The sequence below is a fragment of the Bidens hawaiensis genome, unplaced genomic scaffold, assembly GCF_021521415.1.
Source record: "Bidens hawaiensis isolate Kalapana, Puna unplaced genomic scaffold, B.hawaiensis_p1.1 tig00016197_1, whole genome shotgun sequence".
In the NCBI taxonomy this organism is placed as follows: Eukaryota; Viridiplantae; Streptophyta; class Magnoliopsida; order Asterales; family Asteraceae; genus Bidens; species Bidens hawaiensis.
The window spans coordinates 452062-524150 of NW_027492475.1; the positions used below are offsets into that span (position 1 = coordinate 452062).

The 72089-nt window shown below is 36.2% G+C and overlaps 1 protein-coding gene and 1 pseudogene across 1 annotated transcript; one reads left to right on the top strand and one right to left on the bottom strand.

Moving 5' to 3' along the window:
- Positions 1 to 5992: 5992 nt before the first annotated feature.
- LOC143550894 (uncharacterized) lies at positions 5993 to 10722 on the top strand. Its single transcript, XM_077041454.1, has 8 exons — positions 5993 to 6184; positions 6801 to 6998; positions 7092 to 7214; positions 7330 to 7367; positions 7472 to 7574; positions 7661 to 9418; positions 10219 to 10356; positions 10463 to 10722. Exons 1-8 carry the CDS (start codon positions 6107 to 6109, stop codon positions 10637 to 10639), a joined length of 2613 nt encoding a protein of 870 aa, XP_076897569.1. The 5' UTR covers positions 5993 to 6106; the 3' UTR covers positions 10640 to 10722.
- Positions 10723 to 22832: 12110 nt separating this feature from the next.
- On the bottom strand, positions 22833 to 45543 carry LOC143550898 (zinc finger BED domain-containing protein RICESLEEPER 1-like; annotated as a pseudogene).
- Between the last annotated feature and the right edge of the window lie 26546 nt (positions 45544 to 72089).

The window sequence follows — 72089 nt, forward strand, 5'->3', positions numbered from 1 at the left end:
ACGGCTAAGAGAGAAACAAAATGTAAGTCGATTGAATATTTAATTTAGTAGTTAAAGTATTTAATATGACGGCTAAATGAATATGGCTAAGAGAGAAAAACAAGATATGGCGACTAAAGTATTTTAAATTTTGGCAGCCAAAATTAGACGCCTAAAAGAAAAAAAAAAGAAGATGGCTATGTGAAGCTTTAGCCTACAAGACGAGTAAACGACGACGTTAACAAACATATTTTTTTAAAATTAAGGATCTTGTGTGATAAGAAAGTAAAAAAGTTTGATATGGTGAAGACGGTTTTATAAGATGGAGTGAAGATGGTTGTGTAGCTTTATAAGAATGGCTGGTGAAAAATTAAATTTTGTTAGCTAAATGTATTTATTTCTGATGGCTAAAACATGCTGGTTAGGAGAAAAAAATTGACGGCTAAGAGAATAAATAATAAAAACCAGCTAAATATTTAACTGAGTAGGTAAAAATATTGAATTTGGGGGCTAAATTTACACCGGCTAACAAGACGGCTAAGAGATAAAAAGATAGAAGCCGGCTAACTATTTAATATGGTTGGTAAGGTTGGTAAAATGTTAAATTTTGGCGACTAAAATTAAACGGCTGAATGAAAAAAAGAAGACGGCTAAGTGAAGCTTTAGCCTACAAGCCGAGATGGAGCCGACTAAGTGAATAAACACATATCCTGAAGCCGGCTAAGAGTCAAGGATGACGGCTAAATAACTGTAGATGTAGGCCAAGTTTAGCAGCCTTTGACACGTATCGAATTTTTATTGGCTAAAGGTGGGTTCCATTTACTTTTCATAAAATTTTGTGTTCATAAAGTGACAGCTAAGGCTTAGCCGGCTTCGCTGACGTATCCCTTATTTATTGGTCAAAAACTCAATAATTAAAGAGATAAGTGCCAAAATATAATATCTATTTTAGTAAAAATAGGGTCAAAGTTGTTTATTTTGATAATTTACCTTTAAAAAAATTGATTGATCTGTACTTATGAGTTCTTAGTAGTTTTCTCTATTTTATTGTGATTTTTTCATGAACCAACCCTCCCCCCGCCACCACAAATTATATGTTCATATGTTTAATTCGCATCTAAAGTGTAATATATATCATGTTATAATAATTAATAATTGTGTTGTTAAATAATGAATAATAATTGTATATTTATGTAAATAATAGGCTCGTTTAGCTCTAGTGCCTCTAGTCAAGATCAAGTTCAAGCTTGTTTATTAAATAAGCTTTAGTTTCAGCTCGGGATTTGTTCAAGTTCATTAAGTTCGCTCAATTTAAGCTTTTGATAAGTTGATCATGAGTAACTCACAAGTAACTTGACTAGTTTAAACTATGGATAAAAACATAATACATTAACTAGAATCAAAATATGCGCATGTTTGGGTCTGCTTAATCGTGAAAATAATATAGTGTCTCCGAAAATTATATATATAAAAAAAAATGAATCCTTTACATAAACCACTACCTTTTGAAAAAACTAGAATTGATGGTTAACCAAAATCAGTTTGGAATTAAAGAGAAGAATTAATTAGGATTAAAAGGACAATAATAGATGTTGGATTAAGAGTAGCTCTCATGGGAAGGGGGAGGGGAGCATTTATAAGATAGGGGCTTTGCTCCAAATCCCCCAACTTAAGCTAATTAACTCTTCACCACACTCTTTATTAGTGATTTGACTCCATTGACTCATATTAGTACCTTCCAAGCTATCTTTAATGCAGAAAGACAGAGTCGTTGGATTCTTAAAATAATATTTTTAAAGAACTTAAGTATGAACTTTTTCATTTTTTTGCTTTAATTAGATAATTCTATGATAGAGATTGATTGAGTAACACAATTGTTGATCATAGAAAATAAAAAATGTGAGAAATTGCAAAAGAGGAAAGAAATAGGAGAATGTAAACAGTTTTGTAGTAATGTATCTATTAACACCGTGTGTCCAACTTCTAAGGTTGGCAAACTATTGTAGTAAGTTTTAATGCACACGTGTAAACTAACTCATTACAATAATGCCTTTAATCAATTGTGACAGTGCTTCTAACTTTTGAAGTTTAATTGTTAAGTTTTGACATACTATATAACCCACTACAATGTTGGATCTAGCATGTTTGCAACTGTTAGTGTATATAGCAGTGTGTATGTAGCAGTGTGTTTAGTTGGTGTGTATGTTTATTTTACGGGTCAGGCCAAACGTACCCCCTGTTGCTTGTCATACCCTCCTCCCTCTGGAAAAACCAACTTTCATATTACCCACTGAAATCATATAATTACCAGTGTGTAATATTAAGGATTTCATAATTTTTTTTACAAGTTGCGTTTTTTTTTGTTTCGGGTTTAGGGCTTATTTTATAAAAGATAAAGAGGTAAAATAAGGATATTAAATATATATATATATACTATTAAAATTTAAAAATAATATTATAAATATTTACAATATTAATACTAAAATAAATTAATAGTAATACTTGATAATTTTTAATTTGATATATGTAGTGAAGATTATTAAGTTAAAAAAATGTTGTAGGAACCAATATGTATATAAATAATATTAAGAGGTAATAATAATTGATCTAATAAGTTTATGGAGGGTGCATATTTAATAAAATGATGTAAAGGAGATACGTTTAGCAACACACTTATTTCATCTGTCATTCTGTTAAGTTAATAATGTCTCCATGAATTTTTGCAGGGAACATTAAGAATGAAAAGGAAACCAAAGTAAAAGTAACATTTAAAGAAAAACTAGAAGAAGGTGGGATTTTTTTGGTAGGAATTTATTAAAAAAAAGACTATTTATGAATAAAAGATTCTGCATTTTAAAGAAAATACAATGTATATAGAATTTAAGTGTTATTTATTAAACAAAAAAACTTCCGGTGCCAACCATGCTACCAAAAAAAGGGAAGTATTTATGTTTGGTATGGTCAATTGGTCACTAATCAACCCGGTGGTCCATAGGAACCACGTGAGCGCAGAGTTCCACTAGCCCAGTACCTGATTATGGCTCCACTTGGTAGTGGATAACTGGATATAGTTTATAAGGTTGTGTGTAGTGGAGAGGCTACAAAGTAAAGCGTTTTACGTCATGTGCTCAGTCAGTAAATTATGGGTTTTTGTTTTATTGGTGTTGTAGCCCAATATATATATATATATATATATATATATATATATATATATATACATATACATATAAACGAAGATCCAAAAATCCTAGGTGTTGCGATATGGTCGCTCTCCCTTTTTTTGGAGTCACCAGATTTGTTTGATTTTTTAATAGAGGCTTCTCATGCATTTGACCCGAATTCATGAGTATGGATCTTACCAAACCCATATATTCTTTAAACGGGTTATAAGATCTCATTAAATAAAAAATTATTCTCACCAAATTATTGATATAAAAATCCTATAAAATAGGATACACTAAAAATTAATATCTTATTTATTTTAAAAAAGATATATATTATTTAAATTAAAAAAACCAATTTTATAGTAAAAAAAATAAACGGGTCTTGGGTCTCATCAACCATACGTATATTATTAATTTTCATAAATATTTTTTATAACTAAAAAAACCAATTTTATAGTAGAAAAAAATAAACGGGTTTTGGGTCTCATCAAAACCATATAGCTTTTAAACCGGGTTATAACATCTCATTTATTTGTGAAACAATTTATCATCAAACCATAAGTATATTATTAACTTTGATACAATAAAAAAATATAAATTCAAAAAATAAATAAATATTAGAACAAACAATATAAACCAACCCCGTAATACGGGGGATAAAAACTAGTATATATATATAAACGAAAACATAAAAATTCTACGTGTCGCGATGTGGTCGCTCCCCATTTTTTTGGAGTCGTCATATTTGCTTGATTTTTAAATGGAGGTTTCTCATGCATTTGACCTGAATTCATGGATATGGGTCTTACTAAACCCAAATACATCTCATTAAATAAAAAATTATTTTCACCAAATTATTGATGTAAAAATCCTATAATATGTTAAAAATTAATATTTTTTTATTTTAAATATATATATATATATAGGTATAGGATCATTTCAGAAGTTTTTTTACAGCGAGAAGTGCGAGAAGCGAAGGTGTAACTCCATTAATCCCAAATTTCACTCCCTTTCTTACCTACACAACATTCAAATCTACCTACACACATACAAACGTACCGCGTCACATTCAAACCTACATATACAAACATACATACATATATACAAAAATACGTACCTACACACGTACATACGCACCTACACAATAAGAAAATGGAGTGAAATTAGGGATTAATGGAGTTACACATTCACTTCTCGCAGTAATATCACTTCTCGCAAGATCCATCCCCTATATATATATATATATATATATATTATTTAAATTAAAAACCAATTTTATAGTAAAAAAATAAACGAGTCTTGGGTCTCATCAAACCATAAGTATATTATTAACTTTCATAAATATTATTTATAATTAAAAAAACCAATTTTATAGTAATAAAAATATACGGGTCTTGGGTCTCATCAAAATCATATAGCTTTTAAACTGGGTTATAACATCTCATTTATTTGTGAAACAATTTATCATCAAACCATAAGTACATCAATAACTTTCATACAATAAAAAAATTATAAATTCAATAAATAAATAAATATTAAAACAAACAATATAAAACAACCCCCGTAATACGGGGGATAAAAACTAATATATATATATATATATATATCTCACATATGAATATAATAATAATACAAAGTCGATGGAATACGGCGACAAAAACCTCGCCCCCCCCCCCCCTTTCTCGCCCCAAAAATCGCCTGAGAGGGGGGAGGGGCGGCGACATTGTAGCCCCTCTTCGCCTCTTTCTCGCCGTTTCTCCCGTCCATTACACACAGCCTAACAGGACAACTGATTTCTAATGGTATGTCTTGGTAGGAGGTAACTGGAATGGACGATAAAATAAAATAGATAAAGAAATAAAATTGATCATTACTATTAATTTGCCTTGTTTGGTTAATCTATGAGCATGAAATGAATTACTTTATGTTGTTTGGGTTAGAAAATAAATCATGCATAAATAAATAATTACTTTATGTTGTTTGATTAGAAGAAACATGACACCAAAGTGTGCAATATAGCTCTAGGATATACTAAATTACTAATACGGAGAATTTTATGAGTGACTTATGGTTAGTTTCAAGTATTTAAAAGTTTTTTGTAATAACTATTTTATAATTTAAAACAATTCTTGCAATTTCAAAACATTAGATCAGAACAAAAGTTTCTATCAAAAAACTTGTAAAATGTGTAAATATAATTAGGGGTAAGCATAAGCCGTGAGACCCTAACCGATCAAACCCTATTGTATTACAATAAGGTAGTGTCTCAGGTCCTAATGATACCATTAACCGGGTCCGGGTCTGAGTCGGGTTTCGTGGGTCTGACCCGTTTGCTCCTATATGGGTGAGTATAAACCGGGTAAAAGTTACGAAATCCAAACCGATGCAACCCAATTATTTACAATAGAGTCGTATCCCGAGTGTTCTAAGAATATCATTAACTAGGTCCATATACATAACAATTAAACCTTTGTGCATAATTTGTCTCTCTTAGTTTTATATATTATATATAAAAAATCTTAGAGAAGCTTCCCTTTCACTTTTCTAGTTTGTCACTACTAATTCCCCTTTTCTTTATTTATTATTTTGTGATTAATAAACCAAAAACATATTATGTAAATAATAACTTCTCTCACAAACAAACTCTTTAAATGATTGCACAGACAGACACAGAAACACACACACAAAACAGAGTATAGAGACTACTTTATAGATAGACAGATCTACTACATAAATTCATTCACGAGTTCTTCAATGTACAAGTACCAGTCTCACCAAACACCTCTCACATTTCCTTTAATTCTCAGTCTCTTTGTGTATGCTGCTCTCATACGTATTCATTGAGCTTTAAATACAGAAATTGACCTCAGTTTCTTGATATTTCATCATTTTTGTTCAAGATTAATCCGTGTTTAATGATTTAGCTAATGGGTACCTGGAATTTGATCATTTGAGAGTTGAAAATGTTTAAGTCGGCACGATGGAGAAGCGAAAAGAACAAGATCAAATCTGTGTTCAAGTTGCAATTTCATGCAACTCAGGTAATATCATTTACAATTTTTAATAATTTGTTATGTGTTTTCTAAAGTTGAATTAATGATTGATCACATTATTGCATACTTAGTGTTTAACGAGATGACTAAGAGATTTATTAATTTCGTTAAATATTGAATCTGGTTCATAGCTAGTGAAAGCCGACCAAAAACCAACAGTTTGGTCTTGTGCTTTTGTAAAAATCGAATCGAAATGAACCAAGTTTATAGATTTTTATTTCTTTATTTTTTTAGTTCAAGTAATTTGTATGATTTTAATAAATATGTAACTCAAATATTTTAGCTCAAATGTATAATAATTCATTAGTTTTTAATTAGCTAAATGATGATCCAAATTCATTATTTTGAGTCAATTTTTTTCCAAGTTTAAATGACAAGAGTCAAGACCAAAACTGTAAAATCACAACTGAACGGTTTCAATTAATTCAAAAACCGAAGATTTAGCTTTTAATTCCGTTTTAGCCAAAAATGACCCAAAGTAAACTGTGCACAACCCTACTTGAATCCAACAGTTTAGATAAAAAATAAATTTATGCAAATTCAACATTTTGAAAATTGTTGACTTTTGTTGACCAGTGTGTTTTTGGTGATCTGATGATCACAGCTGAAGCAGGTGACTGGGGATAGTTTGATCATCTCTCTAATTCCAGCAGATACCGGAAAACCGACAAGATTAGAAAAAGTCAAAATTAAAGATGGAAGCTGTCACTGGGAAAAACCACATTATGAAACTGTTAAATTTGTTCTTGATCTGAAAACTGGAAAGTTTCATGAGAAAGTTTATAACTTTGTTCTCGCAACGGTACACATCATTTCAGATTATTTCTTGTGAAACTAAGGTCAAGTTATAATTAAATGGAAATTAATTTTCTTGTGATCTTCTAACTTTTTGCAGGGCTCTTCAAAATCTAGCAGTGTTGGTGAAGTTTCAATTGATTTTGCAAGTTTTACTGAAGCTGCAAAGATTTGTTCTTTATCTCTTCCTCTTAAAAATGCAAAATGTGCTGCTTTTTTGCATGTTAGTCACCTATCTTTTTTAAAGTTATATATTTGCCACTTTTTCAAAGAAATTTGTCAATTTGGTTACATGGAGTCATGTTTGATAAAATGCTTGTGCACATGTTTTGAACTAGGTATCCATTGAGAGGATTCAAGAGTCCTTAGATCAAAGGTAATTCATTGTATATTTCATATTTTCATAGTGTTTTTCATATTTTCATAGTGTTTATTTCATTCTTTAAAAAGTATTATTTTAAAAATTCGTGAATTTTACAGGAAAATCGATGGAAGTGAAAATGCAAATCGCCATGACAGGACTTTATGGGCTCAATTAAGCAACAATGATACTGAAGAAACCGTAATAATCAATCCTAGTGAAGTAAGTGATCATGTCGCACATTATAGTTTCATAAATGTGACGTTTAACCATTAATCAAATATCCAAATATTACAAATCTTTGTCAGGATCATGCGACTTTGACTGATAATAGAGACCGTATGGGATCGAGTGGATCTGACATCACATTATCAGCTTCTGACATCAGCTCAGGACCCGAAACCTTACAAGAAGCCGAACCCATGAAGACAGAACCGATTCATGAACCATCGGCTGCAACAACTTATGAGGAGCGACACATGTCACAATGGGATTGGTTAGATGGTTCACCTACTGAATTGAGCACAGATGACTCGTCACCTAGTACCGGGGAGACCGTTCTAGAAGAGATACTAGAAGACGGGTCACCAGAAGCGGTTATCAAAAAACAAAAAACCGAGCTTGAGGTTTTGAGTCGGCAAGCTGATGTTACCAAGTTAGAGTTACAGACTCTTCGTAAGCAGATTGTGAAGGAGAGAAAGAAGGGTCTGGAGCTATCTAGAGAAGTAAGCGTACTGATCGAAGAAAGAAATGTCTTCAAGGAAGAATGTGAAAAGCTGAAGGAGAATAAGAAATGTACTAAAGAAGTCAAAGTCAAAGGGGATCCGTGGGATCTTGTTGATGAGTTGAGGCAAGAACTTAATTACGAGAAAGATTTGAATTCAAATCTCCGGTTACAGCTCCAAAAAACACAAGAATCGAACGCTGAGTTGATTCTTGCCGTGCAGGATCTTGATGCAATGCTTGAGTCAAAGTCAAAGTCTAAGTCAACTGAGACAGACGACGGCGAAGAAGAAGAACAAAAGGCTTTGGAAGACATCGTTAAACAACATAGCGGTATGCAAGATGTGCATTTACTCGAGCAAAAAATAAACGATTTATATGGCGAAATCGAATCATACAAACGAGATAAAGACGAGCTTGAAATGCAAATTGACCAAATGGCCCTTGATTACGAAATCTTAAAGCAGGGAAACCATGACATGTGTTATAAGCTTGAGCAAAGTCAACTTCAAGAACAGTTAAACTTGCAATATGAATGCACGTCTTATGACGTGGTCAACGAACTCGAGACACAAATCGAGGGTTTAAAAACCGAGCTAAAACTAAAATCTGAAAAGCTTTCAGACTCGGTTCTTGCAATCGAAGAGCTTGAAAACATTATCAAGAATTTGGAGAAAGGTTTAGAAGATCAAGCTGAAGGGTTTGAAGCCGATATTGAAGATCTTATAAATGCAAAAGTCGAGCAAGAACAACGAGCCATTCGTGCAGAAGAAGGTTTAAGAAAGATGAAATTACAGAATATCAACACTGCAGAGAGATTACAAGAAGAGTTTAGAAGGCTTTCAACACAAATGAATTCTAGTTTTGAAGCAAACGAGAAGCTAACAATGACAGCTATCAACGAAGCTAATCAGCTTCGTGTAGTGAAACGGGGTCTCGAAGAGACGGTCAAGAAAGTCAAAGAAGATCTAGACTCTCTCAACATGCGTTATGAAGAAAAAATGGTTGACCTTTCGGGTCAAATAAGTCAAAAGTCAAAGGAATTGGAGAAGATGGAGGAACATTTTGAGAGGCTAAAAGAAGATAACAAGATTCTTGAAGATGAAAGAAAGAATCTTGAAAATGTTAATGAACAAATGAAGTTGTTACTGAAAGATTATGGAAATGAAAAGGAGAAGCTGAGGAAGCAGGTGTCTCAACTAAAAGATGAGATTAAGAAGAACGAAGAGGCGTTAATTAGCATGGAGAAGAAGATCAAGGAGGGAAGTAACGCGGTTTCAAAACATAATACTCGAAGCTCGAAAGAAGTAAACAATTTCAAAAGCAAAATAGAATTACTCGAGGTAACGTTTTCTATTTTCTCATTTCAACTTGCATCATTTAACATTATTCGTATTCAATTGAGGGAGAGTTACGAAAATAGCCATTTGACCAAACTTGTTTACCCAAATAGTCCTTGACCATTTTCTAAATAAATCAATTTTACCGTTACAAATGATTACATCCAATCAAATTAGGTCACGTGTCTCAAGATTATAAAATTTTTGCATATGGCGTGCAAACGTCTTTGAAATTTTGCATAGATATAAGCAAAAGACGGACATTTGTCAAGATCCTTTTGGGAGTCTAATGCCAGTGGGGTGCAAATCTTGCCAAGTTTTGCACGGTGACACATGTCCAATTGTGATTGGTTTTCTACATCATAGAAAGGTGTGTAACGGTCAAATTGTTAAGTTTTCTAAAACAACAATCAATAGCAATTTGTGATTTTTCGTTTGAATAGCCAATTGCATAAAAGGTAACTAACTTAATCTTTTCAAGAAAAAACCACCAATGTTTCGAAAACTTCAATTCAAGGAAAATATCGTCCAAAGTTGCAGTGCACAATCATTTTTGGCTAGTCATCAGTTCAAATTACCTTGACTCCGAAATTTTCAAATGTCGGTTACCCTCATTCATTTTATTTTTTTAAAATTTGGATGTGTTTTCTGGCCTAAAACAAATCACCCAATACAGAAACTGTAGTGAACGTTGGTTACATTTTTAACTATTCAACCTACTAGCGTAACGCTAGCTTTCGAAAGAAGAATTACACTCATAATCTTCCTATAACAAAAACTGTATTTTATTCGATTATTTGCAGGGCCAAATAAAAACAAAGGAAACCGCATTGAAGAGCTCTGAAAAATCGTTCCTTGAGAAGGAAAAAGATCTTCAACACAAAATCAAAGAGTTGGAAAGAAGATTGCAGGTTCTTGATGAAAGCACTGCTGTTTCAAAGGTAGCTCAAAAAACCTTTTTCTTATTAAATGCACTAAAGTTTGAATATATCTTACCCACCATTAGCATAATAACATTATTAATTGATAATATTATCTGGGTCACAGGCATCTGCAGCTGATGAAATGGTATTATTAAAAAGGTTAAACAAATCCATGGAGGTGGAACTAATGGAAATGCAAGAAAGATATTCAGAAATAAGTCTTAAATTTGCAGAAGTGGAAGGTGAAAGGCAACAACTTGTAATGACTCTAAGAAACCTCAAAAACTCAAAGAAATGCTAGCTATAATAATACATATGTATACATATAGTGGTGCATAATATGTTTTATTAGAGAACCACGATGACCACATAAACGCTTGCATGCACTATGATAAGATACAACGCATGAATATGGTTACGTTCTTGTGGTTCTCTATTTAAAATTGAAATGACCCTCTATATAAGTATAATATTGTGAGTGATGTATAAATTAGTAATATATGGTTTATTTCATTCTTTTTTCAACTTTGTTTTATCTTCAAGAAATTTTATATCCATTCAATGGATAATATAACATATACGTAGTAGCTTTACATTTGTAACAGCCTAGTTTGAGATAATAGAAATTGTTGTGTTTAAATTTGGACTTTTCTTTGTGATGTTACAAATCAGAATTGGTCCCCTTTGTGGTGCATAATACTGTTGTACTTTGTGCATGAAAGGTTAAGATTCTTGATTTCATGTTAGGAGTCAAGAGTGACAGAATGTCATGTTCAAACTTGAGGGTGTTCTTCAGAGGTTGCTCCCCACTTTTGGTGCATCATTATGTTGTACTTTTTGCATTAGCAGTTGTACTGTTGTGGTATCAAACCTTTTTTGTCAAAAGTAGTTCTAGAAGTTAACAAATACCTTGCTTGTTTGAAAAGATTGCAGACTTACAGCTTTTCCTTTTCATATATATATATATTAACCTGGAGAATTATTTTCTTTATTTATTTATAAATTATAAGTCTCATGTCCATCATCAAGAAAAGTACGAGAGGGCAATCTAATTGAAATAGATTAACCGGTAATTTAGTTATGTGATTAAGGGTTAGGCCAACCTCTCTATTAATTAAATCATCTTTAAAAGTATGTATTACGTTTCGGGAAAGCCAGCCCTGATATCTCATTGCCTTAATTTGTTCCTTATATTCACTTCCTTGCTATTAAAGATATTGTTATTCCATGCCTTTCATAGCACCAAAATACACATGCTAATCTTAGTGTAGCACCAGTGATCGTCTTTCTCCTTTTGGACCCTATGACAAGCTTATGAGTCTCCAAAATATCGTTTATGGAAAAAGCAAATAACGGTTCAATCTTGCACCATTGAACTGATTACAAACCAAACCATATTTACTATTTCCTACAATACCAAAAGATGTTCAGTGTTCTTGTCCTGTTGTCCACATAAAGAGCAAAGACTTAAAGAACTTATATATGCCATTGCCATCTAAGTAATGCCGATCCAGAGGGGAGCCTTTCAATAACGGCACGATAGTTGAACACATTTGTAGGGGTATGGTACTAAACCCGGCTTACGACCTTAATTTATTATGTCTGGCTTATTTTATTATATGGACTAATACAATATTATTGGGCTGAGAGGGTTTTGTGGAGGTAACCCTAACTGGGCTAGGCCCATTAGGGTACCATGATGGTGGCCATGAGGCTCCCTATATAAGGAGGTCTCCACCTCCTTATTAAGGGTTGTTGTTGCTCTCAATAAGAGCCACCACCATAACCATTTTTGTGTCTGTAAACAAGAGATCCTGGAGATTTCTTAGCAGTCACCTCCACACCCCCAAAAAGCCATTGCAGATCACAAGCTACCGGAGAAGAAGATCGAGTCGTGGTTCGTTCATCTCGAAGACCGGGGAACATCGTCATGGATCAGATCAGATTCATTTCATGTTTCTACAACATTCACCTTCAATGGCACTCAGTTGTTCCATTCGTACTTATTATTCATTATATTGTGGTAATGATTCAATACAAGCCGAATAGACTTCCAAATGTGCACCTCTTAACATCACATTATTTAGAAATTTTGACATACTTGCCATTCTGCCAATTCGTCATGGATGCCCTAAGTTCTATATCAATGTGCCACCAACGTTCACAGCTGAGTCGGAGATGAATTCTGATTATTTTTTGTCAACTAATATGTTTTATTTACAAACGTTTTCTAAAATTACTCACTCAACATTATTTCTCAACACCCAAAACTTATTTTTAGATTACATTAAAATATGAAGTTAAATTATTTTTTTCTAGCATAAAATAAAACTATAAATTTATAATCTATATTTGCGTATTATTTATATTGAGTTTGACATAAAACTTATAACTACCTAGAGCATTTTTGTTTAGATAAGGCTAATGACCCCTTAATGTTGGTTAAACCCTTTTTAATTTGTTAATATTCCCATGATGTATTAAAAATATATATATTTAACTTTTTTTACATCATTTAATTGCACAATGATTCATAATCTCACTAAATGATGATTTAGCATTCCAATTTGTGGCCAAACTACTTGCTGAATGCACATAGTTTCCCATTTGTTTCAGTAATGAATTCTTATATAGATAGTTTATTTTTTCTTTTTTCTCTTAATGTTTGGAAGTTGGGGGTTATGATGGAATTCTTGATTAAGGTATTAGAAAAATTATTGATGATTATCTTCTTTCGAAAGGGATACGAAAGAGACTATTTTAGTTAAATGTTTGCCTAAAAAGTAAACATATGTGCATGTCATGTGCTAATTAATACACTTCTTACTAGAGTAAATTAATTGACTTAATATTTTTCATAGTTTCAGGCTCCGAATAGGTGTTAAAAACAATTTGACCAGTTGAGACCGTCTATTATTTATTTATTATTGTTGTTATTATAGGGTGGGGGTGGGGGTAAAACGAAGATTAATTGGTTGTCGTGGGAAAAAGTGATTGCACCTATTGAGAGGGGGGGGGGGGGGTCTTGGTTTGGGGTCTTTACTGGCCGAACATTTCAAAGCTAGCAAAGTGGTGGTGGAGGATTAAAGAAGAAAAGAACTGGTTATGACGGAAGTTCGTGTGGTCGATTCATCATACGGCTACTATTAAAACTTATTCTAGTTAGGATGTCAATTGCAGCTCGTGGCAAGAGTATTGGTAACATTTCCTTGACAATATAGTCTATGGGCTATAACTTATGGTCGAATTGAGATGTGTTATTGGAAACAATATTCATTGTTTGCGGTCGATAATTTGGTTGGGGAGGAAATGGTCTCTTCGTTTTAGGTTTTTGTTATTACTTGCTTTAGAGAAATCCAATATGTGCAATTTGTAGACTGCTTGGTTATGCACGAGGGGGAGTGTGCGGTGTGTGGGAGTGGTCAAGACAACCAAAGGCGACATAGGAAGTCGAGGAGCTGAGACAAATGTCAAGGCTATGTGAAGAGGTACGCATTCGTTCGAGAAGTGAAAAGTTAAGATGAGGATGGAAGGCACACGAAAGGGTTCACGGTTAAAATTTTGAAAGGTAGGTTACTATTTGACCACGCTTTACTCATTCACATGGAATAATGGGTTCTAAATAAGGTTTGTATTTTGGCTTGGTGAGCGGGTTCGGAGATGTATTAGTGGAATTAGCTAAGAGAAATGTAAGTTGGGTCGATGTTGTGTTCATTTTGTAGGGAGTATGAAGAAGCGTGGAGCGTTTGTTTGTATCGTGTGGGTTCACTATAAACAAAAACACTTGGGAGATAGTATCGATGTGGTGCAAGTTACCCGCGGTGTACGCTTTTTGTGTCTTGGATATTTTGGAACTTTACAAGTATATGGTTTTTTCTAAGAAGAAAGCCAAGGTGTTCTATGCCATCTGCCTTGTTACGCTATGAAGTACATGGAAGGCTAGAAACAAGCTGGTATTCACGAGAGGCCTATCCAAGTATCTAAAGTGGTTAGGGAAGTAAAGTCGCTTGGATTTTTGTGGATAAGGAATTGTTCAAAGTAAAGTAATTTATCTTGAAAGAATTGAGGGAGTTTTGTTTCTTATATGTGTCAATGTATTGAGGCGAGTTGGTGTATTTGGTGGTTGTAAAGCTAGTCGTTATTAACAGTTACACTAAGAATATGTATATATGTAGTGATAAATGTACTTAATACAAGGGTCAAGTTATAATAAGAACTATAATCTTTATAGGAATGATAAGAAGTAATCTAAACCATTAATTTTGAATTTGAATGATTGAAATTAGTTTGGGGAAAAATTAAGTACAAAACAAAGGAATTGGTAAAAAAGGAATAACACATAATTATTGACTTTCTCTCCCCATATGCAACACATATGTCAATTCCTTCATCGTTTTAAAATGTCCATAACTTTTTATACGACATTTTTTTAAAAAAAATCACCTTAATAATGAGCGTTTTTATCTTTAATATGAGTATCATATTGTTATAAAAAAATAGTGGGTTTTTTTTATACATTTGTAATAGGTTATAGGCATTGTGTTTTATCCAATTATGTTTTAGCATAGTGTTTTTTCATTGTGTTTTTTATAGTGTTTTTCTAATGTGTTTTTTGAATTGTGTTTTTCTTCTTAGTGTTTTTCATAGTGCTTTCCATTGTGTTTTTTTCTGTGGCCTTTTTCCGATAACTTTTTGGGTGATTGTTTTTCGGTGATTTTTCCGGCGATTTTTCCAGCAAAATTTCTCGGGGATTGTTTATCGGTGACTTTCCGATGAATTTTCCGGTGAAAGTTCCGGAGACTTTCTGGCGAGGTGGTGGCGGTGGCAGTGGCGGTGGGTGATGGAGTGGTGGTGTTGTAGGAGATGAGTAAAGATGTAAGTGGGCTTTTGAAATTAATGTAAGTGAGTTTTTTAGATTAAATGAAGTGGATTTTCAATATTAAAGTAGTATACTAAAATATTATCCTTCTTAACCTTCATAGGAAAATCAAACTTCTTATTTAAACCTTACCTCTAATCTTATTATACTATTAAAGCAATGCATCTTTTCGCATGTCATTTAAATATGTTATCCACATAGGATGCCAAAGTATATAATTTTTATAAATAAATTATCCACATAATAAACAATTTAATTATGATCATTAACTCCTAAATTGAAGAATGTTTCAAAATAAATAATTATAATCACCCTTTATCTACTATTATAATAAACAAAAATGATGGTTGGACCATATATCCTCTAATTAGTCTAATATTTTGCCAAGTGGCACTCTTATATTTTAACTTTTAAATACCCATTTTTTTAAATTAAACAATTATTAATTTTTAAAATCTTCCTTAATAAGTTTTTGAATTATGTACAACTAATATAGAGTATGTATTAGTTACCATAATAATTGCTACTTACCATAATACGTTTTTGAATTATAACTAGTATTCGTGCCAGCGCGTTGCAGCGGATCTCGTCAAATGCATTAGATGTTCCTATGCCCGTAAAGTTCAACTTGATAAAATCTTGAATACAAACAAAAAACATTACCAGAAAACATCAATTCATATTCATTGGCCGTTAAAACGTTTATGCAACTTAGTTATGGCGGGTCGAATAGTCAGTTCTCATGGTTCTCACCTTGTTCTAGCCCACCCATAGAATAAACTTGTAATTCACTACTGCAGAGGATACGTTAACATTTTTTCACATATTACTTATATTTTTTTTGAAAGTTGAAACCCATCTTTGTGTTATCATAATACAAATTACAATATTTCTCACACCTTCAAAGTTCTAAGCTCTAACTAATTGGGCAATAATGTTTAAACCATCTTCCACTCAGGTCGAGTCCAAACATAATGATTCATTCCATCGTATAGCAAACTCTTCCTAGTAATTGTAAGGCCCCGTTACCGGTGCCCTACATTGGACGTTAGATTTACTCATAAACACAGTTCTGAATATCAAAGTTAATTAAAACTTTCGCGGAATAATAATAATAGTCAATCATTCATTACAAATATTCATAACTTGTCTTTTTAAAACATAAATAAAACATAGTATAAAAATATCATGACAAATCTTCAGATGCCAGCCTCTTCGGATCCTGCCATGTGTCTTCCTCAAACCAGCTGTGTCAGTCGATTAACCTGCGTGCATACTAAAAGTCAGCTACGCTGAGTGAGTTCTAATTAATCATAAAACATACATTACATTCATAACTACGTACTTCCATACGTACTTCATACTTTCATAATCCGTTCATAACATACATACTTACCCTCATACTTTATTCTAAACTCTACTTTACATTATTCTATTATGCCTCGGATATTATTAGGGTCCGGTCTCTTTTTCTGCCTCGGATATTATTAGGGTCCGGTCCCTTTTCTGCATTGATTATTATTAGGGCTCAGTCCCTTTCTGCCTCGAGATTTATAAAGGGCTCGGTCCCTTTTCTGCCTTGAGTATTATTAGGGCTCAGTCCCTTTCTACCTCGAGATTTATAAAGGGCTCGGTCCCTTTTTTGCCTTGAGTATTATTAGGGCTCAGTCCCTTTCTCCTGTACCTGGCTATCTCTTACATTCATTCGTAACATACGTACATATCATTCGTACATTATACACAACATTATAACTTGACAGTACGTGCAATATCCGAAGATCGTTCACGTACTGACAAGCAATCATTCATACTTTATATACATATCGTTCATATCTTCAAACTATCACCCGACGGTACATGCAATATCCGAAGAACGTTTACGCGCTGTCAAGCATTCATTCATACATAATCATATAAGGCATACACTTACCACTTAAGGTAAGTGTATTAACTAATCACATCGAGTATGCACACAGCCTCAAAAACATAACAAGGAATGGGGTTAAAAACTCACCTGAACTCGGTTACGTTCATCGTTTATGGTTATTCCTTTCTTGAGCTGTGCACGACTAACTGTATAACAATTACACGTATCAATTTAACTATCACTAGGGGCAGCGCCCCTGGAAACGGGATTCTAGGGGCAGCAGCCCCTAGCGGGGTCCAAGGGGCAGAGCCCCTGACTGGGGTCAAGCTACCAGGTCAGCTTGGAAAAATTTTATTTTCATTAACTGTCTTAACACATTTTCCATTAGGACTTTATGAAAATATTTTATTGTTAACCTCTCAATCCTTTAAGGTATCTTCTATAAATTAATAAAGTTCAAGGGCTATTTTCTAATTAATTCATTCTTCCCTAAGTCCATGGACCATTCTGTCATTTTATTTAACTTCTAGTTCATTACCCAGTTCTTAACGAATTGGTTTCATAAAGAATGAACCCATAAAGAACTGATTATTATAAAGAATTCTTCTTCGTGACGAATTGGACCTTATACGAATTTGAACTTATTCGTTTGGTCTGGTTAATAGATTGAACTTCATAGCGAATTGAACCCTTATAACGAACCAGTCCTCATAACGAATTAGACCTTATAAAGAAATGGTCATCATACGAATTGGACTTAACGAACTGGGGCTAGTTCGTCATTCTTTCTTTAACGAATTAACTCGCGAATTAAAGCTAGTTCGTTGTCCTTCCTTAACAAATCAACATGACGAATTACCGCTAGTTCGTTAACTATCCGCTAACGAATTAGGGTTAGGTCAGAGAATGTCAGAAACATTCTCTGAACCTCGTACCCACTTCCCGGCGCCCTTGCTGGAAAACCGGGATCTTGCCAGAAAAGCGAGATCTCAGTTATTTTTCCACTATTTTCACCATTTTTCGTCTCGTTCGATCCAGATCTGAGCTAGGATGATCCCTAATCTCATCTTTTGATCAGTTTATACCCGATTCCACCCGGATCTCGTGACTTTAACGGTTTAAGGGTGTCGGCTCGTCGTTTCGCGACTAAATCTAATGGGTTTGAGTGCTTATAATATCATACTATCATTACCTCGGTTGATGCTCGGGTTTTTCTGGTGATTTAGGCTAGAGAGAGAAAGTAGGATGAGAGAGAGCTAAGTGTTTGTTTTTTGATGGTGTATGGAGTTAGTGGAAATGAATGGATTAATGCATAAATATGGTTTATATACTTTGAGTCATGGGCTCAAGCCCATGGTCTTTTCTTCCTTTCTTTTTAATCCAAGTCCATAACCCATATCTATTTGACCCAACACTAGCCCGACACATAATAACTCATATTTTATATTATTAACCGAAACGAGAAATCGGAGTGTTACAAGGCTTCCCTCCTTAAAGAGGTTTCGTCCCCGAAACCTAACTATTTTATAAACAAATCTGGATAAACTTGCGCATCTCTTCTTCAACTTCCCAGGTGGCATTCTATCCCTTACGACGAAGTTGTTTCTCCTTGCGGTCGACTATCCTTGTCGGTTGCTCGATGTAGTTCAACTGTTCATCAACCTTAATGTCTATTAATGGCACATAAGACGTGTCATCTGCCAGACATTTCCTCAGATGAGAAACATGGAAGGTTGAATGAATTCCTTCTAACTCTTCTGGCAAATCAAGCTTATAAGCCACTTCACCCACACGATCTATAATCTTAAACGGTCCAATGTACGTCGGACTCAACTTCCCCCTCTTTCTAAAACGGATGATCCCTTTCCAAGGCGAGACATTGAGCATCACATTGTCACCAACGTTAAACTCAATCGGTCGCTGCATCTTATCAGCATACGACTTCTATCTGTCTTGAGCAGCTTTCATTCTTGCTTTGATCTGATCGAACTTTGAAGAAGTTTCTTGCACAACTTCTAAACTCCCCATCTCTTTCTGACCAATCTCCCCCCAACATACCGGGGTTCTACATCGTCTACAGTAAAGCATCTTAAACGGTGGCAAACCAATACTTGAATGGTAGCTATTATTATAGGAGAACTCTGCCAGATGTAGATGATCATCCCAACTTCCTCCAAAGTCTAAGAAACAAGCACGTAGCATATCCTCAAGGGTTTGGATCCTCCTGTCAGACTGTACTTCTGTTTGTGGATGATACGCCGTACTGATGTTCAATATCGTTCCCATAGCTTCATGGAAATTCTTCCAAAACCTTGAAGTAAACCGAGTATCTCTATCGGACACGATCGATAACAGTACTACATGTTTAGACACAACCTCTTTAATGAAAAAACTTGCTAACGTTGCTGACGAGATAGCCTCTCGTATAGGCAGAAAGTGAACACTTTTGGTCAAACGGTCCACTATCACCCAAATGGTATCATGATGCTTAGCTGTACGAGGTAGCTTAGTTATGAAATCCATGGTGATGTGTTCCATTTCCATTCAGGTATCTCCAAAGGCTGCATTTTTCCATAAGGCTTCTGATGTTCGGCTTTGACTTGTAAGCAAGTTTAGAACTTACTAACATAATCTACCACATCATTCTTCATACCCGGCCACCAATAGTTTCTCTTCAAGTCTTGGTACATCTTATTGGATCCTGGATGGATTGAATACCTTGACTTATGAGCTTCATCTAAGATTCGACCTCTAAGATTTCCATGGTGTGGAATCCACATACGGTCAAACCTCGTCTTAACACCATGCGTGTTTTCCATCAAATCGTCCTGCTGACTGAAAATCCTTTCTTTCTTTACTATCCCTTCGTCTACCAGCACCTCTGACTGCACTTTGATGATTTCTTCAAAAAGACTTGAATTCATAATCAACTTGTATGATTTAACTATTGCAAGGTTACGGCTTAGCGCGCGGCGACCACATTAGCCTTACCAGGATAGTACTTAATGTCACAGTCGTAATCCTTTATCAACTCTAACCATCTTCTCTGCTTCATGTTCAGCTCTTTCTGCTCGAAGAAGTACTTTAAACTCTTATGATCGGTGTAAATGGTACACTTTGTACCATACAGATAATGTCTCCATATCTTGCGAGCATGCACTAAGGCTGCTAGCTCTAAATCATGCGTCGGATAAGTACTCTCATGGAATTTCAACTGTCTAAACGCATAAGCTATCACATTTCCTCGTTGCATCAATACACAACCTAACCCACGATACGAAGCATCAGTACAACCAACCAAATCCTCGTCACCATCGGGCAAAGCAAGGATTGGAGCTTGCGTGAGTCTTTTCTTTAATTCCTCAAAAGCTTCTTCTTGAAACTTACCCCAACTGAATACTATCAACTTTCGGGTCATACCGGTCAACGGTGCGGCTATCTTGGAGAAACCTTCGATGAATCTCCTATAGTAGCCAGCTAACCCTAAGAAGCTTTGTATATCTGTCGGATTCTGCGGAGTCTTCCAATTTGTTATCGCCTCAATCTTAGCTGGGTCCACTGTAATCCCTTCAGGATTAATCACGTGACCTAGAAATTGCACTTCTTGTAACCAAAACGCACATTTCGAAAACTTAGCGTACAACTTTTCTTTCTTCAGAGTCTCCAATACTTCTCTCAGATGCTTGGCATGATCAGACTCGCTTTTTGAATAAATCAATATATCATTGATGAAGACGATAACTGACTTATCCAACATCGGTCGACACACTCTATTCATCATATCCATAAATGTTGTGGGAGCATTCGTTAGACCAAACGACATCACAAGAAACTCGTAATGTCCATACCGCGTCCGAAACGCTGTTTTAGGGATGTCTGCCTCTTTCACTTTCAATTGATGATATCCCGATCTGAGATCTATTCGTGAGAACCAACTTGATCCTTGTAGTTGGTCAAACATATCATCAATCATTGGCAAAGGATATCTATTCTTCATCGTAAGCTTATTCAACTCGCGGTAGTCTATGCACATTCTCATACTTCCATCCTTCTTCTTCACGAATAACACTGGTGAGCCCCACAGGGAAACACTTAGTCTAGTAAAACCTTTGTCAAGGAGTTCTTGCAGTTGGGACATCAATTCTTTCATCTCGGATAGCGTTAGACGGTAAGGCGCTTTCGCGACGGGCTGGGCTCCTGGTACTAAATCTATCTAGAATTCTATCTCTTGCTCCGATAGCAACCCCGGAAGATCCTCAGCGAATACTTCTGGTTAGTCACGCACAATAGGAACATCTTTCATTTCTTTCGTCTCGGCCGTAGCTTTGACAACATACGCCAGGTAGGCACCGCACCCTCGCCTTAACAATCATTCGACTTTTATCATCGAAATAACATTAAGCCATAAACTTTCTTTATCACCATAATCCGTCACCGCACTACCATCCAAGGACTTTAGCTTTATTATCCTACTCTTACACACTATCTGAGCTTCATACTCGGACAATCAATCCATTCCAAAAACCACATCAAACCCCCCTAAGGTCATAACATACAAAGTAAGAGGGAACTCATGTCCCTCTAACTCTACCTTAAACTCCTTAACCATTTTCGTTATTTTAACCGAAGTGTCACTAGCGGTTTCTACTATAAAGGTTTCGGACACTCGGCAACATTTCATTTTAGCTAGTTTACTAAATGGTGTAGCTACGAAACTTTTATTCGCACCCGAATCAAATAATACTGAAGCGGTAATACCGTTTACTAGAAATGTACCGGTCACAACATCTGGAATCTGTTTAGCCTGTCCCTGAGTCAGCATGTGGGCTCTAGTCCTTGGCCTAGCTTGATCACCATCCTTCTTCCCACTTCCTCCAGCTTCACCCTCGGTGCATTCTCTAGCAAAGTGACCCGTCTTACCGAACTTGTAACATGCGGGTTTTGCGGTACAATCTGGAGCATAATGCCCCACATTCCCGCACTTGTAGCAAGCGTTCGTACCAAACTTTCACTCGCCAGCATGACTCTTCCCACACTTATGACAAACATCTGAACCCTTACTCCACCTGCATTCACCACCGTGTGCATTGCCACAAGTCTTACACGACTTCTTCTCCCATACCCTCTGCTTCCTGTCCCTAGGATTCCACAACTGAGTACCGGGTCGTTTAACAGGAGCGACCAATTTCTTATCCTTATTCTCTTCCGCCACCACATCATCTGCCGACAAATCGTCCTAAACCATTTCTGCCAGCACTACAGGAGAATCAAAGGTACCAGGTCTACTATTCTTGACCAAGACGCGAACATTCTGCGCAGTCCCCTAATGTAACACTTAATCCGCTTGGCTTTAGTGTTTACCATGTCTGGCACCAGCCTAGACAGGCGATGAATTCAGTGGTGTTTTCGCGGTGTGTCATCTTACCCGCCTTCAGACTCAAAACTTCATTTCAACCCTCTCAACCTCCGCATTAGCACAAAACCTCTTCATTACCAACTCCTTCAGATCATCCCACCTCATAGCTTTGATCTCCTCCCGGGTCTTCCTCTGTTCAACATATTCCCACCAATACATGGCTTCATCACCAAATGATTGGGTGGCATAACCACAGCTTGGTCGGGACGACACTCGCTAATACGGATAACCTTGTCCATAGTGGTTATCCATTGGAGAGTAGTGATTGCGTCCCCCAAACCAGTCAGCTTCGGCGGGTCACAACCTTTAAAAGACTTATAGTTGCACCCACCTCAGCCTCTCTTTTGGTCATCAACCTTCACCGATCGAACTTCGCTCGAGTCACCCTTCTCTCCTTCATCATATTTCTTACTCTTCTTCCTAGACTTTTCAGCATACCTTTCAGGATTCATGTTCTTCACAGTAGTTGCTACAGCTTGAGCAACGGCAGCTTGAACGGCAGGTTCAAGTTGATACCCATCGTTGTTACTCAGATTTCGACCAGCTGCACTCCCTTCTCCCTTAGTGTTAGTGGCTGCTCTTACAGAAGGTTCTCGGACCATGCGTGGCCTACCACGACGTCCTGTACGACCTCCCCGCTTAACGGTCTTCCTTGCTCCATCCATTCGTATTCTATAAGGAAAACACAAACGTCATCACTTAAAGAACCATTTAGTACAAGGATAGTAAGCCTAAAAGGTAATAACTGTGGCTAGCTATGGTTAGCTGATCACGTTACTCTCCGTGTCCTATACGCTTCCCTTTGTGAGTCCACTTGTGCTGGTTCTACTTCTAACAGTTAGACAATCAAACAGTTCATATCATCATATACTCCTATCCCTAGCAATTAAGCTAGCATTCATACATTCTTTATTTAGCAACTAAGCTAACATAATACCTCGTCCCCTAGAAATTATGCTAGTATTCATTCATCATTCTACTTTACATGTGAAATTAATCACATAATTTACTTATATATAGCTTGCTTGAGTGACACATGACTATATTGAACTGGCATCTTCTTTCTTTTCTTACTTGAATCCCATTCTCTGTTCAAGTCCAAGCATGTGTGATGCTTAAATCTCTCGAACTTTGCTCTGATACCAACTTGTAAGGCCCCGTTACCGGTGCCCTAAATTGGATGTTGAATTTACTCATAAACACAGTTCTAAATTTCAGAGTTAATTAACACTTTCGCGGAATAATAATAATAGTCAACCATTCATTACAGATATTCATAACTTGTCTTTTTAAAACATAAATGAACATAGTATCAAAACATCATGACAAATCTTCAGATGCCAGCCTCTTCGGATCCTGACATGTGTCTTCCTCAAACCAGCTGTCTCAGTCGATTAACCTGCGTGCATACTAAAAGTCAGTTACGCTGAGTGAGTTCTAGTTAATCATTCAACATACATTACATTCATAACTACGTACTTCCATACGTACTTCATACTTTCATAATTCGTTCATAACATACATACTTACCATCATACTTTATTCTAAACTCTACTTTATATTATTCTATTCTGCCTAGGATATTATTAGGGTCCTGTCCCTTTTTCTGCATCGGATATTATTAGGGTCTGGTCCCTTTTCAGCCTTGATTATTATTAGAGCTCAGTCCCTTTCTGCCTCGAGATTTATAAAGGGCTCGGTCCCTTTTCTGCCTTGAGTATTAATAGGGCGCAGTCCCTTTATGCCTCGAGATTTATAAGGGGCTTGGTCCCTTTTCTGCCTTGAGTATTATTAGGGCTCAGTCCCTTTCTCCAGTACAAGGCTATCTCTTACATTCATTCGTAACATACGTACATATCATTCATACATTATACATAAAATTATAACTTGAAAGTACGTGCAATATCCGAAGATCGTTCACGTACCGACAAGCAATCATTCATACTTTATATACATATCGTTCATATCTTCAAACTCTCACCCGACGGTACATGCAATATCCGAAGATCGTTCACGCACTGTCAAGCATTCATTCATACATAATAGTATAAGGCATACACTTACCACTTTAAGTAAGTGTATTAACTAATCACATCGAGTATGCACACAGCCCTGAAAACATAACAAGGAATGGGGCTAGAAAATCACCCAAACTCGGTTACGTTCACCATTTATGGTTATTCCTTTATTGAGTTGTGCACGACTAATTGTGTAACAATTACACGTGTCAATTTAACTATCACTACCCATATCGTGTTTCTAGTTTAATTATTACCCTCAACGAACGGGGGTCCGGGGGCAGCGCCTCTGGAAGCAGAGTTCTAGGGGCGGCAGCCCCTAGCGGGGTCCAATGGGCAGAGCCCCTGGCTGGGGTTAAGCTACCAGGTTAGCTTGAAAAATTTTTATTTTCATTAACTGTCTTAACACATTTTTCATTAGGATTTCATGATAATATTTTATTGTTAACCTCTCAATCCTTTAAGGTATCTTCTATAAATTAATAATGTTCAAGGGTTATTTTCTAATTAATTCATTCTTTCCTAAGTCCATGGACCATTCTGTCATTTTATTAAACTTCTATTTCGTTACCCAGTTCTTAACGAAGTGTGTTCATAACGAATGAACCCATAACGAACTGATTATTATAACGAATCTGTCTTCGTGACGAATTGGCTACAATAACGAATTGGACCTTATAACGAATTTGAACATATTCGTTTGGTCTGGTTAACTAATTGAACTTCATAGCGAATTGAACCCTTATAACGAACCAATCCTCATAACGAATTAGACCTTATAAAGAACTGGTCATCATATGAATTGCACTTAACGAACTGGGGCTAGTTCGTAATTCTTTCTTTAACGAATTAACTCACGAATTAAAGCTAGTTCGTTGTCCTTCCTTAACGAATCAACATGACGAATTACCGCTAGTTCGTTAAGTCTCCGCTAACGAATTAGGGTTAGTTCAGAGAATATCAGAAACATTCTCTGAACCTCGTACCCACTTTCCGGCGCCGCCTTTGCCGGAAAACCGGGATCTTGCCGGAAAAGCGAGTTCTCAGTTATTTTTCCACCGTTTTCACCGTTTTTCGTCCCGTTCGATCCAGATCTGAGCTAGGATGACCCCTAAGCTCATCTTTTGATCGGTTTATACCCGATTCCACTCGGATCTCGTGACTTTAACGGTTTAAGGGTGTCGGCTCGTCGTTTCACGACTAAATCTAACGGGTTTGAGTGCCTACAATATCATACTATTATTACCTCGGTTGATGCTCGGGTTTCTTGGTGTTTTCGGCTAGAGAGAGAAAGTAGGATGAGAGAGAGTTAAGTAGTGTTTTGATGGTATATGTAGTTAGTGGAAATGAATTGATTAATGCAGAAATATGTTTTATATACTATGGGTCATGGGCTCAAGCCCATGGTCTTTTCTTCCTTTCTTTTTAATCCGAGTCCATAACTCATATCTATTTAACCCCACACTAGCCTGACTCACCATAACTTATATTTTATTTTATTTTATTAACTGAAACGAGAAAACGGGGTGTTACAGTAGTCCAACTATATTAATTTCTCTTACCCCCTGTACACCTTTGATTTTTTGGTCAACAACAATAAAAAAAGGTAAGCCTCAACCAAATCTCAATTTTGACTAAAAACTCCATGTTTGACCCAAACCACCAATTTGATTTCAATACATTTAACTTAATTTCATTTGTGGAATCAACATCTTTTAGCATTTTGTATCCCCGCCACATCTTTCGTAAGAAATAAAACGCAACAAACTGCATTTTTAGGGCATCAAAATCCAACAAAAACTGCACATTTGACAGCATTATCAGCACTTTTGACAGCATTAGAATGCAAGAAAAACTTCACCTTTGACGACATTAAAATGTTGTGAAAACTTTACGTTTTGACAACATTAAACGCAGTGAAAATTGCATACTTAACAGCCTTTAAAAGCCTTTTATAACATTAAAATGCAGCAAAAAGCTCATATTAGTGAACAATCTATCCTCTTTTACTTATAAGCTCTAAACGTATAACAAATTCAAAACACACCTACAGGAATTCTTACCAAGATCAGCAACATCAATCCCGTTGCATCTTCCGATGAAAAACTCAATATAAAACTTAAATACTTTCTAACAATTTATTTAAGTTTATCAAAAGGTTTACTCACGGTTTGAATAGGAAGTGAAGTCATATGTATTCAATCAACATTAGCATGATAACCCTCTAACATATCTTGTATTAAGAGTCTACACAAATAGCTTCCCTTTAGCAAAGTGTAATGCTAGTCAGCCTATGATTACGCTTAACTGCCAGCTTGATGACTCTTACTCCCCTGATCAGCCAAAATCACGGATCCATTTTTCACATTTCATAAGATCTTCAACTACCAAAACTTAAAATCAGTAGCTAACAAAATCAATAAGTATAATCCTTACGTAATCAACTTGATTTACCGGTTTCTTCATCAGCTCTAGATTTCCGTCCTTCAGATTCATAAGCATATCCCCATTGCATCCGGTAACACGTTTTCTATTCTATAACCAGTTTACCACTCGAATTACAATAATCAATATTAAAGTTGATGTGTTGTGTTAATAGATAAAGAGAGAGAATTTGCTACCTTGTCTTTCCTGTGATATCAATATGAACTCTACGGGATGAGATCGGGACCGTACCGGTCCCGTTCCCGAAAATTGTGAATTCTTGGTACCGGTACCTGTATTGAAGGTAAAAATTCGGAAAATATGGGTCCCATTGTTTTAAAAACCGGTTCATACCGGCCGGTTAAACCGTTAATACCGGGTTCGGAATACCAGGCCAGTGTCTTGTGCCCGATAATTTTGAACGGTTTGTTAGAACATCGAATCGACAGTTTTTTTTCTAAAATATCGGTCGGTTTAAATCGGCAAACCGGTTTTATGTCCAAGAAATTTTTGATATTTTATGGCCCATATTTTCGAAAAAGTGCTTTTAACCTAGCGATTAAAATTGAAATGAGTAAACTTGTGGCTTATTTTTCTGAAAATCACGTATTTTTTATTAATTTTTATTATGGATTAATTTTTAGATTATATATTTAATGGAACTATTCAATCCAGTTGAACCTCTCTATACGAACCGGTTCAACCGGTTGTACCATTTTTTAACCTAATTCAGTATGCGTGAAACACTAGTAAAAAACCGGTTTTTAAAACATTGTTCGGTCCCGTACCGTGCTGTACCGGTATCGGAACTCAAAACTTTGGTAATGATTCGGTTACCGGTACCGATTTTGCTCATGTCTACTCTACGGTCTGAAGAAATCAAACTCCATAACTGTGTATGTATCACACAATTTTTGAAATCAAACCTAAGATTGGTAGAGTCGGAGCCGATACACCAATCCAACCTAAATCAAGCATGAATCGTAAGTAAATTGAAAAGAAAAACAAATCATATTTCAAAGAACCCCAAGACCGAAAGATGAGTAACTGTAAGGCTATAACAGAACAAAATATGTCAATAAAAAAACTGATACAATCGACAATCGGACCAATTCATGGTCATTAAAATCGAAAGTGAATCGGACCCTTTTGATGTCTGTGGCGACAAAATGGAAGAAACGGTGACATCGAAAGCAATAACCACCCCCGGCACTGTTAAGGATGTTGATGTCGTAAATCACAATCGCCGAAAGGACTTGTACATTTTGCTAGAGTAGTATTTGTGAGACAACAGACTTTTACTTTTTAAATATATATATATATATATAATATCAATAGCAATTTGTTAACTATATTGCTTACTAGTAAACACCTTTCTTTGATAGTATTTAAAAACACAATTTTTTTGTATTACATATATTTACTTATTTATAATATATATAAAAATTTGATATTTTATATTACATGTATCAACATCCAAGTACGCATTTTTAATATTTTGTATTATTGTATATTTACTTATTTATAATAAAATAATTGGTTCTATGTGAATATGGGTAAAAAAAAAACTACTATTCGTCTTAATTAAATCATCAGAGTTTTTGTTTGTTCTTTTCCTGTATTACATTTTGCCTCTTTTTTTATTATCGTTTTGTATATGATTACCATATGAAAACATATTTAGGCTTAACATAGAATGTTGGGTTCTTACCTCTTGGTGTATTCAAAATTAATTAGATAAGATATTTCAATATAACATACGTAGCTTTAAAGCCTGTATAACACATGTGATGATTCAAATAATAAAGTTACAAGATAAAGCAAATAATTACATAATGTATATGAAAAAATGTATTAAATCTATGTTTATATTTATACTATGTGTACTTAAATTGATTTCATTTATATCACAAAATGATTTTTTTTTCAAAAAAAATAATGATATAATAAAAAAATTGCACGTGTAAAAACATATCCGAGAATGTTCATTTTATTGGAAATTTCATTCTCAATATCATATATGTATAATTAAAAGAGTTTTGCTTATGAACCAATTTCGAACATAAGACTTCTCATACAATAATAGTTTTAACCACTCAACTTAGAAATAGATTTTGATAAGTTGATGGGGCTTCTAACTTTGCCATAATGACAACATAAAATAACATATAGCCCGTTCAGTTTTGTAAATGTTTTACTTCATTTGAGCATAGTTTTGCACGACACGATTCACATACAACATTTTTATTACATTGAAGGAAAAGTCAATGTTGACACGTGTTCATAAATATTTTTTTTATTAGAAGAGTGGGATATGATACGATTGGATTAGCAAAAAGTTGATTCTGATATTCATGTTTTTGTCGATTAGGTTGTTGGTTTCACTAATATCAGTTTTGCGTGACATTAAATGTTATTTTATTTACTTTTTTAACTTGTATCTAGAATAATTACTATTTTGTTTCAATAACTTATTAATGAAACAACATAAATTGCATTAGTATTTGTGGGATATACAATTTTCTATCACACGATTTACACTTTAAATTCATTTTGTTGCTATATACTTCTTCTACCTTTCATATGATGCATCTCTTTCTATATTTTTTCCGTTATATGATAAGGCCATATCTAAAAGATCAAATGTGCATCTTATAAAACCAGCTTACAAAGTTTCTAACAGCAGTTGTACATGCAAAAAATTTTAAGTTATTCATATACATTATTTTAATTAAGTTTAAGGATTATTACTTTATTTTATATTAGAAATAACATATAAGATTGTAACCATTTGTTTTCATGTTTTAGTTGATCATCTACAACTCCACCGTTAACATTTAAAATGATAATTTAAATTAAATCGCAAATCAGTTTTTATTCTATCTAATTATTAGTTATCTTTCTTACAATTTGTAATACGAACAACGCCTATTATGATGCTACTAAAAAATGAAAACTCATTTTGAATGCTAGAAAATTCAAATATAAGCCATTGGATAATATGTCAAATACACATAGTTCGTTTACAAGTGGAAGGTCAAACAATATACATGCACCAAGTAGTATGATATACAAACTTACAATTTATATAAATTTACATATTATAGTTACATGAATATTCAAAATAAAAAGTTTAATATATTAACTCATTTTTTAATTTTTTTTATAGTTTACATAAATAACTCTCTTTTCAGACATTTCAAATGGTATGTCGTATATACTAGGGGTGTTCTTCGGGGTCGTTTTTCGGGTTTCGGGTTTTTCGGGTCGGGTTATTCGGGTTTCAAAGTTTTAAATCTTGACCCGAAACCCAACCCGAATCTCTCATGGGTTTTTCGGGTTATGGTAATTTGGGTTCAGGTTTTTTCGGGCTAGGTTAATCGGGTTTCGAGTATCCTAGAAAACAAAACAAAAGGCAAAAAAAATTTAAAACCTACAATGCTAAAATTAAAACAACATATTATTCTTTGCTCGTAAGCAAATAATCAATTAATCAATTAATAAAGTAACATAACTTGATAAAACAATCCAAAAGAATAGTAAAACTAACTCGAACCATAATCGTCTTCAATCGGGCGTGATTTGGTTGTTCGATTACAGTTGCTATTAGTAACACACGGAAAACATAAACTATCAGTAAACAATCGATCAATAATAGTTGTGATGACAACAATCGATTATGACCAGATTCTGATAACGTTAGTCGCTAATACTAAGCCTATTATACATAATTATATATTTAATTTCAAAACTAAAAGTTTATTCAGGTTATTCGAGTTGACCCAAAACTTATAAATCAAACCCGAGAACCAACCCAAACTACTTTGGTTCGGGTTTTTTAGGTCGGGTTAGTTCGGGTTCGGGTAAAAGTGATAGCCCTAGTATATACCCTTTTAGATAAGCAAAATGTATTATATTATATTATTTATTTTAAACCCAACGTTGGTGTAAAGTATAATTACTATGTTTATTTATATTTCATAATTGGTTACAAACATGTGTATTGTAAGGGTTGAGCATTAAAAATGTAAGGCCCCGAACCCGGAAACCCTACTTTAACGTCGGATTTACTCATAAACACAGTTCTTACAATCAGAGTTACTTAAAAATTTTCGCGGAAAATAAAACATCAATCATTCGTTACAATTCATTAAATCTTTTCTTTGATACCATAACACAAATCATTATATTTTAAACGTCTTTTCTGCTAACTTCAGATGCCAGCCGTTCAACCCATGCCATGTAACTTCCTCATGCTAACTCTATAAGCAGCTCACCTGCGTGCATACTAAAAGTCAGCTACGCTGAGTGAGTTCTAGTTAATCAAGCAACTTGTCATACAACTACTACATACATCATATACGTATCCGAAGACACGTAATCCACTGTCTAACCTGCTGCTGCTTAACCACTTAATTACCCCTACAACTCAGCCTCTTAATTACCCCTACAGCTTAGCCACTTGTGCCACTTAATGCCACTTTAATAACGAATATCGTTATGCCACTTTAATAACGAAGTCACGCATAGGCTTACCCTACCGCGTACTATCGTCATGCCACTAACACTCTCACTAGACCCTTGCCTCTTACATCACACCCTACTTCTACTTGTCCACAACACACTTTATATCATCACGTCAATCATATAATAATCAAGTTACATCACAACATTTGTATACACACTAATAACCACTTGGGGATCATTCCCAAATGACGGTACGCGCAATATCTGAAGATCGTTCGCACACCGACTAACCTTCTCTGTCTACGCGTGCAATATCCGAAGATCGTTCACGCACCAACAGTTATCCATTCATAACATACATAAATATATCACATCAAACATTATAGCATACACTTACCACTTAAGGTAAGTGTATTCACACTTCACATCGAGTATGCACACAGCCCCGAAAACATAACAAAGAAATGAGGCTAGAAACTCACCTGAACTTGGTTACTTCTTCTGCTACTGGTTATTCCTTCTCGAGCTGTATGCGTCTAACTGTTTAATAATTGAATATCAAATACTACTCTAGCCATTCTCATTACTACTTAATTAGTCTTACGCGTCTAAGCCGGTTTTACTTTATTGAATCATTACCCGGTTAGTTAATCGTTACTCGTTAATCCTTTAAAGGCATCTTTCATAAATTATCAAAGTCCAAGGGCTACTATGCAATTATCTCATTACTTCTAAGTACAGGGACCATTCTGTCATTATGCTAAACTTCTAGTTTAATTATAACCCTCAACGGACAAGGGTCCGGGGGCAGCGCCCCTGGCAGCAGGGTCTAGAGGACGCAGCCCCTAGCAGGGTCCAAGGGGCAGAGCCCCTGGCTGGGGTCGAGCTGCCAGGTCAGCTTGAAAAAATTTTATTTCCATTAACCGCCTTAACATATTTTCCATTAAGATATTAAATTACTATTTTATTCACCATCACATTTTTCATAACGAATTAAGTGTAATTCGTTATCAGATCACACTCTAATTCGCTATCCAGATCACATTCTGATTCGTTATCCTTCCTTAGTTGATTCGTTAATCTAGTTCGTCATCTTCCATAACGAATTGGACCTTGTTAACGAACTGGTCCTTTAACGAACTGATCCTTAACGAACTGAACTCTTAACGAACTGAACCCTTAGCGAACTGGGGGTTCATTCGTCATCCTCGACTTAATGAATTGACATAACGAATTAAGGCTAATTCGTTATCTTCCCCTAACGAACTGGCATAACGAACTAAGGCTAGTTCGTTTCCCTTCCGCTAACGAATTAGGTTTAGGTCAGAGAATGTCAGAACATTCTCTGACATTTACCTTATCCTCGTACCATCCAACTCCGGCGCCGCCTTCACCGGAAAACCGTGCGATGGCCGGAAAAACGTATTCCAGCACCGTTTTCACCGTTTTTCGTCCGTTCAATCCAGATCTGAGCTAGGGTGAACCCTAAGCTCATCTTAGGTTCGGTTTAGACCCAATTCTACCCGGATCTCGTGACTTCAACGGTTTAACGGTGTCGGTTTATCGTTTCGCCACTAGATCTAACGGTTTTGGACCTCTACAATATCACACTATCATTACCTTGGGTCGGAAATCGGTTCTCCTTCTTGGTTTCGGCTTAGAGAGAGAGAGTATGATGAGAGAGAGCTAAGTGTGTGTTTTGGTGGTGTATGGAGTATGAGAAAATGAATGATAATTGGGTAATTAAGGCTTTTATAATTTGAATCACGGGCTTAAGCCCATGGTCTCATCCTTCTTTCCTTCATGACCCAAGTCCATAACCCATATCCATTAACCAACACTAGCCCGACCCATACTAACTCCTACTCTATTTCATTATTTCTCTGCTAACCCGAGTAAACTTTCCCTCCAATATTAAATAATATAGTTATTATTATTTTGGAAATTTCGAGATATTACAAAAAGTAATAAAATTTATAAAGCTTGTCATTATTCATTACTGGAATTACATATCATTACATAATATAAAAAATAAAATGAAAAGAAAATCATTCATAACAAATTAAGTAAATTTAAAAAATAAAATGAAAAAAGGTAATCTTCAATCTACACAATCCCTCTTTTTAGGATTGCGTTATTAAAACATTTTAAAACAAGCCCGATAGCATCTATAGAAATACTTTAAAATGGTTGGTCTTAATAAAAAAATTGATATAGTTTTACCAAAGGTTGATAATATAAGACTATTTAACATTATATAATATAATAAATGCATGAAGTTAGATTATCTGGAAGTGTCTTTTCCTAAATGACTTGATTATACGAACTTATTTTTTATATAATTTACTTAAATTGTTATGAATAGTTTTTTTCTAACCCGTGTTATACACGAGTTTTTAACCTAGTTGAGTAATAAAGGTAATTAATTGTCTTCATTGTTATTTTTTAAAATTTTGAGAGTTTGTTATTTTATTTTATTTTGAGTTTTGAAAAATTATTTATGAACGTTTGGACTGGATGTATGGATGTTTGGATTAACTTAGTGATTTAAGTCACGAAGTTTGGATTTTATTGTTGCCTTTTTAAACGTTTTAATCAAAATTATAATTGTTATATCTTATTGTTATATTCATATTTGTAGCATTCTTTATGATGTGTACTTATATGTTTTATAATTTCAACAAAAATAGTTTTTATAACAGACAACTTATGTTACAACATATACATGTTTACGCTTCATAGTTTACAACATGTGATTTCAGTAGATGATAAAGTTTTAATTAATATATATTTTTTATTTATTTCATGGTATAAGTTAAAAATATGTTTTAAATTGTTATACTTCTTTGTTTGTCTTTTGTATGTTGGATTATTTTAATTAAAAAAACAATGTGATATATCAATGATGTTAGATTATATGACGTTTATAATTTATTAAAATGAATATAACACACACATACACATATATATAAACATAAAATTTTATATATTTTCACACGTGTGTAATACGGAATCCAACCTAGTACAAATATATCGACCATGGAAAAGATTTATTTAAGTTAGAATAATCAATTTTGCATTATCGCATTTGTTTAATTTAATGTCAAGATGGCAATCAGCTGGCCTAAACTAACACTTCTAAATTCTTGTTGAGTAAATTAATTAAAAGTATTGACATTTTGGTCTTTAATTTTATTGTTTTCTATCAACTTGCTAATCAAAGTAAGGGCATTTTGTCGTTTCGTTAATATTCCGTACATGATAGTCAAGTGCCACTAAGTGCCACTGTGTGTGAATCGTTGAATTATCATTCATATTTTTTATCACCGGTATAAAAAGACCATGAATAGTCATAATGCCCCACCTCCAGACATTATGTGTTACGTGGCGCCCGGTCAGAGTTATATTTTTATACAAATACATGGTATAGTCATAAAGCCCCACCCCCAGACATTATGCAACACGTGACGCACAGTCATATTTAATTGTTTTTGTTTTCTTAAATAAATAATTCATTTAAATAATAGATATAAAATTAAAAACCTACATTAAAATTAAAAAAAATACAATAAACTCATAAATAAAAACTAAATTAAAATAAAAAAATACATTAAATTAAAAAATACAATAAAAACTAAATTAATAAGACTACATGTTGTATTTTTCAAAAATCTTCTTTTGTCGAATTGCTTTTAGAGATTGGACTCTCGGGTCGTCTTCGGATAACTCCTTTGTTAGAACCTCGATGTCGTTGTCCAATTTATTCCTTGTAAGTACTTCGACGCGTCCAAATTTACTTGAAGACGTTTAGCTCCAAGTTCTTGTATATCTTTGAGTCGAATGTTTATTTCTTTAAAATGACCTTCCATTTCGACATTCGAACTCGTTTCCGACGACGACGCGACCCCTTTCCCCTTTCCCTTTCCCTTGCTTCTACTACCCCCCCGTCGAGGCATCTCAATAATATCCGCATAAGGATTCCCGACTTCATTATCACTTAGGTTGAAGTTTCGAGCGTCGGAACGGGGTGTGTCTGGATCAACCGAAGACGATGTTTTAGACTTTTTTTACGCGGACCACCTTCGGCGTTGGCATCCAAAACCTGGCCCCATTTTTGGTGAAAACTCAAGTAATCTTTCCAAATGCCAAAATAATTGAAGGCCCCCGAGACCTTATGTTGATACTCTGTCAACACGTTTTCCATGACTTACACGTCCGAGACACCGCTACTCCTCGTTCAATTCATCCGAGAGAAAACCGTATGGAAACCCATGCATTTGGTGTTTATGTCTCCCCATTTAGACAGTGAGGAATCTTTTTCTCGACCCGAGTCCCCGCCAAGTGTGTGGAACAACTCTTTAATTTTGTGCCAAAATACCCCCGTTTTTTGATAGTTCACTAAAAAAATAAAAACATTACAAGTTCAATGTTTGTTCTAAGAAATTTAAAAAAATATATATGTATTTTAAAAACCTACCGCACTTGGCATCTTCCGATATCACGCACCAAACACGAGCACATAGTACGCACTCATCGATAATTCACGGTAACACCGTCTTTTTAGCCCGAGGTTCGCCGGCGGGATTCTTTGCGTGTTTTCTTGGACGTCCGCGTTGGCTCGAACCGCCTACGGTCTCCGGGACGGGTTGTGTCTCGAGCACGAACTCGTCGTCGGGTTGGGAACCAGAGCCGGCAAAAATGTTTGTGGTTGGGTTTTGGAAACCGGGCAACGCATTTTGCATAGAGTTTCCTGGATATGCAGTGTACGCGGCCATTTGCGCGTCGAACGGATGCGAGGGTTGAGGGACGGGGATGGTAGATGGGTTCGGTTGTGAATTTTGGTTGCTTGCATTGCCTTGACGGGCAAATTAACTGAAACCGAGAACATTTTGGTTGTTATTCAGAAACATTTGGAAAGTATTGTAGTAGAAATAATTGTGTTATATTTGGTAGAGAAGTAGAAGAGTAGTGTTAAAAAATTAGGTTTAGGTTGGTTTTTATAGTGTAGATTTTAGTTAAAAAGCTTTTTCTTTTTTTTTAATGCAAATTTTCCAACGGTAACATAGCTTCCAACGGTAACATTTTTCGATTTTTGAGCCAATTTCAACATTATATATAAAACGCTACAAAAAAAATTCACAAAACGCCGGGAGGGGGGGGGGGGGCGGTGTACTCTCGGTGTTATACCTTAAAACGCGAGCAAAACTCACCGAGTACGGATGGTCTAACTCAACCCATAATAATATAATCATAATATATCATTGTCAATTCAACTATCGCATATATAAGTAACACGTTGTCACACCTCAAACTACGGCGAAAAAGCCGGGGCTTGAGCTGATTGCTCACAGCTCATGCTATCATGCAATAATTAGAAAATTGCAATATCTATTAATTTCATTTAAATAATCCAACAATTTCCAAATACCACAATACATAGTCTATCATTAAAGTAAGTAATGATAAAATAAGATGTAGATTCTCGTTTATTCTCTCAAGCATGCAATCCTAAGTGTCTTCAAACAACTTGATAATCACATCACCGATAACTTGCATATGCGTTAAAAATACAAATAGGTTTTGTCAACAATAGGTTGAGTGAGTAAAACACCAGATTTAAGACACTATAATAATAATATAAAAGAGCAAACTTTGTCAAGTGAGATAAACAATTTAACCAATGAGCAAGTAAATAATGTTGTTGGTAAGCTCGATGCCAGATGAAACTAAATACTAGTATGAGAATATGTTGGACTTCTCCGACATGTATTCAAGTAAAACAAATAAGCATATAACACGTTAGACATAAATTGTTAAACACACAAGACTAACAGTTGCAAGTTAGAGTATTAAAAAATAGTAAAATATCTACGAACACATATGTTCTCAAAACGGTTAAAAGTAAGTAAAAGAAGGGGAGTGAGATACTCACCTGATAAGATGAATGAAATATAAATGATGATGATGTGAGAAAGATAAATCATTCGGGGTATATCGTCAATGATTCCTAGTTTAATAATAGTAACATGAATTAATTATAAAAGATATACACGATTAAATGAATTAAGATTTTAATGTGAATTGAGTTAGGTTTGAGAATAGAATGTTTATAAATTGATCGATGGATTTCTATAATAATTATTATTGCAAAGACTAATATTATTGACTATTATTTATAAGAAATATTACTTTTTATATATATAACATCACCTTTGCTTACACTTGATGTGATAAATATATAATTCAATTTAGTAATTAATAATTAATATAACAAAGTCTAATATAAAATATACTTATAATTACAGGAAAAAATGAAATACAATTATATAAACGTTAAATAGATATATGTTTAAGTAAATAATTATAATATGAAATAATAATGTTTAAATAAATATATAAATGTAGTATGTAATATTTTAAATGAATAAGTATGTCGAATTTTTAACTAAAATCGGTTTACGGAAAAATTATAGTTAACGCATTTTTTATATTTATTATACCGTTTATTTAATAACTAAAACGTGCGTGTGTGTGTGTATATATAGATACGTATCCATACATATATAATGGTTAAAAATATAAAGATGAGTAAACATCCAGATGCGTCAGTATAAGGTGTCGGTTACATAAAAATAATATTAGTTTATTATTAATATTAATTATAATAGTTAAAATGCATCTAATATACATATAAAAAAAATAACAGAACTGGGTCGGGGGGGGGGGGGGTTTCGAACCCGCACCCCCTGACTGACACACAAGGACTAAACCAGGCTGCACCAGTGACGTGTCGTGCTGCGTGTAGTGATGGTAATATTTATATGAGAATGGAAGATTTAGCTTTGCACAAGGTCATGTTTTAAATTTATAAAAGTTATTTCTACTAAAACTAAACACACACAAAATAGGCAAGTGTACCTATCGTATATGTAGAATAATATTGGTAAGAACTAAGTATCGATCCGTGGACACAAATGTTTCTAATAATGAATATTCGTTTTACTTTAATCGGAGAGGATAATCATTTTGGGGTTAATTTTGAACTTTTTATAAAATATAAATACTTATATATAATATATAGGTGTCAAGAAGAGAAGTTCTAAACGAGTAGTTCAATTATATGAAGGTTACATCTAAGATCAAGAATCCACTCCATTTATCCTTGATGATTATAAAGTAAACATGTGATAAACTTGCGTAATATATAATATATGATAGAATAGCCCCTCATTTGTAATTAAGCATGTCCTATGACATAAAAGAAAGTAGCATGTGCATTTTAAAGTCAACCCTTTCCTAATGTCATGCTACCACGAGAATGTCAATTTAAGTTGGCAAGTAGTTTAGTAAAGTAGCAAGATTAGAATTGACTTCGATCTCTCAAATACCAATTCTAACAACTTTGGGTGGTTATAGTTTAGTCACCCAACCTCCCCTTGGTTGATTTAAGTAAGTTATAATTACACATTCCATTAGCATATGATTTCTTTAACTAGCATGATAACCTAAGCAATCGTGTTAACGATGTTATTTTAGAATTACCTAAACTAGAGAAATAGATCATAACTTATATCTCATCATTTCTAAGTACAATATAAGGATCTGTGGTTCAATAAATTATCAAAGTAATTTATCTTTCAAGAACATGAATCGATCATGAATGATTGTCAATATGATTGTCAATCACCAACTTTGAATTGTTGAATTAAGATAATGAAACATTTTTCATCAAAAGATAATTGCAAGATAACCATGTACTTTCCTAAACTAAATCACATGTTTTATATAATCATCAAGTAAAACAAAGCTTCTTCATAGATTTTAGATGGTAAATGGAGTTTAGCTCATAATGAGCATTGTTATTATAACATCCCGTTTTCTAGTTTCGGTTAATAAATTAAAAATATGAGTTATTATGAGTCGGGCTTGTGTTGGGTTAAATAGATATGCGTTATGGACTTGGGTTAAAAAGGAAAGAAGAAAAGACCATGGGCTCAAGCCCATGATCCATAATATATAAACCATAATTTCCCATTAATTCATTCATTTCACATATTCCATACACCATCAAAAACACACACTTAGCTCTCTCTCTCATCCTACTTTCTCTCTCTAGCTAAAATCACCAAGAAACCCGAGCATCAACCGAAGGTAATGATAGTATGATATTGTATAGATCCAAACCCGCTAGATCTAGTCGCGAACTGACGAGCCGACACGTTTAGACCGTTAAAGTCACGGGATCCGGGTGGAATCAGGTATGAACCGAACAAAAGATGAGCCTAGGGGTCACCCTAGCTCAGATCTGGATCGAACGGGACGAAAAACGGTGAAAACAAGCGAGATCTCGTTTTTCCGGTGATGACGGCGCCGGAAAGGCGGCGCCGAAAAAATGTGTACGAGGATGTTAGAGAATAATCTGACATTCTGACCTAACCCTAATTCGTTAGCGGGAAAATGACGAACTAGCATGTAATTCGTTAAGGAAGAATAACGAATTAGCTTAATTCGTTAAGTAATTCGTCTGACAATTCGTTATGGGGGAATGCCGAATAAACCCTCATTCGTTAGAAGGTCCATTCGTTATAAAAGGGTCATTCGTTATAAGGACCAATTCGCTATAAGGTTCAGTTTGTTATAGAAGTCAGTTCGTTATAAAGATCCATTCGTTATGAGATAACGAAGGAGTTGATTCGTTAAAGAACTAGATGACGAACTGGATAACGAATTAGAAGTTTAAAAGAATGACAGAACAGTCCTTGTACTTAGGGAAGAATGATTTAATTACAAAATAGCCCTTGAACTTTATTAATTTAAAAAAGATACCTTAAAGGATTAAGAGGTTAACAATAAAATATTATCATGAAATCATAATGGAAAATGTGTTAAGACATATAATGAAAATAAAATTTTTCCAAGCTGACCTGTCAGCTTAACCCCAGCCAGGGGCTCTGCCCCTTGGACTCCGCTAGGGGCTGCCGCCCCTAGAACCACGCTGCCAGGGGCGCTGCCCCCAGACTTCTATTCGTTGAGGGTAATAATTACACTAGAAACAAGATATAGGTAGTGATGGTAAATTGATACGTATAATTGTTATACAGTTAGTCGTGCACAGCTCAAGAAAGGAATAACCATAAACGGTGAACGTAACCGAGTTCAGGTGAGTTTCTAGCCCCATTCCTTGTTATGTTTTCGGGGCTGTGTGCATACTCGATGTGATTAGTTAATACACTTACCTTAAGTGGTAAGTGTATGCCTTACATGATTATATATAAATGAATGCTTGATGGTGCGTGAACGATATTCGGATATTGCATGTACCGTCGGGTGATAGTTTGAAGATATGAACGATATGTATATAAAGTATGAATGATTGCTTGTCGGTACGTGAACGATCTTCGGATATTGCACGTACTGTCAAGTTATAATGTTATGTATAATGTACGAATGATATGTACGTATGTTAGGAATGAATGTAAGAGATAGTCAGGTACAGAAGAAAGGTACTGAGCCCTAACAATACTCAAGGTAGACAGGGACCGGACCCTAATAATATCCGAGGCAGAAAAGGTACCGAACCCTTTATAAATCTCGAGGCAGAAAGGGACTGAGCCCCAATAATACTCAAGGTAGAAAAGGGACCGAACCCTAATAATATCATAGGCTGTAAAAGGGACCGGACCCTAATAATATCCGAGGCAGAATAGAATAATGTAAAGTACAGTTTAAAATAAAGTATCAAGGTAAGTATGTATATTATGAATGAAATATGAAAGTATGAAGTACGTATGGAAGCATGTAATTATGAATGTATAATATGTTGTATGATTAACTAGAACTCACTCAGTGTAGCTGACTTTCAGTATGCACGCAGGTTAATCGATTGAGACAGCTGGTTTGAGGAAGACACATGGCAGGATCCGAAGAGGCTGGCATCTGAAGATTTGTCGTGATGTTTGAAATACTATGTTTTATGTTATGATTTTAAAAGACAAGTTGTGGATATTTGTAATGAATGGTTGACTTCTATATTATTCAAAAGTTTTAATTAACTCTGATATTTAGAACCGTGTTTATGAGTAAATCCAACGTCCAATGTAGGGCACCGGGATCAGGGCCTTACAGTTATGAACATAAAAAGAGATGATAATAACAAACACATGATTAAATTAGAACAATCTAACCAAATGTGGATGAATCAACCTTCTTAATGATGATGATAGATTATGATAATGTTGATGATGATGGTAACCTCCAAGCCTTCAAACTCCTCACAAGATCTTCAATATGAGTGCAATGTGGGTGTTTTTATAAGAGAAACCCGTTTAGAGAACTTCTCCAAGCACACTTCTCAAATGACACAAGAGCCTCTATTTATAGGCTGTCTGGAGGAAAAAGCACGGCCCCGTGATTTATTAAGCACCACCCCGTGTCTACATGTCCCAGTTGCATGTTGTCAGATCGTACATGATGACTCACCACGGGGGTGTGCTTTCAGAGGCACACCTTCGTGCTTTTACTGACATGTGCTTAAATTCTTTTTGTCTTTATCTGGAGGTGACCACGGCCCCGTGGCCAAGGAGGCACGACCTGGTGCTTTTATCAACATGTGCTTAAATTCTTGTAGAATTTTGTCTTTTCTTATTTCCAGAAGCTTGGAGGCGTGTTTCATGAAGCATGGGGGCGTGTTTCTTGTTTTTATTGTGTTTTCTTCTGTTTTTCTTTGTCTTTTCGCTTGTTTCTTCGTTTGAGGCTTGGGTTTACCTGAAATTACATTTTATTAAGATAAGTAGCCTTCTATGCTATGTTATTTGATAGAAGTTGCAGTTTTTAGAGATTATTTGATGCTTAAAAGATGTATAATTTTATATACATCAAACATCCCCACACTTGAACCTTGCTTGTCCTCAAGCAAGCTACTTTATAAATATTCTCTAAAAATAGCAAGTTAGGACTATAGCTAAATCATCCCTAAAAGATTTCCGAGAAAATGAGAACAAAATAACCAACCTTAAATCATAAGAATATATGTTGTGATGTAAAAAGGATGATTTGTTTATATGAGCTTCCGTTTATGCAAAACTAGGCCTGTAAATGAACCAATCGAACACAAACATGGGCTTGTTCGTGTTCGTTCGTTTAACTTTAGACGAACTCGAACTCGAACTCGAACACTTAAACGAACATGAAATAAATGTTCGTGTTCGTTTGTTAAAAAAGTGGTCATGTTCGTGTTCGTTCATTTAAAAACTCAACGAACAGTTCGTGAACATAAACGAACACTTGAACGAACATAAGTGAACACTTAAACGGACATTTAATCGAACATATATGAACACTAAATGAACATTAAACGAACATATATGAACACTAAACGAAAATATATGAACAATAAACGAACATAAATGAACAACCATGAACTTAAATGCACAGCCATGAACTGCATAATTCATCCAAAAATAACATCAAAATAGTTGTTTACAAGTACATGAAAATGATCCTTCAAGAATCTATCAAAGAGTTCAACATGATTGCAACAAAAAATCAATCGTTCATCCTTGTTTCATCCAAGACGTGTTTTCCAAAGTCTTCCATCCATGTTAAACCTATAATAAAAGAGAGATATATGAAATACATGCTATTAGTGGTTCTAATTACATTTTATATTTGCGAAACCAATAACACAATATTAAATACTTCACCGTATTTTCATTCAAGCATGATGTATGCAATATCGCCATTTTCCTACGGTTTACAATGAAAAACAAATTTAGTAGTAGAATAATAATGATATTATAGTTGAAAGAATAAGAAAATCACATTGGTTTTCTTTTTATGTAATCCATAATAATGATGATACCAATCAGCTCCACAAACAAGCGTGTCTACCATCTCCGTTCCTAAACATGAACGATGTGGGTCAATAAACCTCCCACCGGCGCTAAAAGCTGATTTGGAAGAAACAGTTGTTATCGGAACATATAAGATATCAGCCGCCATTTTAGACAAAATTCTATACTTATGTCTATTTTCCTTCCATCTTTTCAATGCATCAAACTTTGTATCAACCTCACACAATATTCCTTCATCTAAATAAGTGGCTAACTCTGACTTCACGCGTTCAATGGTATTAACACTTCTGACATGTTGGGCGAACTTAGAGCTACCTGTTTTCATACTAAATCGAGAAGTGGTGAAGCTAGAGCTGTTAGAAGTACTAGCTTTGATCCCGCTTCCACTGTTGGATTGAACAGTATTGGATTCTTTATGCGCCTCAACATATTCTTCAAACAAATCCTCTAAAGCATCACGAACAATTTGAGCTTCTACTTCCCATAAACCTTCAGAATATATTATCTTGAAAGAAAAACTGATTAACTCCATTTTATACCTAGGGTCCAAAATAGCACCAAAAGAAATCAACAGATTAGAAGAACCCCAATACTTATCAAATTTTCCTTTCATCTTAAGGGCCATTGAATTCATGCAATCATCCTCCTTTAAAGCTACTTATCCAATGCTTCCTTTATAACATATAACTCACTGAGAAATAAATTAGAAGTTGGATACTCGGAACCTACAAGATTAAAAAATAATTAAAAAAATGAAATCTTGATATTTGAAATAAAAGGACTTTGTGTTAGATCTGATCATTTAGCCAAATATTACATATATGATAATACATATCTGATCAGTTAGCTTAATTTTGAATAAAATACAAACATATATGAACAAAGTACAAGAAATTATTTTGGTAGCCAAACCAGTTAGCTTAATTTTTGAATAAAATACAAACATATATGAATAAAATACAAGAAACATATTAGCCTATTCAATATTGGTGGAGAACGCTTACCTGAAATTATTTTGGTAGCCTCGTTGAAGAGTGAAAGGAACGAGCATACACTGTCGACTTTATCCCAGTCATCACTACTTGGAAATGTCTTGTATGTACTTTCTTGGTCGGCATAATTAACAAAAACTTTTTTAAATTCCAAGGCCGTATATAACATAGCATAAGTTGAATTCCACCGAGTAGTAACATCCAAGATAAGATGCTTATTTTTCAGCTGTAATTGTTTGGTGAGCTCGGTAAAGAGATGCAATCGTCCCGGATAGGTACCCACATTTTTCACGCTCTCACGAACTTTGTGAATTATATGTTGAATTTCCGTTAAACCGTCTTGAACTAACAAGTTGAGAATGTGCGCACAGCAACGGACATGGAATAATTTCCCATCGAGAGGAAGTTTCTTTTGAAGATTTAAATTTTCTAACAACATTCGAGCTACCACATCATTAGTCTTAGCATTGTCAACAGTCAACGTAGTCACCTTCATCTCAATATTCCAATCTTTTAAACACTTATATAAGAAATCATATATATTTACTCCGGTATATGGCAGAGGCACATCTACAAAACTCAATATGTGTGTGTGAAGATCAAAATCGGAGTCTACAAAATGGCATGTAACTACCATGTAATGTATATTCTGAAGAGATGTCCACATGTCAGTTGTGATACTCACACGCTTGACATTTTTCAACATTTCTTGAATTCTTTTCTTTCCAAGATCGTAACTAGAAATACAATCTTGTCGAGCTGCTGCACGTGAGATCTTTTCAAATTCTGGATTAGTTCCTTCATCAACACGTTAAACAACTCATACTCAACAAAATTAAACGGTAGTTCATGCACCATAATCATATGAGATGTTATCTCCCGCATCTTAGCATTGCTAAACTTCCAGTTTTGGACCATTGATGAAGAACCCGATGCATTTCCAGAAGATACATTTAACTTTAATTGTCCATTAGCATCAGCAGCTTTAAATTTCAGGCAATAATTATCCATTTGCCTAATTAATGGTGTGGTGGAACTATCCTTAGGCTCCTTTATTTTCTCATTACAATGCAAACATATAACGAGTTTAGTTCCATCAGCAGCTGTTATTTTACGAAAATGATCCCAAGCATGTGATGTCAACTTTCTTTTCCGTTTAGTGTAATGCACTTCATCTTTATCATTATTTTCTTCCTCTTCTACCACATTATTTTCTTCAGTTTCATTCACATTCACTTCTTCATCATTAACTATTATAACATCATCGCTACTAGGCGCCTTTTCCGACATTGGAGTATCCGCACTTGCTTGAAATTTTGTATCATTCGAACCAAGTCTAGACATCACTCAAGTCTCGATTGATATCCTAAAACAAAAAAGAAAACTTACAAATTCAGATAATGATTCAAGTACACATAGTTTTTAATATACAAAACTATATTGTATTCAATGGCTAATTACAACTAATAAAAACACTCATGTACTAAACAAACAGATTACATCACTTAAAATAAATTTACAATGAAAGGGTATTCTTAATAATATTAGCTACAACTACAACAATTATTAAGAAACATATTAAATTAATATGTTTCTTAATATGAATCCTTAATATGATTTTCGTAATATGATTTTCTTAATATGAATCCTTAAAATATATTTACAGTGAATTAATATGTTGCTTAATATGCTTTTCTTAATATGAATCCTACATATTATAAAGGCTACATATCCAAATCTTTAAAAAAAATTGTGAGATACATGTAGAAAACTTACTTTACAGTGAAAGGGTTGTGAGAGCAGAGCCGAATATGGAGATCAGAGCCGGAGATGGTGGCGATTGGCGATGGTGGCGATCTGGAGAATCAGAGATGAGCGGCGATGGTGGGTGGCGATATGGAGAATAAGAGATGACATGAGCGGCGCTAGGTTTACTTGTGAGAGAAAATGAGATTAACATGTTATTCTATTAGGGTTATTTAATGGTTATTATTCTTTTTTTTCTTTAGGGGTTGTGTAGAGTTTGAAGTTTGGAACGTCAGTGAATTAGATGTTTAATATAACTTATAAAATGCAAATATTAATAATAAACGAACATAAACGAACACTTAAACGAATATAAACGAACGTTCACGAACATAAATGAACGAACGAAACATGTGTTCATGTTCGTTCGTTTAATTAAACGAACACAATTCTTTGTTCATGTTCGTTCGTTTATTAAATAAACGAACATAAACGAACTTCCCGCCGAACAGTTCACGAAGAGTTCACCGAACGTTCAGTTCGTTTACAGGCATACGCAAAACGTCACGTTCTCACAATGCTCACTCACACTCGGTTTTATATTTGATCATACCTGTGATGTATGTATGTGAACACTCTTAGTCAAAATGTGACATGTGAAAATAAGCTTGTAACAATTTCAAATCTCCACCTTTGAAAAGGGTTGCATAGATTAGAAGGTGATATGGGTGGTTTTGTAGAGATTTGGTGTTTTGTGATGGTTCAAGGGTTTAGGTTAATGAAGGTAGGGATGGTAAATACAACTTCTGCTGATTGTCGGGAATCTTGAGATGTCTTCGATGTTTGGCTCCATGTTTCCCGGATAAAATTATATATATATATATATATATTTGTAACAAACCTAATGCTTCTTTTAAGGTCTGATCGTCAAGACCGGTTTTGTCGAGGATGTGGATAAGTTCTTCCTCAATACTGTTTTGAAAATAAATCCCAACTCTAATGGATTGTTCGGTTTTGAGCCTAATAGCCCCCACCCTCACTAGTTCGGTATATTCATGCTGAGACTGAGTTTGACTTTTTTTACATCTTCCTTCGTGAGACTAGTTTCCGCAACCTAAGCATCGTTCGTATCTTTTTTCTCTTCTTTTCATTGCGATTTTGGAAACTCCATAAAATGGTGGCCTTTGTTCATCTTGGCGCCACTTTTTTCTCACCTCATTGCTGAAGAGAAAGATTCTCGCCCTAATATCTGGAGACAGCCTAGGTTTTGCGAAATGTAAGCAGCAAAGAAAATTGAAATCGAAAGAATTCATTTCTTGTTCTTTAGGGTCTGCCGGTAAAAGACCAGTGTTGTATTTTACCGGTTTGTGAGGGGTAAAGTGGTAAGGTTTTGGTTTAGGGTTTTGTGATTTGGAGAATGGTTTAAGAGGTTTGTAGTGATATTACCTTCTTCCTCATGCAACGCTTCTTATGGTCTTGAATTGAATAATTGCGACAAGTTCTAAATCACACGAAACATATGACTCACTCAAATCTTCCGAAAAAAATTATTTATATGGCATGAGGTTTATCTCACAGTAACGGAGGAATTGGTATAAACGCTATATTTTGTATAAACTTGTTCTCAGTATTACAAAACTTCTTTTTACTTTTTCACTTTTTGGTTATAGTAGATTTGTAGTTGGTTATTTGTAAAAAAATTTCTTGGATTTTTCTCTTGGTTTTGTTATAAATAATAGTCTTTGTTTGCTACAAAAAATTTGTTATTTAGAGAATTTTATATTTAGTTGAGCAATAATTGGTCAAGTAATTCCCTCCCCACACTTGAATCTCACATTGTCCTCAATGTGAATAGATTCATAAAATATTAAAATTCTAATTAAGTATAGTGGTTTAAAATGAAGAGGTACTTCCTTGAGGTACTTCCTTATGGTTTAATGAAATTTCGACAGAGCGTCCCCTATTTTCCGTTCGTTTTCTTGTTTTGTACCTGTATAGTGTAAAACTGCAAACAACAACAAACAACCAAGAATTATTTTTTGCTGAAAATTGGGTATAGAATTATCCATACACGGCCCAAATGGGATAAATAAGTACCTAATATAATGTATTGGCATCACCGGCTATTAAAGTATCCAACCAAGCCAACAAACAAACAAACAATTAAACAACGGAATGTAAACTATTTAAACAAGCATAATAATAATGTCATGAAAATACTACCAACCCATGCCCAACCTACCATTGCCGCTGCACATCAGTTACCCATGTCCAGGTCAATGGTCCCCACTTCGATATCCTAGACGGTCAGTCTCTCGCCTCGTTTCTGCATACTCAGCTGCCCTTTATGCATCGGAGGCAGCCATCTGTTATGTGATTCTGTCAAATGAGGCGGTAGTGTTCGTTGAGAACTGATCAATTAGGCCGTATAGGCCCTCGAATGAATATCGGCTATCACGTGACAAGCTGGGGCCGGCCCCTGATGAAGATGGGCCTCCCTACTGATGGTAGGTGCGGCGGCGGTATTGTCAGGGCGGTGATCCTCCTCCCCTCTCGGGCACGTCCTGGATCATCATCTTTGTCGGGTCCTCAGGATCCCAAACCTTGTTCAGTGCGTCATGAAATCTCCAAACTTCCAGGTCTCTGCCGATCAGTTGGTCCATCTACATACTGATACAAAAACCAATGTTAAGAGCAACTGGGTCTGGGCTACGGGTTCCTTCTCTGTCTGCACCGTAAGCTCCATTAAGATTATATATCCATGGGCCGCCAAAGATTGGGGTGTTTCGGCTCATTGCATTCGCATTCGTGGTGAACAGTTTGCAGAATACATAAGTGATGTTGCATGGTGTGTTGGTCTTCATGCAATACAGGGCCCATAAATCCTTCAAGTTCACAACCCCTTCACTTTGACCATGAGCAGTGATAGTGTGGATGAACAAGCGGTGAATGTATCTCATAAGCGGGTCACGTAGAGCCGTGCTCTTCGAGCTGCTTGCAATGTAGGTTTCATCCTCATAGCTTAGTAGTTCCCACGCTTGTAACCGTGCGTTTCCAGCCTCTGCGTCATCATCAGCGTCTTCATCCGTGAATGTTGTCGCGGCTGCGTACCAGACTTCACTTTCTATTTCTTCACTCGTGTAAATCCCCAGATCTACCCCCAGTTGGGTAATTGATGTTGAATACCATTCACCCCCACATCTAAGCTCGTCTGCTTCTTCATCCCACACGTCCAAATTCTTTGACTTAAAAGAGAAAAAGGCTAGGAACTCCTTGTTTAATTCTGTGGTAGCCTCCCCTCTCTGATTAAAAATTCGTTTCCATGGTCCTTTCACAATGGAATTGTACCTATTCCACTGATTAACTTGACTCAATGTATCCCTGCAAGCGTAAAAGTTTGGTTCTGGTAGGCTTCGATTAAGATAAGTCATTCTAGTTTGAGTTCTTTATTTCCTTGCATCACGTCCTGAAAAGACTAGGAATGCATGCACGCCATCCCCATACTAGGCCATCTGCATTTATATTCAAATTGGTTAAAATCTAACGAAAATTCTCAACATGCTGGAGCATAAGCAAAACCCCGGCATCGTGCTTTCAAAAGCACGGCCCCGTGTTTCTGTTGTTCGTCAGTTCTGCAAATTTTGACTTTTGTTGACCAACAAGTGACCACGACTTGTGTTAATTAAAGCACGCTCCATGTTTTTAATCCTAGTTTCAAATTCATCAAGATTCGAACTTGTGTTTCTACCTGGTTATATGTCAATTGGGTTAAATACTTTACCCAAGATCCGAACCCAAATGATTTCTCCCAACCAATTATAACATAAAACCTATCTAACAAATCATTATCTTAGATCTATCCGAATAACCCATATAATTTTTGGGTTTAAACCCGAATCGATCAATTGGTGAGATTTTAGGGTTTAATTTAGACCTAGAAAGATGAATTTGAAAAACAGATTTGTTAAATTAACATACCTTTGGTTGGAAATCGAAGAATTGATGGAAAGATTTGTGAAATTGGTGAAAGGTTGGCGGTTTTCGGTGTTAGAACGAGTTGGTGTTAGGGTTAATAGTTTGTAAAATGTTATTTTATTAGAAAAAACTCGTAAATCTACTGGACACAAAAGCACGGCCCCGTGCTGCATGAGGCAGACAAATTCTTTTGTTTTATTGTTTATTTGTTGGGCTGGTTCGTTTTTTAACTGTTTTCCTTTGAGGGTTAAAGTTAAGATTTAAATTAAAAATCCTAATTTTCATTAAAACATAAAACATAGTTAAACATAGTGGAAAGAAAAGTACAACAACAATCCAAATCACGAAACATAACACTAGAAAAAGTAACTTCTTAACACGACAAAGTCGGCACTTCAACGACCACCATTCCCGAACAGGTCTTGGATGTGTGGTTGTAACATCCCGAAATTTCTAAAATAATATTAATTATATTATTTATTGTCAGTGAGGAAGTTTACTCGGGTTAGCGGGGAAATAATTAAATAAAGTAGGAGTTAGTATGGGTCGGGCTAGTGTTGGGTAATGGATATGGGTTATGGACTTGGGTCATGAAGGAAAGAAGGAAGAGACCATGGGCTTAAGCCCATGATCCATAATTATATAAACCTTAAATTCCCATTTTTCCTTTCATTTCACACATATTCCATACACCACCCAAAACACACACTTAGCTCTCTCTCCTCCTACTTTCTCTCTCTAGCCGAAACCAAGAAGAAGAATCAATCCCGACCTGAGGTAATGATAGTATGATATTGTAGAGATCCAAACCTGTTAGATTTAGTCACGAAACGACGAGCCGACACCGTTAAACCATTGAAGTCACGAGATCCAGGTGGAATCGGGTATAAACCGAACCTAATATAAGCTTAGGGATCACCCTAGCTCAGATCTGGATCGAACGGGACGAAAAACAGTGAAAACGGTGGTGAAACGAGCGAGATCTCGCTTTTCCGGTGAGATCCCGGTTTTTCGGAGATGGCGGCGCTGGAAAGGCTGGTACGAGGTTAGGGTTTATGTCAGAGAATGTTCTGACATTCTCTGACCCAAACCTAATTCGTTAGCGGGATTTTAACGAATGAGTCTTGATTCGTTAGCGGAAGTTTGACGAGCTAGCCTTAGTTCGTTATACCAATTCGTTAAGGGAAGATAAAGAATAAGCCTTAATTCGTTATGTCAATTCGTTAAGGAAAGGATGACGAACTAGCTCAATTCGTTAAGCAGTTCGTTAAGGGAGAACTGACGAATGAACCCCCAGTTCATTAAGGGATCAGTTCGTTAAAGGACCAGTTCGTTATAAAGGTCCGATTCGTTATGAAAGATGACGAACTAGTATAACGAATAAGATCATGTGCTAGATAACGAATTAAATTATGATCTGATAACGAATTAGGCTTAATTCGTTATAGAAAATGTGACGCTGAATAAAATAATAATTTAAAATCTTAATGGAAAATGTGTTAAGACAGTTAATAGAAATAAAATTTATCCAAGCTGACCTGGCAGCTCGACCCCATCCAGGGGCTCTGCCCCTTGGACCCTGCTAGGGGCTGCCTCCCCTAGACCCCGCTGCCAAGGGCGCTGCCCCCGGACCCTCGTTCGTTGAGGGTAATAATTAAACTAGAAACGCGATATGGAGAGTGATAGTAATCAATGCACGTAATTGTTATACAGTTAGCCATGCACATCCAAAGAAAAGAGTAACCATTAACGTATGAAGTAACCGAGTCAGGTGAGTTTATAGCCCCAATTCCTTGTTATGTTTCGGGGCTGTGTGTATACTCGATGTGATAGTTAATACTCTTACCTTAAGTGGTAAGTATATGCCTTGTACCATTTATGTATGATGTTAGTACATGAACGATCTTCGGATATTGCATGTACTGCCAGGTGATAGTTAAAGATATGACTATATAAATAAATTTGATATATGAATGATTGATTGTCGTACATACACGATCTTCGGATATGCGCGTACTGTCAGTTTATAAATAAAGATATAAATGTCATATGTAATGTATGGATTATGTATGAACATTATAAATGAACACTTGACGGGGCGTGAACGATTTTCGGATATTGCACGTACCGAAAAGGGGTATGACTGTTAAACGAAGGATGTGAAGAACGCCTAGCGTGTTCTTATGCTATAGTGTACTTATTGTACATGTATACAGGTATATGAATGGTATGTAAGTTCTACGTCCGACATAGTAAGTTAGGACGGCAAATCCCTCTAACTTCCGTTGGACATAGACTTGGCATGTGGTGGTGTAGTTAAGGAATGCGGGCTTTATACGTGTTATAGATGTTAGTTGGGAACGTAGTTAAGGACTGAGGGCCTTATACGTGATATTGATGATAGATGTGAACGTAGATAAGGACGGTGGGCCTTATACGTATTATAGATAATAGACGTCAACGTAGATAAGGACTGTGGACCTTATACGTATTGTAGATAGGCCCCAACATAGGGAAGGACTGTGGACCTTATACGTGCTGTATTTGTGTTGTGGTAGCATAGGGGAGGACTGCGGACTTCGTACGTGCTTTAGTTTAGGTTGCAACATAGGGAAGGACTGAGGATCTTGTACGTGTTGTTAATATAGGATGGTATAGGGAAGGACTGTGGACCTTGCATGTACCATAATTTGGTGAACATAGTGTTGGTGCATGTTTTGTGGCCATCGCTTGGCGAATAGTTTAGATTGTTTATGTTGTATGCTGTACACCTAGATAGTGGTCCACGCCGAAAGTCATCCATTCGAAAGAGCATTTTCAAATGGATACTCATTCGATCGAACCAGTCTCTGATTCGATCGAATGAGTCTGCTATTCGATCGAATAGGACTCATTCGATCGAATGAGTCCTGATCGAATAGAAGTGGGTATAAATACCCAGCTTTCAGGCGTGGTTTGTTAAGGATTTGCGTGCCCGGCGCCCAGGTGCTGTCCGGATGAGGGGGGAGGCCATGCTCGACCTCCCCCTGCCATAGATCGTGATTTCAGTGTTTAACAAGCATGTAATCTTTCGTTTTTATCAATGAAATCGTTTGTTTCGTGTTTGTTTCTATCCGTCTTTGGTTATCAAACCTTCCGTCTCGAACCGGCTCGGATCGTCTCGGTCCCGACTGAACCAACACATAGGTAAGGACTGTGGACCTTTTTCGTGTTCACGACCTTGAGTACAGGTATAGACGACAGACTATGAACGTACTCTCGGTAGACTGAGGTCCAGTGATTGTAGATATGTATGTATGTATGGTAGCAGGGCAACAGATTAAGTATGGCTATATATCTTCGGATATGTATGTATGTATGTATGTATGTATGATGTACATATGCGTTGTATGTCGCATGATTAACTAGAACTCACTCAGCGTAGCTGACTTTTAGTATGCACGCAGGTGATCAAGCTGAAGAGTTAGCATGAGGATGGCACGTGGCATGGATTGAACGGCTGGCATCTGAAGATAAAAGAAATGATGTTTTAAATATAACGTTTTATGATATGGTTTTTAAAGAAAAGATTTATTGTTTTGTAATGAATGAATTAAGTCAACGTTTCCGCGAAAGTTTTAATTAACTCTAATTTGTAAGAACAGTGTTTATGAGTAAATCTAATGTCAAAAGTGAGGCACCGGTAACGGGGCCTTACAGTGGTGGAGCTCGTTTAGCTTCCAAGAGCTTGGAAAGCTTTTTATCGAGCTTTGCGATCTCCCGGTTAAGATAGTTGAGCTTGAAGGCCACATCCTTGTTGAGGCTATCCACAACATGGAAGTTCTCGAACCGCAGTAGTTCGACTTTGTTGATCAGCTCGATTAAGCGAGCTTCGGTTTAGATGTTACTTTAGACTTGGTCCCTCATGATGCATTGTAGCCTCATGACTTCTTCCTCAAGGTTTGAGGAAGAATCATGTTGCTTGACTTTCCTCACTGGCCTCCATTCAACTTTCTTGCTTTTCATTTCAGTAATTTTGTGTTTGGTGTGAATGGAATAGTGAGTTTTTGCATGCATTATATAGGGACTGGAAAGTCAAGCACGGCCCCGTGATGTTAGAGGAATAAATGTTTCTGATTCAGAGAATTGTACGGAGTCAGCGCGTATCATGCTGAAGATTCTAAGGTGACCACGGCCCCGTGCTTTTATAAGCACGGCCCCATGCTTTTTATCACTAAAAGTTTCTTTGATTTTTCAGCCAAACGCGAGAGCCGGAATTTTTTAGAATGATGTTTGGTATATTATTTCAAGAGTTTGATCATCCTTAAAATTACTTTTCATTAAAACTAAAAGTCCTAAACAAATATGGGATAAGCCCGGTTTTCCTAGAAACGTAAAATTACTCGGGTTAAGCACGAAGATCCTAGCACAATGTGCATATTGCACTTGTTTACACATAAAAACAGAAAATTAATGTTCCTAGATCGCTCCGAAGGGTTCTCCTCCGCCGAATGGTCCTGGTGGTGGAAAGTACGTGAAACCGAGAACTTGAAACTAGAGTTGTTTGTTAATGTCACGAAGTTCCATTTTCATGTTCTCCACCGATTCGGTGAGTTGAACAAGACGCATTTTTGCGAGGAGATTCATCTCGGTGAGTTCTTTAATGAGTTATTGAAGTTTCAAAAGAAGATCGGTTTTGGATACGTGACGGGTTTCGTTTCTTGGTTGTCGAGGAACGGGAATCGATTGACTCATCTCAGCAGGCATGATAGTGTTTTTGATTTGGGTTGGTGCAAGGAATGCATTGGCACAAGGTTCCTTTTATAGCCAACCAGAAGTCGAACACAGCCCCGTGCTTTTTGAAGCACGCCCCCGTGTTTTTGGTCTGACAATTCTGTTACAAACCAGCCTGACTGAGATTTTTGCAGCAAAGATTCCGGCCCATACTTTGTGGCACGGGTCCGTGCTTTTGAAATCACGCCCCCGTTTTATTATTATTATTATTATTATTATTAATATTTTTATGTTTCACTATTTACAAAGCCTAGTTTAAGAAGGTCTCGGCCAGACCTTGTTCCTGGTATGTTTATTTAGTTGGTCGGAGGATTATTACCTCCGAGACATCTTCAAATGTCCCATCGATATATGGTTTTAATCGATGCCCATTGACCTTGAACTTGTGGCCATTAGATTTTGAAATCTCGACGGTCCCATAATCAAAAACTGATTCAACTACGTAAGGGCCTGTCCAACGAGATTTCAGCTTTCCTGGGAAAAGTCGTAAACATGTGTTATATAACAGTACACGATCTCCAACTTGAAATTTCTTGTTTCCTTTTAAGTGGGCTTCGTGTATACGTTTAGTATTTTCTTTGTAAGACCATGAGTTTTCATAGGCTAATGTTCTTAGCTCTTCGAGTTTGTGAATTTGACCTTCTCGGTTTTGCCGGTGGACATTAAATCAAAGTCAACTGCTCTTAGAGCCCAATATGCTTTATGTTTAAGTTCTATGGGTAGATGACATGCTTTCCCATAAACAAGTTTGAAGGGTGTTGTTCCTATGGGGGTCTTGTAGGCTGTCCTAAAGGCCCACAAAACGTCATATAACCTTTCCTCCCAATTTTTGCGATTCAGACCTATGGTTCTTTCTAAAATCCATTTAATTCCTCGATTCGATACTTCTACTTGCCCACTGGTCTGAGGGTGATATGGTGTCGCCAAACGGTGATGAACTCCATATCGTGCTAAGACCTTGTCCATTAAAGTGTTACAGAAGTGAGTCCCTCTGTCGCTGATTATGGATTTTGGAGTACCAAATCATGAAAATAACTTTTTCAGAAACCGTACAACTACTCGAGCATCATTAGTGGGAAGAGCTTGTGCTTCTACCCATTTAGATACGTAGTCGACTGCTACAAGAATATACTTATTTCCGAATGAGTTAGGAAATGGGCCCATGAAATTTATTCCCCATACATCAAAGACTTCACAAATTTGAATGCCTTTTTGAGCCATCTCATTTTTGGCTGAGATGTTTTTGGTTCTTTGAAAGAATGTGTGTCTTTATATATGGTGGGCCAGAAGAATCATGCATCAAACACTTTCCTGACCGTAGTGGCGGTACTATGGTGTCCGCTAGTTGGTCCTTTATGGCAGTGTTTGAGAATGTCTAAGGCTTCTTTTCCTGAAACACACCTACGAACAACCTGATCGGCCCCTATTCTAAACAAGTATGGATCTTCCCAGAAATAGAACTTAAGGTCTGAAAAGAATTTCTTCCGCTGTTGATGAGTAAGCCATTTTCTTAAAATTCTACAAGCTAAAGAGTTTGCGAAATCGGCAAACCAAGGACTTTTATCTTCATTTTGCATGAATGCTTGGATATGCATGAGAACTTTATGTGGAAAATTGTAACATTCATTACTTTTCAAACCCGAAAACCCGACCTATTTTAGATTTTCGGTTTTGTTTATATATACATATATATATATATATATGTCCCAAGTTTCGTTTCATTTATGTATAGTTTTTTGGTATTTATATTCGTCAAACCGACTCATTTTGCGTTTCAATTTTTTATAATTTCTTGTTTATCATTAATAAATTATCCTTGATGATTTACGATTATTTAAAGTCTTTACTTAAACGAGTCCCGAACTATCCGGGTATAATACGAAAAGTATTTAACTTCATAAAACTTCTATATCATTTTTCTAACAAATCAAAAGTTTAAGGTTTGTTACGCAAATATTTATTAAATTCTGTTTTAGTATTAAATGAAACATGAGGGACTGAAAATGTAATATCATAATAATAGTAATGAACAAAAATTGCAGCAGCCAGCCCTCCCCTCCCGTCACCTTCCACTTCGGTTTTCCGGCGCCCCATTCCGGCGGCGGCCATGATTTTCCTGCGACTCCTAATATCCCCGTTTACGCATCATTTTAATCCGTTAAACATTCCAAACGTCATCTCCATTAATTTTAAACAATAATATACAATATATTTCGTCATTAACAACCAAATTAACTCGTATTAATCGTTCATTAATCGGATTACAATCAAAATCGTATTAACTCGAAATAACAACTAATCGACACTATTGGAACTATAAACAGTACCCAAATCATCGTCCAAACCTTTTCGCAAGCCTAAATCTATACCAACAACGATCTAATAACATCAAATCGGCCGTCAAACTTTGTTTCGGCCAACCCATGGTTCTCCGTCAATTCGTAACAATATGAGGTAATTTTTATATCAATTGTTATAGTTTTTACCCGATTAACAAAACCCCTAACAAAGATTGGGCAAACATGGAACGGATTAAAGGAATTGAATCTAGGGTTTGTTAGGATGATGATGAACATGAGAGTGTGTTTATAAACTTTTATTTTCATCTTTTATCAACATTACTGAATTGGTCTACTGGTGGTGTATGCTTTGTGTAGTCATGGAGAGCCGGGTTCGAACCCGGGTCACAGCAGACCCTTTCATATATTTTTTTAAACTGTTTTGTTAAATATAATAAACCAAATATATATTTACAAAATCATACAAAACAAATAATATTAGTTTTATAGTTAACTAAAAGATGTTTTGATTTCCATTAACAATTTTTGTTCAAGAATCAACTTTTACAAACCCAAACTGCTTGTTAAAATTCGCGAAACAAATATATAAATATATATACAATCTCGTCGTGAACTTTATAAATTCCAAACGCCAACATGATTATTCTCAAACTAAAATTCCGTTAAAAACCCATAAACTCATAAACAATATGAATATCAAACCCATCAAGTTCGTTTAAAAACTAGTTTAACTTATATATAGATATATGCTTGTATAGATATGTCCGTTTGTTAAACCTTAAAATTCGTTAACATATTCGGTTTTCAAAATAAAAATATATCGTTGACATCAATATTTCTGTAACCCTTAAAATATACAAACTTGATATAAATCTCGTAATGTAAACTAATATTAAATTAATAATTAAGTAATAAATTCGTTAAAATTCGTTAATGTATAAAATCATATTATAATATCCAACTCCATAATAATATGTACATTCAACACTCCTAAATCCCGACAACCCGATTTGTCTACTTGTTATAAGTCGTTAGTTAATATTTATTTTGTACTTTTAATTTTAGTTCGTGAAGTTCAATTGCTTTGGTTTCATTTACGCGCTTTCATTTTTATTTCAAGTTTGTCTTCAACTTCAAGGTGAGTTTCTCACACCCCCTTTTACCCTTTTTAACTATTTTGAGGGTAGTATATATATCCTATCAATAATTCAATTTCGTTTATTCATTATTTACAACCTACAATTCGCTACATGGACTTGTGTGTTTACTTGTTACTTGCTACAAATTACTTGCTCATGGATTACTTCAAGATAGTATGATCATACGCCCCCCTTTGCGCTCAATACATTTGTTGTTATGAGTGGAAAAGGGCCTCATTATCCGAGTACGTTGGTGCACAATCCCAACTGGAAAGGACCTTACTTGCCTTATCTGAGTACGCTGGTGCACAATCCCAGTTGGAAAGGACATTACTTGCTCATTTACACTTGTTCATGGAATTGTATGATTTTTATGTACGTATATCAAAACTTGTGTGAACTCACCAACTATTCATTTAGTTTACTTTATTATATATATATGCTACATGTACAATTATTAGAGGATGAAACGGAGAAGACACTAGAACTTAGGTTATATTAATAAATGGACAAGTTGTTAATTGTTCTTTTATTTTCCTTGTATTTCTTGTTACAAACTTGTGTACTTGATGTACAAATTAATTAATGATGATATCGGCATTTAATAGTGTCACATGTGTTTTGGGCAATCTGTACGTCACACTCGGGCATATTCCACTTTAGCCGGGGTGTTACAAAAATTATCATCGATAATTTCCTCATGCTGTCCTTCTGAAATTGGCCATTCAAAGCGAGAGAGATGGTCTGCGGCTACATTTTCTGCTCCTTTCTTATCCATGACATGTAACATCCCGAAATTTCCAAAATAATATTAATTATATTATTTAATAATAGAGGGAAAGTTTACTCGGGTTATCCGGAAATAAATAAATAGGGTAGAAATTGGTATGGGTCGGGCTAGTGTTGGGTAATGGATATGGGTTATGGACTTGGGTTATGAAAGAAAGAGGGAAGGACCATGGGCCTAAGCCCGTGATCCATAATTATATAAACTTTAAATCACCAATTATCAATCATTTCTCATACTCCATACACCACCAAAACACACACTTAGCTCTCTCTCTCTCTCTCTCTCTCTCTCTCATATTACTCTCTCTCTAAGCCGAAACCAAGAAGAAGAAGAACGAGAACTGAGTTCCGACCCGAGGTAATGTTAGTATGATATTGTAGAAGTCCAAAACCGTTAGATCTAGTTGCGAAACAAGGAGCCGGCACCGTTAAACCGTTAGAGTCACGAGATCCAGTGGAATCGGGTATAAACCAAACCTAATATGAGCTTAGGGGTCACCCTAGCTCAGATCTGGATCGAACGGGACGAAAAACAGTGAAAACGGTGCTGGAATACGTTTTTCCGGTGAATCCGCGGTTTTCCGGCGGCGACGCCGGAAAAGTTAATACGAGTTAAGGTATGTCAGGGAATGTCCTGACATTCCCTGACCTAACCTTTGTTCGCTAACGGAAGACTAACGAACCAGAGGTGATTCGCTAACTAGTTCGCCTGAGGGAGCGTAACGAATTAGCTCTAGTTCGTGCATGTTTCGTTAGGGGAAAAGGTAACGAATTAACCTTGATTCATTATAGCTAGTTCGTTATAGAAGATAACGAATTAGATGGACGATTCGTTAGAGGAACTGTTACGTTATGGAATGATTCGTTAAGGCCCAATTCGTTATGGAAGATGACGAACTAGATTAACGAATTAGCTAAGAATAGATAACGAATCAGAATGTGATTTGGATAGCGAATTAGAGTGTGATCTGATAACGAATTACACTTAATTCGTTATAGAGAATGATATGGTGAATAAAATAATAATTTCAAATCCTTGTGGAAAATGTGATAAGACAGTTAATGAAACTGCCCTCGGACCCCCGTCCGTTAAGGGTTATAGTTAAACTAGAAGTTTAGCATAATGACAGAATGGTCCCTGTCCTTAGAAAGGAATGAGATAATTACATAGTAGCCCTTGGACTTTGATAATTTATGAAAGATGCCCTTAAAGGATTAACGAGTAACGATTAACTAACCGGGTAATGATTCAATGAAGTAAAATCGTCTTAGACACGTAAGACTAATTAAGTAGTAATGAGAATGGCTAGAGTAGTATTTGATATTCAATTATTAAACAGTTAGACGCGCACAGCTCGAGAAGGAATAACCAGTAGCAAAAGAAGTAACCAAATTCAGGTGAGTTTCTAGCCCCATTTCCTTGTTATGTTTTCGGGGCTGTGTGCATTCTCGATGTGAAGTGTGAATACACTTACCTTAAGTGGTAAGTGTATGCTATAGATGTTATACGAGGTAGCTATTATATAATGTTTGTCGGTACGTGAACGATCTTCGAATATTGCACGTATCGCTAAGGATAGTGATTGCCAAGTGGTTATTAGTGTGTATGAATGCTATGATGTGATTTGCTTATTATGTAAATTATGTGAAGCGTGTTGTAGACAAGTAGAGGTAGAGCGTGTTAGAAGTGGCAAGAGTCTAGTAAGAGTGTTAGTGGCATGACGATAGTACGTGGTAGGGTAAGCTTATACGTGACTACGTCATTAAAGTGGCAAAGTGGCAAAGTGGCATAACGTTATACGTTATTAAAGTGGCAAAGTGGTAGGTGTAAATAAGAGGCTAAATGGTAAGGTGAGCAGGTTAGATAGTGAACTACGTGTCTTCGGATACGTATATGATGCATGTAGTGGTTGTGTTGGTGCATTTTGTGATCGTCGCTATTCAATTCTGATCAGCGGATACGATGTACGAAGTTAGGACAACTTCGCCATAGGATAGGCGAAGTTGTAACAACTTCTGCCATAGGCGAAGTTAGAATAACTTCGCCATAGGCGAAGTTATAACAACTTCGCCTACTGGCCCAAGCCCAAGCCCGTGAAGTTGTGATTATATATATCGGCTGTGTCTTGTTTAGGTGGGTAATCCAGAAAGTTGAGTGAGTTTAGTGATCAGTTTATTTGTCTAGAGAGAAACCAAGAGTGAGAGTCGTGTGGGACGACCCGAGGTAGAGCTCACCTCGGGTCGGCCGTCATTTGTTTGGTTACGGTATGTAACGTGTTTTGATTATTATATAAGAATCTGCAGATTTGATTATCCCGTTCTTGTATTTGTTCGTGTATTTGTTCGTGTACGTGTTTGTGTTCTTCATCTTTACACCAATAAACGAGTCTAGGAGGATTCCGCACTCCTAGACCTCGTGCGGATCTCGTATCGATCGGCGACGCCCCAGGGGGACTTACAAGTGGTATCAGAGCCTTAGGCTCTTATGCTATGGTTCGAGATCTGCGTTTTGGTGTTTCTGGCACGAATCTGATGTGTTCTTGGCTGAACAGCGCCGCAGGCGAAGTTATGGGGTTCAGGCGAAGTTGTCGCTTAAATTTTAGGGTTTAGGCGAAGATATAAGGTTAAGCGAAGTTATCCACAACTTCGCCTACCTCACAAGTTCGCTTATCAGTCAGGCGACGTTATGGAATAGGCGAAGTTGACTTTAGGCGAAGTTAACGAGAAAAAAAAAATGTCACTATCGCTTAAAATTATATCGGTTACCTCAGTTTGAAGGACATATCCTCGGATATGTTTGGTCCTCATTTTTTACTTGTAGAGTTTGAGGGTTGCCATTAACCAGATGACTGAATGTGACCGGGGCGGTTTATGATGTGTTTTTATTCTTTCGCTGAAAATTAGTTGTTCATACTTAGTTAGAAGGACACATACTTGTATGTGGTCGGTCCAGCGGATCCATTGGATCCTCAGGATAACCGTTTACCTGAAGACTTTGAACTGATCGGGGCGATTGTAGTCAAAAAATTTTTTTTTAGGGAAATGAAATTATTTTTCAAGTCTACTACTTCGTAAGAAGTTCTGTTACTATGTTTTAACAGAAAATTGATCCAACCTTGGAAAATGATAGATTTACTGATTCTGTGTGCTTAACTAGTGAAGTTATTAGGCTTAAAAGGCTTTAGAACAGTCATTGTATGTCATGGTAGCTTTTTATGGTGCGTAAAAGTGGAAGTGATACTAACTAAATCTACTCGATTTTATGTGGAAACTTCTTAAGAGTTCTGCATGTCTTCATATATATCTTTCCGAATGATAGGCAGAAAAGCGATTACCCAGTCATACACGAGCCTGTTAGTGTTCTGATTCCCGTGAAGAAAGCGTGTCAAGAGACTGCAGTGATCCAGATTCGGGACTTGCACTTGTTCTCTATGTGTTTGATAAAAAAAATATAAAAAATAAAAAAATAAAAAAATTTATAAGTCATTGAGACATTCTTTAACTTGAAATGTCAATCATGATGTAAGAAAGAGAACGGGAAGCAGAGTCTAAAGATCGAAGAATACTTACAACTTAATCAGACACTACGGGTCGAAGTCAATTCGGGGTGACTTGGGGAAAGCCATATACGCTTTGAGAATAGATAGGAGGCATCATAATCTCTGAGTTGTTGCCCACTTAATTTTTGAGCTTAATTGAACTTAACTCGTATCACAGAAACGATGAAAACCATCTTAAGTTATTTACCTGCCTACAACCTGTTTCTTTATGTCATAATACAGCTAAACACGGATCTATGTGACAGTCACGTAATTAGTATGATTTCTGTTCGGATCTTTTCTAAAACGTAGTAGTCCCTGTCAAGACTGAAATTTGATCCCTTGTACTTTAATTTTTAAAAGTTTTTCGTACTTAGGTAGTTTATGATTTTATAACTGGTTACTTGGACTTGATCGTGTCATTTAATTCTTAAAGGGAAGTTTTTAAAACTTAATTGCAAAATGTTCAAACTATAGGGGTTTATTTTGTAAAATCGGCAAACTTGTGAATAACTTCGCCCTAGGCGAAGTTATCCACAATTTCGCCTGTGTAACTCCGCCCCTATATAAAGAATACTTAAGGTCAAACAGTTCATTATTTTTTGAAATTCGGCGAACTTATTCTCTCGATTAATCCAGCGAACTTGTCCGTTTTCCAGCGAACTTATCGTTTTTTTTCGATCCTTGTGCTTATTTTTCCAGTTTCCGTTTCGATTTCAAGGTGTGTGTTGTCATTATATCGTATAATCCTTGTTCTCCGATGTTAATCAGTGGTCGTTTCGACCCGGTTATGGACCTCGGACCGTCGGACCGTTCAATCGGATTTTTCAAAAATTGTTTTACGTGGTTCTAATCAGTTTGATCGTCTAAATAACCTTAAAATCATGTGTTTCGGACCCCTCAATCGTCAAACTAACCATGAAACATAAGATTTCCGAGTTTGAATCTGCTTACTGTCGCCGATTCATATTCAGGCGAACTTATAGGTTAAGCGAAGTTATCCGTAACTTCGCCTAAGGTTTAACTTCGCCTGATAATGAATTATGCAACAGTATATGAGGCGATGTTGTGGTTAGGCGAAGTTATCATTAACTTCGCCTGGACCTTTTACTTAAAAGTTAATAGACGAAGTTACAGTTGAAGCGAAGTTGTTTACCAACTTCGCCCCACCTTTAACTTCGCCTATACAAAATAATCACAACTTCGCTCATGGTAACAGGCGAACTTGTGGTTTGCCTTGACGGTCATCTAACTTGATCTGTTTGTTGCAGATATGGCTGCAGTAGCAGGTGCTGGAGGTGGTGATGGTAGATGACGAGGAGATGGGAGATGATGTGATCGATGCCTTGAAGGAGTTGGATGATGATATTTTAGATGTTGATGATGTGTGTGATGATGATGTGCTGCCATTAGAAGAAATTGAGAAGATTGGTGCACAGATAGTGATAGAAGATGATGTTGAAGAAGGTGAAATTGTAGAGGAGAATGTTGAACACGAGCTTCCAACCGTTGAGAAGTCGAATGTATGTGAAGATACAGTAGTTGATGATACAGAATGGGAGGAGCAGCCTAGACGGAAGGAAGGCTATGCTCATTGGTTTATCAAAACGAAGAAGCCAGTGGTACCTACAATGTTCAAGAAAAGTTATAATATTAAAGGGTACGCTGAGTCAAAGAAAGGCATTATCTGTTGGTTATATGATGAACAGCTAAAAGTGTTCATGGTGAAAAGATATGATGGGATCCAATACTTTAAGAGGACGTTGAGATCTCTAAATACCTTACCTGAGTGTGAGGTAAAGGATTTGGCCAGACTGGGGTTGATTAATAGAAGTGATGATAATATGGCCAGAGTTATTAGGAAGATAGTATGGAAAGAAAGTATTAAAGAGAAAAAGTTTGAGTTGTTAAAACCACAGAAAGGGAAATTAGTTGAAGATACTGAAAGAGGAATGAGAGCAGATGGCAAACCTTGGATGGTGATGAAATATAAGCCGATTCGGTGTTTGAAAGAGGTTCCAATGAAGACTATGCCTCAAGATGTGCTGAAAGATCTGAAATGGTGGTATGTGGATTGCCAGACTGCTGAAGCCGTGATGGAAGACGAAGACGAACAAGAAGTGCTAAGAGTGCATGATCCGATGCATCTTGTTAATTTATCTAAAGCTGATCTGCAGGTGTTAAACGAGAAGAAGATATTCTATATTCCTGCTTGGAAAGGCGAAGCGAGGAAATATCAGCGAGTAGTCACGGTCTGTGTAAGAGAGGGAGTGCATGCATGAAGATTACAAGACAAGTGCTTAAAGATAAAGATATGAAGCTACTGCCAAGGGGGAGTCTGTTGGTGCATAATGTCAGTAGTTCATAGTCTAGTGTCTGTAATCCAGTCTGTAATGTTAATTGTGTTTTGTTTATGTTTAAGCGAAGTTACTGACAAGTTCGCTTATCAGGCGAACTTGTTAGTCAAGCGAAGTTAGCAACAACTTCGCCTGAACATATCAGGCGAAGTTGTCGTGTATTTATACGCTAGGTCACGACTTGTTTAGAGTTTTTAAGGTAATCGTATACAGACGTGTGTGAGTCGAGAGACGTGAGAACTTGTTCTATTGAGTCTGTATTCAGTGATTATATCACGTGTTTCGGTTATAATATAACGTGTGTTCGTTTATTCGTATCGTGTGTTTGTTTGATTCGTGTTCTACGCTCGTAACAACCTACGCAGGGATTCCGCACCTGTGTAGATCGAGATATCCCGTGCAGATCCATCCAGGGAACCTACAGTATTGCTTGAGAACAAGCAATGTTCAAGTGTGGGGATGTTTGATGTACATATAAATATACATCTTTTCGGCATCAAATAATCTCTAAAAACTGCAAATTCTATCCAATAACATAACATAAAAGACTACTTATCATAATAAAACATAATTTCAGGTGAAACCAAGCCTCAAACGAAGAAACAAGAAAAAAGACGAAGAAAAACAGAAAAAACACAAGAAAACAAAGAAACACGCCCCCATGCCTCAAGAAACACGCCCCCATGCTTCTGACACAAGAAAAGACAAAATCTGGAAGCAAAAGCACGGGGCCGTGCTCATCATGCACGGGGCCGTGGACGAGAACACAGAAAAGACAAAGAAGAATTGAGCACATGTCACTAAAAATCACGGTGCCGTGGCCACGTCACAGAAAAGACAAAACAAATCTAGCACATGTCATAAAAATGCACGGGGGCGTGCTCATCAAGCACGGGGTCGTGCCTCACCATCCAGAATGCCTATAAATAGTGGCTCATGTTGCACTCATTTGGTGTGCCTTGAAAAGAATTCTCTCCGGTTTTCACTTATAAAAACACACACTAACACTCACTTTGAAGATCTAGTAAAGAGTTTGAAGGTTTGGAGGTCATCACCACTAATCATCATCATCAACCATCATCATCATCATTAAGAAGAAAGATTCATCTACATTTGGTTAGATTGTTCCAAGTTTAATCATGTATTTGTTATTATCAATCATCTTAATGTTTATCACTATGCTCATTATGAGCTAAACTTCTTTTACCATCTAAAATCTATGAAGAAGCTTTGTTGTCTAGTAAAGTACATGGTTATATTACAATTATCTTTTGATGAGAAATGTTTCACCATCTTAAATCACTAATTCAAAGTTGGTGGTTGTCAATTATATTGGCAATCGTTCATGATCGATTCATTTTCTTGAAAGATAGAAATACTTTGATACATTATCGAAACATGGATCCTTATATTGTACTTAGAAATGACGAGATATAAGTTATGATGTATTTCTCTAAGTCTTGGTAATCCGAAAATGGCTTTGCTTAGGATATCATGCTAGTTAAAGAAATCATATGTTAATGGAATGTGTAATTATAACCTACATAAATCAACCAAGGGGAGGTTGTGTGACTAAACTACAACCACCCAAAGTTGTTAGAATTGGTATTTGAGAAATCGAAGTCAATCCTAATCTTTCTACTTTACGAAACTACTTGCCAACTTAAATTGACGTCATTGAGATGGCATGACATTAGGAAAGGGTGGACTTTAAAATACGCATGTTATCTCCTTAGTGCCAAAGATGTTCACTTAAGGTTTAAGGAGCTATCTATCATACATTGCTACGGCAAGTTTACCACATGTTTAAATATTAATTATCAATGTTAAAATTGAGTGGATTCTTGATCTTAGATGGTAACCTTCGCATAATTGAACAACTCGTTTAGAATCTCTTTTCTTGGTCACCTATATATTATATATATAAGTATTTATATTTTATAAGAAGTTTGAAGAAAATTAACCCCAAAATGATTAAAACCACCGATTAAAGTAAAAAAAAAACGATTTATTATTAGAAACATTTGTGTCCACGGATCGATACTTGGTTCTTACCAATACTATTCTACATACACGATAGGTACACTTGCCTATTTTGTGTGTGTTTAATCTTTGTAGAAATCACTTTTATAAATTCAAAACACGATCTTGTGCAAAAGCAAATCATCCAACCTTTCATATTTTATACCACTAGCACGCACACATCATCAAAGTTTTTGGCGCCGTTACCGGGGACACGGTACGTTTCTAAGAACGATCCAAGTTTTAATTTAATCATTTTCTATAATTGTACAAATTTTTAACTTCTATTTTTAATTTTTACTAAATATTAAACTATATAATTTACGGCTAGCCTAATTTTTAACCTTTATTTACCTAACTTTTGAAATAGTTTAACTAACTTAGACATTAGTTTAGTTTAAAACAGCTTAACTTATAGTTCAACTTAGACTAACTTTAACTAATTTTTAATTTAGTGTAATTTTGATTTAACCTCATGTACGTCCTCTACTTTTGAGCCCGAGCTTGTTTCTCCACTTTCTGAACCGGAACGACTCTTTCGTCGACGAATTCGCAAAAGTAAATGAGCTATAGAAACCACAGAAGCAATCAAGGAAGAATCAGTAGACGCCACCACATCAGGAGTAAATCAAACCGAAGAAATGATGGCAGCCCAGAATAATGAGCCGAACATGAGCCAATATGCCAAGCCAACTCTCTAAGGCTACGGCAATGGAGTGGCTCCACCCGAAATTACCGAAAACTTCGAAATCAAATCTAGCACCATTCATATGGTGAAAAATTCAGTTCAATTTCATGGTCTCCTCGACGAAGGCCCTCTTTCTCACATATCTCGATTTCTATGAATCTGCGGAACCTTTAAAATTCAAAACTGTTCAGACGATCAAATCAAACTCAAACTCTTTCCTTTCTCTCTCAGGGGCCAAGCCCTGGAATGGATAGAATCTATTTCATCTGGTTCCATCACCACTTGGGACCAAATGGTTGAACAGTTTCTCCTCAAATATTTTTCGCCCGATAAAACTGCCAAATACCGAGCCAGCATTACCGGATTCCGGACCGATGATGATGAGTCGTTACAGGCAGCATGGGAAAGATACAAAAGTATTCTAAGAAGATGCCCACATCATGGACTGAGCGTATGTTTGCAAGTACAAACTTTCTTTGACGGGCAATCCAGTCAAAACAAACAGGTCATCAACCAAATCGCTGGTGGAGACCTGGGATCCAAATCACCTAACGAAGCATTTGAAGTCCTGGAGAAAGCCGCAAAGAAGAGTTTCGCTTACAACCCACCAAGATCTACACCTAACCATAAAGGAATACACCACGTTGACTCCAACACTCTTGTCACAGCACAACTTGAAGCTCTTTCAAAAAAATTCGAACAACTTCAAGCCGAACTATCAAAAACCAGACTCACCTGTGACACTTGTGGAGGAAGTAATAAGACGAGTGACTGTAAACAAGTCATTATGGCCATGGAAGAAGTCGATTTTATCGCTCGACAGAACAACGCTTTCAGCAATAACTACAATCCAGGATGGAGAAACCACCCGAATTTCAGCTGGAAAGACGGAGGTAACACTCAACCTTTATCCGGATTCCAAAAGAGACCTATGAATCAACGCTTCCAACCTAAACCTCAATTTCAAGATCAAAGTTCTAGTAGCCATCAAAACCCAAGCTACTCGAAGATCAAAGAAATGCTAATCCAATTGATGACCAACACAAATGAAGCAGAAAAGAAAGCCGACTCAAGAGCTTTTGATATCAGCGGAGTATTATTAAAACATGAAGCCGATCTCAAAAGTCAACAAGCATCGCTTCAGAACCTAGAAACCCAAATCGGACAAATTGCCCGACAATTATCCAAAAGACCACCTGGCACTCTTCCAAGCAATACAATCACCAACCCGAATGCGACCGCTAACGCCGTCACACTCAGGAGTGGTACAACCACTTTTGTTCCTCCAGCTTTGGAGAAAAAGTCTCCTTATGAAACACAGGAAAGACTGACCCCAACAAGCACAGTACAGCCTAAGGAACCAGTCTGAACCTATGTTCCGCCTATTCCATACCCTGGAAGACTGAAGCAGGAGCGATTGGAAGCCCAGTATGGAAAGTTTCTAGAACTTTTTAAGCAACTCCATATCAACATCCCTTTTCGAAGCTATCGCTCAAATGCCAAAATAAGCCAAGTTTCTCAAAGAAGTGCTGAAAAACAAAAGGAAGCTGGAGGAACTCTCGCATGTCACCCTAAGTGAAGAATGTTCACTTGTCCTCCAAAGCAAGCTACCGACAAAGATGACCGATCCAGGGAGCTTTACTATCCCTAGTCTTATAGGAAATTTATCTGTTAGCAATGCCCTAGCTGACCTAGGAGCTAGTATTAATTTGATGCCTTATGCAGTTTTTGCAAAACTGGGGATAGGAGAACCAAAGCCCACCCGCATGAGCATTCAGTTAGTAGACCGATCCGTTAAATATCCTCGGGGCATTGTTGAAAACATGCTTGTCAAAATTGACAAATTCGTTTTCCCAGTAGATTTTGTGATTCTAGACATGGAGGAAGACAAAAGTGTACCTCTAATTTTAGGAAGACCCTTTTTAGCCACCGCAAAGGCTATCATTGATGTTTGCACCGGAAAACTCACTCTTAGGGTCAATGACGAGGCAATCACTTTTGACATAGGAAAATCTATGCAATATCCGCAACAACACGATGACACCTTATACTGTGTTGATATCATAGACTCCATCGTAAGTTGCTATATGCGAGATTCCTCCATCAATACTCCTCTAGAAACACAAGTATTAGACAAAACACTAAACAAACCAATTTTAGAAAATGAAAATTTCAATAACAACTACCACGAAGAATCAGAAACGATATACGAAATCATTGAAAACAATGAAAAATCAAAACCATCAATCGAAGAACCACCAGCCTTAGAGTTTAAAGAACTGCCAAAACATCTCGAATACGCCTTTCTAGAGAAAGATTCTAAACTCCCAGTAATTATTTCATCTCACCTTTCTAAAGAAGATAAAGACGAACTTCTTAAGGTTCTCAAAAACCATAAGAAGGCTATCGCATAGAAGATCATGGATATCAAGGGCATCAGTCCTTCGTTTTGTACCCACAAAATCCCATGGAGGAAGAATACAAACCCGTGGTCCAACATCAAAGACGTCTCAACCCCAACATGCAAGTTGTGGTGAAGAAGGAAGTAATCAAACTGCTTGACGCCGGATTAATCTACCCAATCTCGGATTCACCTTGGGTTAGTCCCGTTCAGGTAGTACCCAAAAATGGAGGAATGATAGTCGTAATGAACAAGAAGGACGAACTAATACCAATGAGGACCATCACAGGCTGGTGAGTTTGCATCGATTACCGGAAGCTTAATGATGCCACAAGAAAAGATCATTTTCCACTTCCTTTCATAGATCAAATGCTCGAACGATTATCTGGAAAAATGTTCTACTGTTTTCTTGATGGATTTTCCGGATACTTTCAGATTCCCATTGCCCCTGAAGATCAGGAGAAAACTACTTTTACATGTCCATACGGAACCTTTCGCTTACCGAAGAATGCCATTTGGATTATGTAATGCTCCAGCCACCTTCCAACGCTGCATGGTGGCCATCTTTCATGAAATGATCGAAAACTCTATGGAAGTTTTCATGGACGACTTCTCAGTCTTTGGAGATTCCTTCGATCATTGTCTGAAAAACCTAGACAAAATGCTAGCTAGGTGTGAAGAAGTAAATTTAGTGCTCAACTGGGAAAAATGCCACTTTATGGTACAGGAAGGCATTGTTCTAGGTCACAAGATTTCTCAAAACGGACTAGAAGTTGATAGGACTAAAATAGAAACCATATCCAAACTCCCACCACCAACTTCAGTCAAAGCCATTAGAAGTTTTCTAGGTCACGCCGATTTCTACCGCTGCTTCATAAAAGACTTCTCAAAAATCTCAAGACCTATGACCAAACTTCTAGAAAAAGACGCACCATTCGTCTTCTCTGAGGAATGTGTTGAGTCATTCAATAGACTGAAAGACAAACTTGTCAACGCACCAATAATGACCACACCCGACTGGACCCTTCCATTCGAAATCATGTGCAATGCAAGTGACTTTGCAGTTGGAGCCGTACTCGGACAACGCAAAGAAAAACACTTTCACCCAATTTACTATGCCAGTAAAACTCTTAACGATGCACAGGAGAATTATACCACAACTGAAAACGAGTTACTAGCAGTAGTATTTGCCTTTGAAAAATTTAGATCATACCTAGTTCTTTCCAAAACCATAGTTTACACCGATCATTCCGCAATACGATACCTATTCAACAAACAAGATGCCAAACCTAGACTCATCCGATGGATCCTACTACTCCAAGAATTTGACATCGAAGTTAAAGACAAGAAGGGAGCAGAAACTGTAGCCGCAGACCATCTTTTACGATTAGAATGTCCAACTAACGAAGAGCTTCAAGAAGAAATTATCAACGATAATTTCCCACATGAGGTTCTCATGCACATTCAAGGAGTGAAGAAAAGGACGAAAGTCCTTGGTATGCCGACTTCGCCAATTACTTAGCTTGTAGAATCCTCAGAAAAGGACTTACTCATCAACAGCGGAAGAAATTCTTCTCCGATCTTAAGTTTTACTTCTGGGAAGATCCATACGTGTTTAGGATAGGTGCGGATCAAGTCATTTGTAGGTGCGTAGCAGGAAAAGAGGCCTTAGACATTCTCAAACATTGCCATGAAGGACCAACAGGCGGACACCACGGTACCACCACCACGGTCAGGAAAGTGTTTGATGCAGGATTTTTCTGGCCCACTATATACAAGGATACACATACTTTGATCTAAGCATGCGATGCTTGTCAAAGAGCCGGGAACATCTCATCAAAAAATGAGATGGCTCAAAAAGGCATTCAAATTTGTGAAATCTCTGATGTATGGGGGATAGATTTCATGGGGCCATTTCCTAACTCATTCGAAAATAAATACATCCTTGTAGCAGTCGACTACGTGTCCAAATGGGTAGAAGCACAAGCTCTTCCCACCAACGATGCTCGAGTAGTTGTACGATTTCTAAAAAAGTTATTCTCAAGATTCGGTACTCCAAAAGCCCTCATCAGCGACAGAGGCACTCACTTCTGTAACACCCTGATGG

Bases quoted from the DNA above. Each gene is read 5' to 3' on its own strand.
- LOC143550894 (XM_077041454.1), top strand. From the start codon at position 6,107: ATGTTTAAGTCGGCACGATGGAGAAGCGAAAAGAACAAGATCAAATCT. The intron at 7,215-7,329 runs GTTAGTCACCTA...GTTTTGAACTAG, and splicing joins AATGTGCTGCTTTTTTGCAT to GTATCCATTGAGAGGATTCA. The intron at 7,368-7,471 runs GTAATTCATTGT...TGAATTTTACAG, and splicing joins CAAGAGTCCTTAGATCAAAG to GAAAATCGATGGAAGTGAAA.